At 36.1% G+C, this 66,961-nt stretch overlaps 2 protein-coding genes, 1 long non-coding RNA gene and 1 pseudogene across 4 annotated transcripts; 1 reads left to right on the top strand and 3 right to left on the bottom strand.

The window, feature by feature from the left end:
- Positions 1 to 5,839: 5,839 nt before the first annotated feature.
- Positions 5,840 to 8,029, top strand: LOC18028827 (cytochrome P450 708A2). The gene is made up of 7 exons (XM_024149857.1): positions 5,840 to 6,048; positions 6,209 to 6,524; positions 6,641 to 6,790; positions 6,875 to 7,201; positions 7,422 to 7,604; positions 7,702 to 7,829; positions 7,927 to 8,029. The coding sequence occupies exons 1-7, from the start codon at positions 5,840 to 5,842 to the stop codon at positions 8,027 to 8,029; spliced, it is 1,416 nt and encodes a 471-aa protein (XP_024005625.1).
- A 20,182-nt stretch (positions 8,030 to 28,211) lies between these two features.
- LOC112081963 lies at positions 28,212 to 30,020 on the bottom strand. The gene is made up of 3 exons (XM_024149039.1): positions 29,157 to 30,020; positions 28,320 to 28,417; positions 28,212 to 28,254 (listed from the first exon to the last, which is right to left on the bottom strand). The coding sequence occupies exons 1-3, from the start codon at positions 30,018 to 30,020 to the stop codon at positions 28,212 to 28,214; spliced, it is 1,005 nt and encodes a 334-aa protein (XP_024004807.1).
- A 3,542-nt stretch (positions 30,021 to 33,562) lies between these two features.
- Positions 33,563 to 53,551, bottom strand: LOC18028829 (annotated as a pseudogene).
- Positions 53,552 to 55,533: 1,982 nt separating this feature from the next.
- LOC112082328 lies at positions 55,534 to 56,330 on the bottom strand. Of its 2 annotated transcripts, none has more exons than XR_002896987.1 (3): positions 56,057 to 56,330; positions 55,829 to 55,894; positions 55,534 to 55,735 (listed from the first exon to the last, which is right to left on the bottom strand). It is a non-coding gene; the product is annotated as an uncharacterized LOC112082328 (long non-coding RNA). The 2 variants fall into 2 exon arrangements; XR_002896988.1 differs by having other exon boundaries at positions 56,024 to 56,311.
- Between the last annotated feature and the right edge of the window lie 10,631 nt (positions 56,331 to 66,961).

The raw sequence follows: 66,961 nt of genomic DNA on the forward strand, positions 1-66,961 counted from the left end.
AGGCACTGGTATCTCCTCGGAAGAAACATGTGGGTAAAAACATTAACCGGAAAGGGGAAGGAGCAACAACATCTGCTTTTAAGGGACCATCACTCCCGAGTATGGAGCAGAAGCCAACATCGGAGGTAGTAGATGAGAGTACTTAGCTGGATCTGCCAAGGGGTCGGAAGTCATTGGACAATAAGCTACCTTAGGGAGATTTGGAAGAAACACCGACCTGAATTCTTATTTCTTTCAGAAACCAAACAGGATTTTTCTTTTATGCAAAACTTTCAATTTCATTTTGGTTATAATAAATTGTACACGGTGGAACCGTATGGTACAAGTGGTGGTCTTGCTTTATACTATGATAATTCTTTTAATGTCAACATTTTATTCTCAAATAATAGGATAATTGATATTGAGGCAATGGTGCAAGGAAAAAAAGTGTTTTTGACTTTTATTTATGGAGATCCGGTACCAAAATCAAGGGATCAAGTTTGGGAACGCCTGACTCAGATAAGCCTAACTAGGACAGAACCATGGTTTATTATTGGAGATCTAAATAAAATTTGTGGAAATCATGAAAAACAAGGAGGAAATCTTCGAAGTGCCTCTACTTTTGTGTCTTTTAACCAAATGATAAGGGACTGCGGATTTATAGAATTCCCATGCTTAGGAAACCAAATGTCATGGAGGGGAAGACGGAATTCCAAGATTATCCGGTGCAGACTAGACCGGGCACTAGCAAATGAACATTGGCATGATCTTTTTACACAATCGTATGTGGAATATCTAGCAATGATTGGCTCAGATCATAGACCAGTAGTTGCTACAATCGAAGACAAAATACCGAAGAGACGGACACAATTTGGGTTTGATAAACGATGGATTGGTTGCGATGGCTTTATGGACTCAATTTCAAAGGGATGGGACATACCCCTGTCAGGACGCAATGGGGCAGTGGTGAAAAAACTCATTAATTGTCGCCGAGAAATCTCCAAATGGAGGAAAAGTACTTTACCATTTGGTAAAGAAAAAAAAAATAATCTCCAAAAGGACCTAGAGAAACTACAAAATGATGATAGCCGAACAGAGGAGGAATTAACTGAAGTAATAAAAAAAATAAAGGAGGCATATCGAGAAGAAAACATATATTGGCAGCAAAAAAGTAGAAACCAATGGGCAAAAGTAGGGGATAGAAACACAAAATTTTATCACGCGCAGGTTAAACAGCGACGGGCAGCAAACAGGATAATTGGTCTCTACAATGATGGAGGAGATTGGGTTTTAACAGAAAAAGGGGTTGAGCAAATTGCGGTTGAATATTTTGAACGATTATTTACTACGACTAATCCGACGGATTTTGATCAGGCTCTCCAGGAAATTACACCAATGATCACGGAACAAAACAATGAAATGCTAACAGCAAAGGCTACAGAGGAGGAAGTAAAAGCAGCAGTTTTTATGATGAATCCAGAGAAAGCGCCAGGTCCAAATGGAATGACAGCACTTTTTTTTCAAAAGGCCTGGCACATAGTAAAGGCGGATATAGTACATTTGGTTAATGAATTTCTAGAGACGGGGAGTTTTGACAAGAGGTTGAATGTGACAAACATATGTCTAATCCCAAAAAAGGAGCGACCTACGCGGATGACAGAATTGCGACCCATAAGCTTGTGCAATGTCAGCTACAAAATTATCTCAAAGGTTTTATGCCAAAGACTTAAGAGATTGTTGCCTAAGGTTATCTCGGAAACACAATCGGCTTTTGTGGCGGGGCGTTTGATCTCAGATAATATCTTGATAGCGCAGGAGATGTTCCATGGTTTACGAACCAATAGCTCATGTAAAGGAAAATATATGGCAATAAAAACAGATATGAGTAAGGCGTATGATAGGGTTGAGTGGTCATTCGTTGAGAATGTGCTGAGGAAAATGGGCTTCGGGGAGAAATGGATTACTTGGATGATGTGGTGTACTACTTCGGTACAATATAAGGTCCTTCTGAATGGTCAACCTAGACGTCAGATACAACCACAAAGGGGATTACGCCAGGGTGATCCGCTATCTCCTTATGTTTTCATCCTTTGCACGGAAGTTTTAATCTCAAATATAAAAAAAGCAGAAATGGACAAAACTCTAACCAGATTAAAAATAGCAAGAGCAAGCCCAGCTATTACACATCTACTGTTTGTGGATGATAGTTTATTTTTCTGCAAAGCAAATACGGAAGAATGCCAAAAAATTCTACAAATACTTAAACAGTATGAATCGGTTTCTGGAAAACAGATAAACTTTAAAAAATCTTCAATTCAATTTGGCCATACAGTCCCAGTAGCAATTCAAGATGAGCTAAGACGGCTTACAGGAATTGATAATATTGGAGGAATGGGAAAATATTTAGGCCTCCCTGAAAGCTTGGGTGGAGCCAAAACAAAAACTTTCAATTTTGTTGCGGAAAAACAACAAGACAGAATAAATGGTTGGACCGCAAAACTCTTATCTAAAGGGGGTAAGGAGGTATTGATAAAGTCAGTGGCATCTGCAATGTCTACATTTGTCATGTCATGTTTTCGATTACCGAAATCCATAACAACGAAAGTTACAAGTGCAGCAGCCCGATATTGGTGGAGCTCGAACGGCCAACAAAAAGGAATACATTGGTTAGCCTGGAAGAAAATGTGTCGACATAAGACCGCTGGGGGTATGGGTTTTCGATCAATAGAGGACTTTAATACGGCACTACTCGCAAAGCAACTCTGGCGATTATTGGATAAACCGGACTCATTATTTGCAAGGGTCTTCAAAGGAAGATATTATCGAAACGAAAATCCACTGGATAATATTCGCTCTTACACCCCTTCTTATGGGTGGCGGAGCATGATATCGGCTAGACCTCTGGTTCAAACAGGACTAATCAAAAGAGTTGGCTCAGGGTGTTCGATCTCAGTATGGAATGACCCTTGGATACCAGCTTCTCGCCCGAGGCCAGCCACATGTAAAGGGTTTAACTACTACCCAAATCTAATGGTCAATCATCTGGTTCACCCGGTCACTCAAACTTGGAACCTAGGATTGATTAGTGCCATCATTGATCCAGTAGATGTGGAAATCATTCGCGGAATACCCACAAGTCGTGTCTATCGACCCGATACACTAGGATGGCACTTCACGAAATCAGGTAGATATACGGTTAAATCTGGATACCAGGTAGAACAACAAAAATCAGAGGATAGTATGGAAATTTACTATGGTCCAGAACTAAAGCCACTGCAGGCACACATCTGGAAACTAAGGTGCTCACCAAAATTGAAACATTTCATTTGGCAAGCACTATCGGGCTGTTTACCAGTACTGGCAAACATAAAGAAGCGAGGAATAAACTGTGACACATTGTGCGCTCGTTGTGGAACGGAATAAGAAACCATAAATCATGTTCTATTTGAATGCCCTCCGGCAAGGTAGATCTGGGCTCTCTCAAAGATCCCAACACCCTTGGATGTCTTTCCAATCTCATCGGTTTATGCAAACTTTGATCATCTATTTTGGAGAATCCCCCAGGAATATAAAACAACAGATTTTGCATGGATCTTGTGGTACATTTGGAAAGCAAGAAACGATAAAGTATATTCAAATATTGACATAGATGCACAAATAACTTTGAAGATCGCGGAAACAGAAGCAAGAATCTGGGACGAAACACAAAAGGAGGAGGAACAGGTTGAAAATAATATCAGAATTATGGATCGAGTTATCTCGCAGTATGCAGGATGGAGATGTTTTACTGATGGATCCTGGACAGAAGCGGATAAAGCTTCCGGTTTAGGTTGGTATTTGTGCAAAAAAGGCGATGCAAAGGTTGTTATGGGTGCAAGAAATGTCAGGCGAAGCTTATCTCCGCTACATGCAGAGCTGGAAGCCCTCATTTAGGCGATGCATTGTATGATAACAAACAACAAGATGGAGGTAGCGTTCGTCACAGACTGCTCCGAGTTGGTGAAGATGGTGTCTATACCAGAGGAGTGGCCAGCGTTTGGATTACACCTAGAAGTATTTGAGAGGAGTAAAGGGGTTTTCACTTTCTTCTCTATCTCCCTTATTCCACGAGCGAATAATATGAAAGCAGATCTCCTAGCACGCAGTGTTCGAGTCTACCCTCAAGACATGATCTATGTAAATTCAGTACCTCCAAACTGGACTTCTATGTCCTCGTAGGTACTTAGGTTGTTGACCAAAAAAAAAAATGAGATGAAAAGAATGAAAAAAAACGAAGTAGAAAATAATGAAATTAAATAAGTAGAAACTATCAAATCCAGAAAAGAGTCAGAGAACGAAAGTAAATGTAGGATCCACAAAATATCTGGTAATTTAGTGAGATATTTTAGGCAAAGAAAGTGTAGACGAATGTATGGTCGGCAAACAATGATCAAAGAAGTGATCAGAAGTGATCAGAATGATCTTCTGAACTTCCCCGGATGCAGTCAAACATCTAAAGTCTTTTGCTCGAGAGCTTTTTCAGAAGTATAAACTATTGTGTTCTTAGTAAAAGGCGTCCCCCTTTCTCCATGGAAAGAAGGGTTTATTATCAAAGAATGCTTGTTCCGGACAGTAAGATCCAGGTCATATATTCACGTGTGGTGTTGAATGTTGTATTGTTGGCTCAGCCCTTTGTACGGGGTACTAGAGAGTCTTTCTTGTGACTTTGTCCAGCTGTCAAACGGCTCTGTTGATGATGCAATACTTTTACACTTCCCGATGGATCTTTTGCTGTTGGGCCAGGTTGCTATACTTCATCTCCTTACTTCCTACTAGCTCGCTATGAACCAATTGTTTTAGGAAAAAGTAACCATATTTATAACTTGTCCCTATTATATCTTATATTTCGGCTACTTAGCCTTATAGTCTCACATTTTCTTTTAGTGGCACGCCCTCAGGTCTAGACTGTCAAGTGATCAGTAACTAATCTACTACAGGTGGTATCGATCACCTGATTTCTATTTCTCAGGAGAACTTATTTATCCATCACAAATTATATGAATTGAAGAATAATAAGAATATAAATTGATAAACAAAAAAAGGAAACCAACAGTTTGAATAAGTCAACTATGTAAAAATCAACTAATAAAAATATCAATTGATAGCTGTAGAATAAGTCGATGGAGAAGAAAATCAATGGACATAAGTGAAATTTTAAGTCGACATTTTCAAAAATTAATCTTATTACTAAATCAACAAAAATAATGTAAATTTACTAAAAATAAAATCAAGCGGCAGTTCAATGTCCTCAAATCAATATTAATAGATAATAGTTAATTAAAATAATTATTTTAAAAAAATTAAAATAATTATTTTAAAATTTTATTTGAATTTAAGTTATAAGATCAAACTATTTTATAAAAATAAGAATTTGATAATTATTCCAATTATAATAATTATTTTATTTAAAAAAAATTAATGAAGAATTTAAATTATAGAATCTCAAATTACATATTTTAGACTATATTATGAATTTAATTTTATTTTAAATACTGATTAATTAAGATAATAACTTTTAATAATAAATAATGTATTTATTTAATTTTTAATTTTACAAAAATACTTGTCAAAGTACTATAAAATTAAGTTATTTTTCAAATATCTAATAAGATTTGGGATATTTATCAAAATCTCTCTGTAAAGAAATAAATAAAGTATTTCTTTAACATAAAGGTTCTCAATTAATTTATTTAATATAATTTTAGAGATGTGGGATCTCCTGGCATTTTCTAATAGTATAAAGAGAGAGTTCCTCTCTCAGGCAAGCCTAAAGTCTCAAATAAACATATCCAAAATAGTTAAAAGAAAAAGATAAGTTAAAATGGTAGAAGTTTATGAGTTATGGATTGTGATAGTTTCACTCATAGTGGTCAAGCTATCTCATTGGATCTATCAATGGAGGAACCCAAGGTGTAATGGAAAACTTCCTCCAGGGTCAATGGGTTTTCCGATCATGGGAGAGACTTTTCAGTTCATGAAGCCTCATGACGCTCTTCAGTTTTCAGCATTCGTCAAGGAGAGAATCCTCAGGTTCTTCTCCTAATTTACTTTTTTTTTTTTAACATATCTCCTAATTTACTTGCATGGATTAACTTCTCATTTGCATGTTTAGATTTATTTTTCTTATTGATTTTTAACTTATTTAAGTTACGTTAAGACTTTGCTTTGTCCCTTTTTTGTGAAAATATAGATATGGACCAGTTTTCCGGACAAGCTTATTTGGAGGCAATGCTATAATGTCGATGGATAATGAATTGAACATGGAGATAGCAAAGACAACTCATATTCCTGGTGTCCCGAAGAGCATAACACGACTATTTGGCGAAAACAACTTGTTTGTGCAGAGCATAGAATCCCATAAACATGTCCGAAGCTTGACATTCCAGATGTTGGGTTCAGACGGTTTAAGAATAAGAACTATGAAAGACATCGATCTATTGTCTCACAAACACATGGAGGAAGGAGCTAGGAAAGGCTTCCTTGACGTCAAAGAAACATTAAGCACGGTAAAAAAAAAAAAAGTCAATCATTTCGTGTTGTCTTTATCTTTTGGCAATATTATAATCAACTAGATAGGGTATATCAAAAGTATTCGTATCATTAAAAGTATTTAGCAATACAGATCTTAATTGAATGCCTTGCAAAGAAAGTTATGGGCGATATAGAACCAGGATCAGCGAAAGAACTCGCACTCTGTTGGAGAAATTTTCCCAGTGGCTGGTTTCGGTTACCTTTCAACTTTCCTGGAATGGGTGTCTATAATATGATGAAGGTAAGTATTTTCAGTAACCTTATTAGCAATATATATATGCATAAGCTTAATGATGGAGGTCGTGATGGTATTGTTTCGTGGCAGGCGAGAAAGAGGATGATGAAATTACTTAAGGAGGCAGTGTTGAAGAAGATAACATCAGGAGAGGAGCTCGGAGAGTTCTTTAAGATCATATATGGAGAAAAAGATACGATGAGTGTAGATAAAGCGATCGAGTACATATATACCTTCTTTCTGATTGCTAACGAAACAACTCCCCGAATTCTTGCGGCTACAGTAAAGCTCATAAGCAAGAACCCTAAAGTCATGGAAGAGCTGCAGAGAGAGCATGCGGAAATTTTCCGGGGTAAGAAAGATAAAGAGGCCAGCCTAACTTGGGAAGACTACAAATCCATGACTTTCACCCATATGGTTAGTTTGAGCCAAAAATTATATATACCATTCGATGACAAAAATGATGTATATACACTTACACATCAATAATCACCACATTATTAATTTATAGAGGTTTGATTATATATATATATATATGATATAGAATATTTAACATTCTGCTCACTGTCAATTGGTTTTACTTAAAATCCGAAGAATTTTTTTCAATTAGTTCACACAAATACGGTGTATGTTTCAGGTGATCAATGAGTCTCTTAGAATCACAAGCACGGTGCCTGTAGTGCTTAGAACACCTGATCATGACATCCAAGTAGGTGATAACACAATTCCAGCTGGTTGGATCTTCATGGGCTATTCTAGTGTCCACTTCAATCCCGAAAAGTATGAGGATCCTTTAGTATTTAATCCATGGCGCTGGAAGGTGATTTAAATCTCATTTATCATTCTTTACTTATCTACTCCCATATTCCACTAATCAATTTCAGAAGCTTTTAACATATTTTAAACTAAATTAACAGGGAAAAGATTTGAGCGCGTTGGTCTCCAAGAATTACATTCCATTTGGCGCTGGCCCTAGACTCTGTGTAGGGGCTTACTTCGCTAAGCTGATGATGGCCATTTTTATTCACTATTTGTGTAGATACAGGTTAATTTTTATCACCTAATAAATGACTCATGATTCAATTTGATTTTCTTCTAATTAAACAGTCAAAGTAACTTGCATATATACCTATTGTCTGCAGGTGGTCAATGAAGGCAGAGATCACAGTAACTCGAAGCTATGTGCTTATGTTTCCGCATGGATGTGATGTTCAAATCTCAGAAGATACCAAAGTGGATAACTAAGTTGGCTGCTTATTAGAGTGGTTATATTCCATTTGAAGTAGTTGGTCATCAGGTTGTATGTTTCTATTGAATAAATAAAGTAAGCAATACAGATGGTTAGATTGTCCTTGTTATGGTAATTCGAAGATCAATCTTACAATATGAAAGATGTTGCTTTATTAAATAAATATGATACAAATACAAATGTGTAATAAACAAAAACTTGATGTTTCTTCTTTAATCCAAGTATTAACAACTTGCAGAATGATAAAGACGGGCAATCTCCTAAGACAGAATTTCATCCCTACATAGTTTCTCGGACGTCTATTTTATAGGATACAAGTACACCTTACAGAATTCCTAGCAAATTGTATCATGTTTCTCAGATTGCAACATATAGCTGCCCATGAAAAAACACAGGATGAGATAAATACAAACCTACTTCTAATAACGACTGTCCCTGACTTTTGTTGATGGTTATAGCGAATGCAACTGCCAACGGTAACTGTTTACGTCAGGAAATCTTGCATCAGATGGAGTGATCAGCAATCGTAGAATAATAAATTTGTCTCCAGCTTTATCTCTGGTAATAATTCTTGCTTCTATCATGAAATCCGCCATTTGTGTAATCTGAAGTCTCGTTTCATTCATCAATCCCGCTTTACGATCAATATTCCTAAGCAGTATCACAGGACACCCTATTTTCAATGTAATACAATGATTGCGAAGTCCACCAACTTTTATACTGTTTAAAAACTCAGGAGTAAAAGCGAGATTTTGCAATGCTCCGGAGTCAGCAGGATCTATAGTATCAGAACTCAGATATACTTTTGACTCACCTGTGTTAATTAGTTCAAAATATTGATATAAGTAAGAATAAAATTTCAAAAACAAACCAAAAAACACAATCATATATGATGAACATATTGTAGTTACCAGTTATCTTCGACAACATATGTTCATTTCTATTGTTCACATCTTCATTGGTTGGACAAAGTATTGCTCTTTCTTGCCAAAATTTGGCCTCTTTTTCCTCCTGAACCGATGTTTGTTCTCTGTAAATTTGTGTACATATTGCTTCGATTGGATCATGTACGTCCGTTATAAGGAACTCCTCAGGAATATTAATCATTGCTTCACCGTCATTTAGCTCAGCAATTTTACCTTCGCCAACATCTAAAATCCATTCAGAAAATTCCTTAAATTCATTTGTTTGCTCAACACTCAAGTCACTTGCCAGTAACCTCATGTTTTTCGTTAGCTTCATAATTTTGCAATAATCCCAGATATAAGATGCATTCAATGCATTATTAGCAACATCTCCCCTTGAAGCACCATGCATGACAGGTATAATCTACCTGAAATCTCCACCAAATACAACAAATTTCCCACCGAAAACACCTCGTTCTTCATTCTGCATGATGTCAGATAAACTTTTATCTAACGATTCAAAGCAGTATTTACTCATCATAGGTGCTTCATCCCAAATAATAAGAGATGCTTCTTCTATCAAATTCGCAACTTCTGAACCACGTATCATCGAACATGTAGTATATTTATCTGGGTTAATAGGTATACCAAACCGTGAATGAGCTGTCCGACCTCCTTGTAACAACAAAGATGCGATTCTACTTGATGCAACGTTTAGCACAATATCACCCTTACATCTTATTTCAGCAGACAAAAGAGACCAAAGGAAATTTTTGCCAGTACCTCCAAATCCATATACAAAAAAAAGCCTCCTTTTTTGTTCTCAACTGCTTCAATAATCCCATCATAAATCTTCCTTTGCTCAGTGGTAAGCTTCACAATGTGTCTATCATATATTTCTTTTAATGCCTGTCTATCATAAATTTTTTCATCAATTATTAAGAAATTATCGTTGTTAAGCCCATCTTTTAGAGGCTTAGGCATTGTTGTATAGAATTGCAAAGAACTATTGTGAAATTTCAAGATCTACTCAATCTCCAAAAGAGCGAACTTTTTTTTATCAGCATCATCCAATATAAGACCTGCAAAACATGTATATTATATGTATAATGAGTTTATTAATCAGTAACAAATTAAACAATGCATTACGGTTTAACACAATACCGTTAAAGATGCAATAAAATAAATAAGAAAACGGTAGGGAATTTATCAAACATGGCCGATTACAATGCTGTCGCCGCATGTATTCAATATCTTCTGACAATACTTCCCAGGTTTGTTCCCAAACATATTCAGGCCGAGACAAACTACCAGATGCAAGCATTATAACAAATAATCGTCTTAAAAATGATCCGGTAGCAGTAAAACTCATTCTAATAATATCAAATATAGTCCTGGTCATCTTCTAACAACCCTCTAGCATAACATGCTTCCTTGAAAGAAGCGTATACCATCAATGTAGGATTTGATGTCATCAAAAGATTTTGGACCCCTGACAACATTAAGAAGAATCCTCAAATAATAAACTTCTTCTAGTTTACGTGGAACATAAGTAATCCTTCCAATAGCAAAACCTCTTTCCCTTAGTTTAAACATCCGAAGTGATTTATCCCACGTATAGTAAACAGGGATTTCTCCATACGTGAGTGTTTTACATTTACCGCATTTTTTGTTCAACTCAAACCAAGCCGTCATCTTTGTGTTCTTTACAACTTCACTATGGATAACCATTTCTATCATCTCATCGCCCTTGAAATATACCAACTGTCTGGTAAGTGAAATGAAAGGTGTTCAACGGGGGTTGTACGATTGTGGATTGAATTTTTTAAGATTCGCCATGCAGATTCACACGCAGATACATATCTGTATAATAAAATAGTATGTTAGAAGTAAAAAACTAACGATGTTCAATTAAATATATAGTTTTTATTCTGATAGTAGTTCAAATATAAATGTTTACAACGAACCTGCAGTCGAAGAAGTCTTTAATCTCATTTTTCTTCTTTGCTTGACATTCATGTGTGGAATCACAATGACTGTTATCTCCTCCATCAGCTTTCACATTCTGTGCTTGCGAAGGCTCAATCACAAACGTAACACGATCAAACCCTTTATTTATATACTTAAATAAGTATTTAATGGAAGAAGCTTGGTTGCACCACTCAACATTGATATGAGCTTGATACGAAGAGACAACTTCTTGTTATAGGGTATCACAAATCTATTATCACATCTGTATCCATTTTTGTCAACGTAATCCTTGAGCTGTGACCTCCTCCTATACAAAGGAAAACCTTCTTTATTAATAGCTGTCGTCTCAACATGTTTTTTAGGATACATTTTTGTACAAATCTCTTGAGACATGCATGGTGATCTTGGATTAATATCACCGCATGGACCATGAATCATCATTTCTGAAACAATTCCATAAAGCTCTGACTCTTTATATCGGTCGGGTATCTCAGCTGATATAACATTGTCGATTTTTTCAGGATGAATTTTTGAAGTTGGATCTAAAAACAATAGAATATGTGCATGCGGTAGACCTCTCTTCTGAAACTCTATGGTGTACATGGCTGAAATTACAAAAATATATATCAATGAATACACTGTAGAATATTGATATTACAAATGTTAATATCAAAGAATGTCAAAGTTACTAACCAGAAAAAACTTTTCCTATACCGAGTCTGTTATCAGCAAAATCCATCATCATAGAATCTAGCTTCATTTTGAACACCCGATAAATTATATCTGGTCTATCATCAAAACTGAGTTTCCGCTCGTTCACATACCTTGTGATTTCTGGCCACTTTGGATTACATGTAAAGGTGATGAAAAGATCAGGGTACCCAAAATGTTTACATATAGACATTGCATCCAAGTAGCATTGAGTCATATATCGAGGTCCACCAGTAATTAAAGGAAGCGAATACGTTTTTCTACCTTGATCACGCAAATTCTTTTTACCTTTATTTGATGCATCTTCTATTGAATCAAGATTTTCAGATCTGAGTGATGTGATTTTTGTCAAGATATCCGACACGATTTGCCTCTATCATAGTAAAAACATCAACCGGAAACTGCTGGAATAACCTCTTAGCCCGCAGCAAAGTGTGACATTCACTCTTTTGCTACTGTATACGAAATGCAAAAACTGTCTCATGCTAATATATTCTCGTTTCCGTTTCTTCTTCCCAGTCTTTGCAAAGCATTTTTCAATGCGAATATGGAAACCGTCTTCACCATACGGAAAAATCAAAGGATACCGTAGAGCAATGCATGAAGGATAAATTTCACTAATCCTTATCAGCTTGCCGCATTATTTCTGCAATATTATATCACGCTTACACATATCCTCATTTAGATCACCAGGGATCAACACAGCCACTTCAGATGCAGTAGGCATATTATATATCCTTGAGTCTTTCTGGCGATTATTTATAAGTCTCATATGAAGCTCCTCGTTGGGATCCATTTTCAATCTGTTTCTAGCAGCTCGAAAATTCTTCACGTAAGGGTTCACCTTATCTAACATCTTAATCAGCCTATCAATGAATTCATTCCTGAATTGTTTACGTTTAGACACCTTCATTGGATTTTTACTTTTGCTGCAAGAAAAATATATTATTATTAAAATAAAGTAATAATAAATATGAATTCAATCATTACTTTTACCTCATAATGATCAAACGATTTTGTACTTCTTCATCGGTATCAACAATAAATAACTGATAAAACTTTGCAACATCACCAGGTTTAGGGAGCATACTTCCCATCAGATGATGATTCTCTCCGTTAAGCTGGAACATTGATGGTCCACGCCCCTTTTTGATAGACCTAACTACTTTACCTCCAATAGAAGTCATTGGAAATAGCATATTGTAGGGTCTAACATTATCGCGAAAATGTTTGCTTAGATCATCGGCAGATGTAAAAAGATGCATTAATTCCTCTGGAGAATCTCGAAGGTATTGTAGCTTTACTTGACCTTGCGAACAGCACAAAGAAAATATAGGATTCTTTGCTCTTCTTCTTTTGTTTAAACGTTCACCATACCAGAAAATTGCACCACAATAATTACACTCATATGAAGGATAGCCATCATCTTTATATTCTGAATATAAAAGTAGTCCGACATTATAATAAATTAATATATGAATCACATAACATAAGATTGAGCGTTGGAAATAAATACCTTTATATTCGCTAAAAGGATTATTATTATTAGAGACTCCTACAGAAAGCGCTTTCTGCAAAATAGTAGCTAAACTCTTGACATCATAAACATAGTCTTCAATTTCCCCATTGTCAGATGAAATTTCTTCGCCAGCCTCATCCATAATATAGTTTTCCTCATCGGAAGAACCATCAAGACGGCTACAGTCAAACCGCTGTTCATAATCATACTCATCTATAAAATATATAATTGTTATTAGTTAAAAATGTATAAGTGTATATAATTGCACATTAAGTCAATACAGCAAACAAAATATTACCTTCTGAATCCCAGTATTTGTTTGGGAAGACGACATCATCATACATATCTTTGGTATCATCAACACCAAAACTACTATAATCAACATGTCCTGACAGACGAATGTAAAACAATACGAAATGCAAGTGAACGATATTTTCTGGGCACAAAATTAGTTGCAATATAAATACTTACCTTCACGATGTTGATGGTCAAAAATATTCTCGTTGTAGTTCTGACCATTCTCCTGTTTACATTTATAATCTTCATACGAAGATATAGCATCTGTATTCCGTATACAATATGAATCTCCATTTTCTAAGAAAACAAACTTGGTTGAATTGTTACTTGACCCACAATTAGTTAACTTCGTCGATGTCAACTGGGATAGGTTAGCTATATAAATAAAAAAGATTACGAAAACCAATACTTATCAAGGTACATTATATATATAGGGATCATAATACGCCAAACATATATAACTCACATGAAGATAATGATTTTGGTTGCTTCCGCTTTCTCTTTTCTAATGTGAAAGAATTCTCTTTCCCAGTATAATTTGTTTGAGTATGTAAAGCTGAATTATTGAAATAATAATGTCGCATACTAAAGTTTAATGATTTATAACCATTGTGTTAACGATAATAAGATAAGATTTAAAAAAAAAATATTTTCTAAACATCACTTTAAGAAGACTTACAGTTTTCCAGTCCATCACATACGATAGGAGAAAATTGATTATGCGTTCTAGTTAGGGATTCAGTATTAGTTCTGTCTACCAAAATTTGTGGAAACAGCGAATGAACTTTGATCTCGTTTTCAAAATGATTATCCACTATATCTGATTTCTGAGTAAACGAATTAGTAGATGATGACCCTGAATTATTAAATTGGCTGCTTCAACCAGACAACAAAGTCTTCTATTTATTCTTCCGATCAACATGTTTAATCCTAGGCATAATTTAACCTCTCGTAAAACCTCTTCGTGAAGATCAAAATATAGCAAAAAATGATGGGATTAGGGAGGGAAGATAGACTAAGAATAAAACGAAAGAGTTTAGGTTAAATTTATGGCCGCAAATGCTACAAGTGAATCTTAACAATATCTATTAATCAATTATGATATGTAAAGATTTCTTTTTTATTTCAAACTACAAATTGATAAACGAACATAACCAATTTAAATATATTTATATGAAGTTATCATTCACATATATGAATAATTTACCATAAATCGAATAATGTACATAACAATTATTGTTACTTGCCATAGATATGAATCATCTTAAAAACATTGTCATTACAATTTCACGCTGTATATCTGCAAAATATTATAATTTATTAATTGCATACTGTAAATCGTTAAGACAATATATAATTAGGTAATTCACACATTCACTCAATATGATTATATATTATATATGCAATCGAATTTCCCATTATATAAAATATTTTTTTTTGGTTAAAATTTATTCCACGAACATCTACATAAAAAAATGAATTGAGATTTAAATTATTAATTTAATTAGGTAAAAATTAGGAAATGTAAATAAACTACTTCTTTCTGATGTGATCCTTGACAGATGTACAAAACATATTTAGTAGAGAAACATTTTTTTTCTTGGATGCAAATATAGTTTTTGTACGTCTGTCTGAGGAGCACATGAGAGGAATAATTGTAGAGAGAATTGTATTTGAGTGAAGAGAGTTCCCTTCTACTTTTATTTATAGTCGTAAAAGTAAGGTGACTACTCACGTTTCATCCGTGTGTTTCATATTTCCCAAAAGTATGCTCTAATTAAAACATATTAAGATACAGTTGACTTAATTATCACAAATTCTCAGAGAATAGCATTTACAAATAAAAGAATATATCTTCTATAAACATTGGAAAATATCTTGAAAAATATAAAAATAAGGTATGTACTCCGAATTAAGTGTATGATTCATCTACAATTTCTTCATCATATATATACTATAGTAATTACTCAAATATGACACTGCAAAACGTTAAGCAATATTAATTTTGGCCCAATAAAATTAGCACGATACACACGTAATTTATACGTAAACATAGTAATGGTTAAACTAAAAGAATAAATTATTAAAGTTCAAGAACATATGCATGAATATCATCCGAACAAATTTCAACAAAAAGTTGAACAACAATAGCAAATAACATGAAAAGATACGAGTTCAAATAACCATATTTTTTCGCTATATCACGCCCATCACTTTTCCAGATCCATGTGCACGAGCGAGTCCCTTGTCAAATTTCCATCTCATAAGAAGGCTCTTGCCTCAGCGTGTTTATCAGCGACACCTACAAAGTTTACATATAAATATAAACATAAAAGGTCAAATTAATAACGTGTATTAATATATACAATTTATTATATGCAACCTAAACTAATAAATTTCGAAATTATACCTTATTACCAGACAATAGAAAACTCTGATCACCCATATCTTCGGATTCATTAACCTCATCAGCGGATAAAACATCATTTCCTTTTCAAATCTTCCCGATTTTGTATGTATTACTACCACCATATAGATTTTCTTTCTCAACACAAATCAGAAACTGCAAACTCTTCCCAATCAAGTTTTGCAGATAATCAGGAAGGACATCCAGATCTTGTATCTAAGTATATAACGTACATGACATTTTAAACAAACAAATTTTTTATTCATATAGGGTTAAAATTGTATCATAGATTAAGATTTACAATTAATACCTCATCGAAGTTCCCCTTGAGAATTTCATCAGCTTTCTGATTTAAAATATCCTGCGCATTTCTATCAAAAAGAAAACACTTGATCTTGCTGGTATCGTCCATAAATGCAAAGATGAAGTTTGTACCTAGCAATATATAAAGATTGTATTAAAATACTCGAATGCATGGTTAGATAAATAATTAAGACAAATACTAAAAAAGTAAAAATATTTTACCTCGCACTCACAAAGGACAATTTTGCATCACATGTTTCACATGAATAAAGGATCTTATTCTTCTTGGTCATTTTTTGATCTTCCTTCTTTGGAATTTTGTACACTTTTTTACTACACCTAGTGCAAACCAAATAAAACCACGACCAGTCTGTGTCAACCGCGTTGATGGTGCACATGATCTTACATTTCCCAACCTGAAGAAACAAAAATACAAATGTCAAAATTATATAATCTATGACGTTTTCCCTAGAAAAGTTTTAAAATGACATATACCTCAAGAGAATCTTGCAATTCTGAAATAGTAACTATTGGAAACTGATCGAAATGAATCTCATCACCATAAGAAACCCTTTGTTGAGGTTTGCTACTCAAGAAGGTAATACGTCCGCAATTCTCAGGCAAACTAATAATAGGTAATAGTATTAGTTGTATTCGTAATCGTAATGATAAGACATATATATAATATACGTAGACAAATTACCTATTCCAAAGACTCGCCACTCTTGGTTTGGTATTGTTTCCATGTATGAAGCACCTTCACTTGAACCTTCCACCCAGTCCTATAAGGCTTAACGTCAGCTAAAGGGGTTAGCTTCGTTGTGGAAGCCATAAGAACAATGAAAAACAAACAAAAAAACAGAGAGGAAAACGAAACTTGATGAGGAGTGTTTTGGAAGAAGGGGTTGTATATTTATAATAAAAAATATAGGGTTTATTGATAAGCCGTTAGATGTTCATAAATTGGCGGCCAAGAATATTCGTGAAATTTAAATTTTTGAAATAGATATGCCAAATATCTAATAACATTGTTTTTGTAAAGTAGTTGTAATTGTCTATATACACATATAAGCGATATAAACAGGATAAATTCGAAATATCCTATGGTATGAGTTCAAAGATGAGCACCTATTATATTATTTCGAAACTAAAAGAATACGATAAGTAACATATATTTATGAGAATATATTGTGTTCAATAAATATGGTAACTAAACCCAAATGAGATATGTGATAGTGGTTAGAATTGTCAATACTATTATAGTGTGTATTGTTGTAATTGGTATCAATAATTATTGGTATAATTAATAATAGATATCATAACATGATTTGAAGTAGATTTAATTCGCATACGTAATCTTGCAAATCTATTCAAATGAGTTCGAAAGTTATTATGAATTTTAGTTTATCCATAATAATAGGATATTTTGTTTAAATTACGTTTTTATTGAAAATTTGAAATAAATAATTAATTGCTTGAAATAAAAAAAATGGGTCAACTTAAAGGATCCGTGTCCTTTTAAATGGGTCATTTTAAAAAGATGCGGATCCTCTTTGGTTTGAGTTTTTTTTTTTGTCCGTGGGATATATTTTATACAAAAGCATTCATTGTAATATACCACGTAACATCGATGTCATTTTCTTAAATGTACTTCTCCTTTAATATTATAAGATGATAACAGGCGATAATTTATTTACTTTTTTCTATTTTCTATTTTATTTAACATAGAATGTCGTATTTTGCATACATATATGTTTCAAAATTAGTGATTTTAGCTATTAAAATGTGTTTAACCTAGTTTTTTTTATATATTTTTAATTTTATATTTTATTAAAAATATGTTTTTAATATTTAAATTATACATTTGACTCTTACCCATTATTTTATTATTAATTTTCAAATAAAATATAATCATAAATATATATAATCAACATAAATATCATATCATTTATATCGTATTATTTTTACATCATTATAAGTATTTTATATATCAAATATAACTACTATTTTCTATATGTAAATTAATTTTTTCAGAAAATTAATGGTATTTTTGATCAAATTTTTAATAGTATAGATATTATTTAAATTAGAATATTTAAATTAATCTAAATTAATATTTGATTTATTATTTCTGTAAAGATAATAAGTGGTTTTTTATTTTTGATAGATATTGTAATCTATATTTAAAGAAATCTAAAATAATCTCAATTAATATTTGAATTTCGAAATTAAATTTATATAAATAATTTTTTATTAATATTTGATTAGATTAATTTGTTTGGTAACATGAATATTATCTGTCCGTACATAGAATAGATTGAAATTAAAAAAATAAAATTTTGGATGTAAAAAGTATTTCTGTTTTAATAAATTAAATATTTTCTATAAGATAAAAAATAGGGTGATTTGCACCAATATTACTTCTGCGAGCGCTAACTAGGCGAATACCAGCGAGAAACAGTCAATTAAGTAGATAACAGAAGTCAACCAAAAAAGGAGGAGGGAAATTACAGTATACCCCTTGCTCCCTAAAAGTAGACAACGCTTTTTCTGAGCAGGACAAGGACCACACGAGCTTACTAATTCGCAGACGCTACCTTCCCTTTTTAACACTAACAACGTTAACTTTATACCCATAATAACTTGTGTAGTAAGAGTTGTACGGATAGGTTTAGGGAGGGGACCCTCAGGACCATCAAATAAATAGAGAAGAAGATAACAACTCCCATAAACAGCCGCTAGTAAACAATTTACCTAGGGTTTGTCTACTTGTTTGTGTTCGAAAGGTATGACTACTTGTGCAGAACTAATATGACTACTTTTTAATTGTAGTTACATACTTATTGAACATCGGTCTTGTTGGTGTAGATGGCAGGAAGACAAATGGTGTTGTTGGTGAAAGGAAAATGGTTCGAACAGAGCAACAGCATGTGGACTTTCTTAAGGGACCGGACTGGGAATACCAAAGCGTTATTCCTTAGCGCGAGGATGACATTTCGTGAGGTAGTGAAGCTCGTGAAAGAGAAGATGGATATCAAGGAAGATGTGGGCGTAACTCTGACCTTCCAGTGGCCGTCATACATGCTAATGGACGACGGTCGCGATGCGCCACCGGTTTTGATGTCTTCCGATGATGAAGTGGCTCTTTTTGTGGAGATGAGGGCAGATATCGACCAGCTGAACCTGTGCGTCACAACAGAAGGCGATTCAGATGAAGGTATGGCGATTCCTGGAAGAAATGACTCACCTTTGTTGGTTAACAACCAAACGGAGGAAAATGTCGCAAACAATGACGGTATGAAGTATATAGTAGTCAGTCATTTAGTAGTCAACTAGTCCCAAATGTTAGACATATATGCAATAAAATAGTTCGCTATTAGGTCGGTAACTATATTAGTTGAGAATGTTGACTGGGTAGTTCGTTAATTTTTGCAGAGTCGTCCGAGGGAGAGGGATGTAAGAAGCTGGACGAGTTGGCTGTCATCTCTTTGGCTGGCGAGGAGCCGGAGTTTGAGAAGTGTTTTGAAGAATCCGATCTGGGTAACAGTGACAACATGGAATATGATGGGATGGAGGACCCAGTGGAGGAAATCAATCCGTCGAGAAAGGATCGTGGGAAAGGCAAGGCTAAAATGCCGGTTTACAAAAAGGGAGAGTGTAGCCGCCATTCAAACAGGTACAGTTTCGCGGACGAGACGATTAATGGTGTTTTCACTGAGACAGAAGAGTTTCTGGCGATGTTTGGAAGAGATGCTCCCCCCGTTGTCGATGAAGTTTCTGATGATGGTATGTAGTTGACTATTGGTAAATGTTTATTATAGTAGCTATTTACCAGGATAGTAGGATAGTAGTAACGTATTTCACCTAAATATGGTGTGCAGGGATAGACAATGCATTGAGAGACATGCGCTATAAAGGTGATGGTATTTTTGTTGGAAGAATCTTCAGAAACAAAGTGGAGTGTAAGATTAAGTTGGCTATTCACGCCATTAACAGAAAATTCTACTTTAGGACACCACGATCAACACCCAATTACATGGAGTTTCTTTGCATCAATCCAACATGTCCATGGCGGGTATACGCTTCCATCATGGATGCGACAAGGAACTTCCAAATTAAGAAGGCCAAGCTGAAACACACATGTCCTATTGAAGACCGCCGGAAATATCACAAACAGGCCACAACACAAGTGATTGGTGAGCTGATTCAAACAAGATTTGTGGCAGGACAGAAAGGGCTCGGTCCTATCGAAATCCAGCGAATAATGCTTCAAGAGTTCCAGGTATTTGGTGAACAGTAAATAGCTATGCGTAGTACACTATCTAGTGAAAGTAAATGGTTGTGTAAGTATGTGTATACGGTTTGAATGTAGGTCAACATTTCATATTGGAAGGCCTGGAGATGCAGGGAATTGGCATTGGAAAGAGCGTTTGGATCAGTGTCTGGAAGTTTCGCATTGCTCCCTTCTTATTTAAAGAATCTGCAAAGCTCTAACCCAGGGACAGTTTGCAAAACAGAATTTGGGGTGGATAGAAATGGTTGTCAAAGGTTCAAGTACCTATTCATCTCGTTTGCTGCATCAATTGCTGGACTCCCATACTTAAGACCAGTGGTGATAATTGATGGTAAGTAATTGACTATAACTGTACGACTACTTCCATAGTAGACTACTTGTGTATACCTGTAATTACCTATGTATAAGTGCAGGGACACATCTGGTAGGCAGATATAGGGGCTGTCTCATATGTGCCAGTGCCCAAGATGGGAACTTTCAGATCTACCCAATTGCATATGCGGTTGTGGACAGTGAGAATGATGCTTCTTACGAATAGTTTTTCAATTGCTTGAAAACAATCATTCCCAATGACCGAGATGTTATGTTTGTTTCGGACCGGCACGGCAGCATATACTCAGGACTCAGAAAGGTATAAAACTTAGTCAACTATTTGCTACTCTATTACTTATTAATAATAGTTAAGTATATATAGTTGGTTACTATGTATGGCTTGGTTTGTGGTGTTTTAGGTGTACCCAGATGCCGGCCATGGTGCTTGCCTTGTGCATCTCGCAAGAAACATCACCACACGTTTTAAGGAAAGCCGGCTGCCAGGATTGATGGTTCGAGCTGCTAAAGCTTATACCGTGTACGAGTTTCAGCAGCTCTTTGCCGATTTGCAGAACGTGAGTCCAAACTGTGCAAAATACTTAGTGGATCTGGGGTTGCCACACTGGACTCGGGCGTACTGTTTCGGCGAGCGGTACAATGTAATGACAACAAATGTGGCCGAGTCCCTTAACAAAGTCTTGAAAGAGTTCCGTGAGTTTCCACTAATCTCAATGCTTAAGGCCATTAGGATGAGTCTTATTAGCTGGTTTGTAAGGAGGAAAGCTGCAGCTGCCGCACAACAACACCCTATAAATCCGAAAGTGTGTGACATGATGGACGAAAACTTTCACGATTGCACAGAGCTGGAGGTAAAAAGAAAACGATTACCGAGATAATCCAATACAAGTGTCCGTAGATATTTAACTACCAATAAGCGTCTACTTATAAATAACTATGTTTATTTGTAGGTCGTTGTTGTCGGAGAGGATGAGTACGAAGTTTACAACAGACATGGGGACAGATTCGAAGTGAACCTTGTTTTGAAGTCATGCAGCTGCAGGGAGTTTCAGATGCTTCTCATCCCGTGCCGACATGCAATGGCAGCTTCTTCATGCAGCAAACTTGAGCTTGAGAAGCTCGTTGGAGAGGTGTACAGCACAAGGTACCGGAGATCCCTTTACGAGGGAGCTTTCCATCCAGTACCAGCTCCAGTAAATTCTGGAGGCACAGAACTACTTCCACCGTTAATGCGCCGACCCCCAGGTCGTCCAAGGAAAACGAGGATCCCATCACGAGGAGAACTGAAGGTATTTGTTATTAACATAATATTCAACTACTTGTAAACGATTATTGGTAACCGACTACCGTAAAATAACTGTCTATTATTCATTCTCCACATTATACAGAGGCGTTCGAGGAAGGCGGCGAGGATTTGCAGCAGGTGTCTCGGAAAGGGTCACAACAAAGCGTCATGCAAGCTTCCGGTGCATGAAAGGTAAGAAAAATGGCAGGGATGAATGGGAGATGAGGCAGGGGGAATCGGGTATGATGCACTTCAAATTGGAAGTTAAGGGACTATATTTTATGTAAATTCTTAGCTCCTCCTTATTTGAAGCTTTTTTGCTACTATGCATCCTAGAAATATGTTATCTGGATATTGCGTTTTGGTTTGTAATGCCTCAATTACTTTTGGGTCTCCCGTACATGTTTTGTTATGCTTGGATTTGGTATCATATAAGATGTTATTTGGAGTTTGAGTTTTCTTAAATATGTTTCATGTGGGTGTTTTATTAGTTTATCTGTAGGTAGAAGTCGTCTACTTGTAGTTGATTACTACTAGGGTACTCACCGTAGACGTTAAACTTACATTGCTTCTAATAGTCAATAATGGATAGTCGACTATGGGTTGTTGTTTATTCTTTACTATTTGACACTTTACGATTGATCACCAAGCCGTTAGCTGTATTGTAATGTAAAGTTGACTATAATGACCTAGTGTCGAGCGACACCACAAGTGGTGTCGCGCAACACCTTTCTTTTTATAACCTAATTTACTTATTTTGTTTTCTCTCTTTGTTTTTGGTGTTTCAGGTTTATGCCTACTCGTGGAACCAGAAGCAACAAAGACATCCCGCTAGTGAATTTGAGCAACGAGGAGCTAGCCGAGTTAGAGCAAACGAACAGGAAAGCAAGAGATCCGGCAATGATGGAAAACGCCAATGGACTTGTTCGTGATGATGATGGAATCTGGAGAGACCGAGAGGGTCATGTGTGCAATGCGAGAGGCCAAAGGCTTGATGGAGATGGTAACATCATTCCACCAGCGCCTTTACCAGTGGATGTTGTTGACCAGAATCCACCACTTGCACCGCGTGGGAATGATGTGATCGTTCAAAATCAGAGGAACGCTCCAGAGGATCGGAATATGAGGGAACAGTGTTGTTTAAGTCTGGGGGAGGTAGTCGCTGACATTGTGTTTGTTTTTCTTAAGAGTCAGTTGTGTCAAAACGTTTTTGAGTCAAAACCTGTTGGAGATTATGATGCTTTTCTCGGAATTATTGTGCTGACCTTTCATCTAAGTGACCACTGCTGCAGATTCCGTCTAGATCCGACTAATGAAAAATCCAAAGGCTGACCAGTTGACTAGAGGCGTCCATGTTTCCAACAGAATCCATTAACCTGAGCTAATTTCTGAACTCTTTCTTTTACCTCATTGATGTGACTGATGTTCATAAAGCTTGATTCCTCGTTCATACTTGACAAATGAAAGCCTGTGTGAAATTTAATGTTGGTGTTTCTCTCCCTGTGACGAGCTAAGAAGAAGAAAAAGAAAGAAAAAGGGCGAAAAGATTGAGATGATTTTCGCTTAGGAGTGAAGGGCTAGGAATGTTTCCAATGATCCCATTATTTCCCTTCTAAGTTGGAATGATCACACAAAGGAAGGAAGTGAGGGGTAGGAAAGTTTCCCATGACCCCACTATTCGCTGAAAACATTTGATACAAGATAAGGGGACAACTCGGGGACTCGATGGCAAACACCATCAGTACTCGCAGCTTTACTCTTATCGAGTATATGCCAGAAAGAAAAAAAAAATATGATGAATGTGCGAAAAGAATAAGTCTGGGGGAGAGAAAAAGTACCAAAGTTTGTATGGCTGATTTGTTTGAGTATAGAATGGGAAAGAGTCTAGAAGGTTCTTGGCATTGGAATCATCAGTGAGATCCAGCGATGAGGGTTTATGGACAATGTTGTGGAATTTTGGACTTAATCTGGAAAGCTGTGAATGTCTGCGGAGAAGTACATGGTGGTTCGATTTGGAGTGATGAAGCAGTAGTTGAGTTGCAGGATAATCGGTCAAAAGCGATGTTCCAATGAAAGGTTGAGTCTCTGCATTTTCAAACCTCTTTCTCTTATTTGGTGTTCTGTTTGCTTGAGGGCAAGCAAATGCTAAGTCTGGGGGAGTTGATATATCATGGTTTTTATGGTTTTTAACCATGGTATATGTCTTATTTATAGAGTCTTTTTAGTGTCTTTCGAGTCTTTTGGAGTCTTTTCAGGTCATAGGTACGTTTGGAGCTTAACTGGAGACTTTGGAACACTTTGGAGCTTAATCAGGATCAAATTCGTCAACTATGGATTTTGTGCTTTAGTGACGTTCGACACCATGGAGAGTGACGCTCGACACTTGTCAGAGAAATAAGGAAAAGGCAATTTTGTTTCCTATTTGAAGAAGGAGTTGGGCCTAAACGTTTCCAAGGAAGCCCAAGACGTGTCTTAGAGATATATATAGGATTTTTATTCTTTTTTTACGAGAACCTTAGATTTTTGAGAGAGAGATACTCTGAGTTTTCGGCTTTTGCGATTTCTGAGCTTGGGGAGACAAGTCTGAACTCTGTTCGTTTATAGAGAAGATTTCAAACCCCTTTATCTATTTCGACTTAATCTATTGCTTTCTATTCATCATGTTTGTTGTTTCGATAACCATGTCTGAGTAGATCACCTGTTAGGTTTAGGGTTTAATTAGGGTTTTCTTTGAATGTTTGATTAACTTGCTAGTTAGGGTTCATATCTATTATTTTTTCACTTTAGGTTGTTCTTAATGCTAATTCTAGACTGATCACCTAGAACTTAGATCTTAGGTTGCTTGATTGACACGGAACTGTAATTGAATAACTGGAAAGAACCTAGGTTGAGCAAAGTAGCTATTCGCAAAGGAATTTGGTTTATATGCTTTGTGAACCTACCGAACTTGTGCATTAAAGCTGGTTTAAATCTGTAGGATTTGCAAAGGAATTTGAAATTCTAGGATTTTAACTTAGATAATTCTCACAACGGAAGTTGGTTAATTATAATTCTGTGTTTCGAGTTCAAGAACTGTGCTTAAACTTGAACCCTGATTAGTTAAGTCGATCTGCATTCATTGATCTCCTGAAAATGCCCTAGACCTAATCCTTACCACATCGAACTTACAAACCGTTTTCCTTGCTGTTTTATTTATCTCTGTCGCATTGCTAGTTGTTTCGCATATTTTGGCTTAGCGTAACTCCATCTACATAAGGTTTATTGAGTGATCTCTTGTCTCTGTGGTTCGACCCCTAGATACTACAACTGCACATCTGTACTCTTGCAGAGTAGCTTAGGGATTAAACTTTGAGCAGATCAGTGTTGGAAAGAAGTGAGACAGCTGTAATGGGTTCACATTCTTCTTAACACGCTTAGGTCAAGGGACTACAAAGTCGGACATCTGTGTTGAAGGCACGGGTAGTCGTTTACTCTTCCGAGTAGGTAGCTGTGCTTCTTCACCCTTCTTCGAGGTTTGAGCCATATTCTTCTCTTCCTGTGTGAGACCAAGAGACCAACCAGGAGGATCAATATCACCCAACACCTACATTTGTTATTTGAAGTTGGTGATGCACGGCATATTCTTAGTTGACTAATTTATAGATATAGACGACTACTAATTCAAACCTGCTCGTGAGATGAGACTCCAGGGTCGAACGGGGCAATAACTTGGTTCTCTTCGACAGAGGCCAAGGCATCTTCCGGAGTGTCCTGCAAAACAGTATGTACATAAAAAGTAGGAGACTTTGTGAGGAAAATAGTAGGAGACTTTGTGAGGAAAATAGTAACTATTTAACATAGCTGTAAATACCTCTTTAGGGGGGGCATCTTTGTTGACGTCTGTTTTCTCGGTTGCCACAACAGGTGCTTGTTGACAGTGAGATCTGACGGATGTGTGAACAAAGTTTACTTCGTTGGGGTTTGGGGGCTCCTCCAAGAAATCCTAGTATATATCGAAACATCATATAGTATACTACTACTATCTATTTAGGTATAGTAGACAAATAGTTAGACGAACCTGATTTTTTGCTTGGCCATCGTCTCCCATTTGCTATATTGTGAGAAAACGTAGACAATTACCGAGAAGTCGACTATGTTTACAATATATGAAAAGTAAAGACATACCTGATCCGTGACTTCCTTGGCATGGTTAACGGGTGAATGAACTGGGTTCACACGGCTTGGTTCACTGACTTGATCAAATGGCTGGTTCTCGGAAGGATCTACATTGACCTGGAAAAAAGGTTTTTCTATCATAAGTGTATGACTATGTCGGCGTATATAACTACTACTAGTTGGCTACTTACTTGGGCAGTTGCGGATAAATCAGAAAGCACAGAAGCAATTTGGTTTTGCGCGAGTGTTGCATCGTCTTGGACATCATCAGCGTCAACATGCGGTTGGCTTTCATGGTCTCCAGCATCTCGAGATCCCTCGACATCGTCCTCTACACTGTCTTCTTCGGCGGCAACGTCGCCATCAGTAAAAGAACTGGCCGATTCCTTGTTTTTGGTTACCTTATCACTGTCATCGCCTTCAGATGAATCTGATGACTTAGTCTCATCAGAAGAAGAAATCTGTTGGAACCTAACATGCTTTTTGCGAATTGGAATTGATTTAACCCTCTTCTTAGTCTTTGTTTGAGAAGGTTGCTTAAAAGTGGACAGAGCGGTAGAGACTTCGGTACGTAGATCACCGAAATCTGCGCGAAGGCTTTTTATCTCGGCTAAGATGACGGAATTGGCACCTAGAACCTTATCAATAATTGCAGCCGAAGCAGAATCGAACTCCCCGTCTGAAGGTGTATTCCGGGAGGATGACGATGGTGCCTTAGGATTCTTTAGATGAAGGGAAAAGGGCCAAAATCAACCCGAACTAAATTTGATGTGCCGAAAAAAATCCGAACTAAAATACGGTGCCAATAATTATCTGAATTCCAAAATAATTCAAATTTCCTATCCGAACTCTAATATAAGTGTCAAAATCTGCCTTGACTAATTTTGATGTTAGTCAACTGTTAAAAAACGCTGACGAAGCATGACGGAATATGACGTGGCATGACACGTTGTCACTTTAGTAAAACGACGTCGTTTTTGTAAAAACAAAAAAAAAATTTTTCCTCTAACCTGGATTCGAACCTAAGACCTTATAAACCATAACTAAGCACGCAAACCGGTTGAACCACGAGACATTATTGTTATCTTTTACAAGTACATGTATATATTATTGATATGTGTCTGTCTAAATTCAAAAAAAAAACAAAACAAAACGACAGCGTCTCAAACACTATCTTCTCCGCTTTAGCTTCCTCACTCGCTCCACCACCGCCGCCGCTCTGTCTCTGACCTACTCCGCTGACGATCCCAGCACCAGCAGCTCCGGGTTTCATGACGGCGATGGTTGGTAACTCCGTGATTCCTTTCTTCGGCATGATAATCGCACCAAGTTCGAAGATTTCTGGTAACGTGAGAGATGAGATCTCGTCGACGAGTCTGAACACACGCTCCGTTGAAGGACTACGGTGCTCTGTTGGATCGAAAGTCGCTGGATCGTAATCGGTTGGGAGCTTCCTTTGATCGATTTCTTTTTCTTCTTCTTCATCCTCTTTTCTCGCCGGTTGTCCGAAACTCCGGCAATCTCCGATGCGAGGAACGAGTGATAATCTGGAGGTTTGAGCTAACCTAGTTGATAAAAGTTGCCGGAATCTGAGAATTAAGCTCATATTTAGCAGTCAAAGCTCTACTGTTTTCACCGATTCCAGAAACGGAACATCGAAATATATACATGTATTTGTAAAGGATAGCAATAATGTCTCGTGGTTCAACCGGTTTGCGTGCTAGTCATGGTTTATAAGGTCTTAGGTTTGAATCCAGGTAAGAGGAAAAATTTTAATTTTTTTTTTAAAACGACATCGTTTTACTAAAGTGACAACGTGTCATGCCATGTCATATTCCGTCATGCCTCGTCAGCGTCTTTTAACAGTTGACTAATATCAAAATTAGTCAAGGTAGATTTTAACACTTATATTAGAGTTCGGATAGGAAATTTGAATTATTTTGGAATTCAGATAGTTATTGGCACTGTATTTTAGTTTGGATTTTTTTCAGCACATCAAATTTAATTCGAGTTGGTTTTGGCCTTTTTCCCTTTAGATGAACGCCTGCGTTTTCACCACTAATCCATGTTTTCCTTGAAAACTTAACCCCTTCGTTGATTGCTGCGAACAATTTGTCAACACTTTCGTCCGGGACATCATCATCCAGCTCCAAGTCGGTATCATCCAAAATATTTTCGTCGTCCGGCAAAATTGATTTCACAGCCACCTGAAAATTGAAATAGTAGGAGTAGTCAGTTACTTTGAAATATATCTATTTATAATTGACTATCAAATAGGTTATGTTAGAGCTTGTATCGTTTTTGACAAACTAGACAGTACTTCTTACATAAAAAATCAGCTTGAAATAGTAGGAGTAGTCAGTTACTTCGAAATATGTCTATTTATAATCGACTATCAAATAGGTCATGTTAGAGCATGTATCGTTTTTGACAAACTAGACAGTACTTCTTAGATCAATATCAGCTTGAAATAGTAGGGGTAGTCAGTTACTTTGAAATATGTCTATTTATAATTGACTATCAAATAGGTCATGTTAGAGCATGTATCGTTTTGCCAAACTATACAGTACTTCATCGATCAATATCAGCATTTCCAATAGTTGGAGTAGTCAGTTACTTTGTAATATGTCTATTTATAATTGACTATCAAATAGGTCATGTTAGAGCATGTATCGTTTTTGACCAACTTGACAGTACTTCTTATGTATAAGTAGTAGTCAACTATCAAAAGTGTGAGTAGTATTAGGAAAGTGTAAGGACTATCACATCTGTCAGTTTATAGCATTCATCGGTTTGCCAAAAAAGACAGTACTGGTGCTGTTTGTTAGCAATTAACTACTAATAATGGGCTATAATATATGTTTGATATACTAGGTTATAATGATTATCTACTATTAGTAGTCGCCTATATATATATAAATATTATAGTGGATGTGATTATCATACCTTCTGAGACTTGTCAAGATACTTGACATGCGGCATTGAGATGTTTACGGGTTTCATAGAACCAGGACGTATACTGGGGGTATCGTCTTCATCCACCAAATTAGGTTCGCTTGATTTTCCTTTCAGATCCTTCTTGAGAATAGCGGGAGCACATTCCAAAATCACCATTTGTAATGCATGTATAAACCCCTGAAATGCACACGTCGGCTGGCACAGGTACGATGGTGTTGCCGTCCTTGTTTTGATGCTGTGTATGGTCAAATCAAAAGATTTCCGACCCCATGGATATTCCAGGAATTTATCAACATCCTGCACCATCATAATGTGCTCGGCACTTATCTTTGCATTCCTAGAAGTCGGGCATACAATCCCATCGATAAGAAGTAAGCAAGCTAGCTTAAATCTAGTCTCTTTGTCCTTGTATGGTCTGCCAGCAAGTGTTGTTGCAATCCATCCAGGAGTCGCATTCTTCTCTGACCCAAACAACTCAATAGTCTCGGCATTGACCCGGTCTTCTTTGAGCTTTTTCGCAGGTGGCAACTTGGAGCAATCTAGGCCTGTCGTAATAGCAAAATCCCTAATAGAAAAACGGATTGGCTGGCCAGCGAATAGACACCAAAGCTCTTTTTTTTTCTTCGTAACTAGCTGCCGAGACAAGATGAAGTGAAGGAATCTAACTGATGAAGCAATCTTGTTACCTACTTCCATCGGTTTTCCAAACTGAGACAATGAAAGCTTCTCCATATGGTCTTCTTCCAAAGCAAAACTGATTGTGTCAAGATAGGTTAGCTGAAAGTAGGTGTTCACCTTCTTATTCTCCGGTTCGTTTCCTAAGGCAAACATTCTATCCGGAAACCTGCTCATAACTTATCAGCTGAAAATAAAAAAACAATGAAACAACTGAAATTAGTAAATTGTATTACATAAACGTCTATTAGTGTTTGTCTACTATATAAAAATAATCGTTTATTGCGAGAGAGTATACAAAATTTCGGATGACCTTATTGTCCATGTTTGTATCTGAACTCCATAACGAATTACTGCTAAACGAATACTTTTTAATTTCATGTTCACATGTAATTGGAAAAGTGATTCAACCCCATAAAAATTCGAAAAACATGTAACCCAAGCGGCACCAAACATAGATCTGTACTTCCGAAAAATCCCCAAAATGAAATAGGGTAATTAGGCTCAACCTACACATGCAACCTGGCGAATAAACGACTACTATGGTAATTGGATACTTGTAGATCGTAAACCTTAATATAACAGAGCCCAATTCAATTGGGAGTTGAGCGACGGAAGGCGGCGACGACGCGGGATCTACGAGAATGGAAATTGGTCTAAAAGCGAGAAAAGAAAACTAACCAGGAAACAGATGGGTTCGGATGGAGAGTGGCGACCGTTGTCGTTACTCGGAGCGGCGGACGGCGCTTCCGGCGCAAACAAAAAAGACGAAGTTGTGTGTGCGTCTTTCTAGGTTAAAGAAAAAGGAGTGGGAATGTGAAAGAGAACAGGGAAGAGAAAGAGGGAAATGACAGTTGCGAATAAGTTCGTAGGTGTGAGAGGAGAAAAAGAGCCTTTAAATGTGAGATTTTATTGCGGTTAATTTTTTTTTTTTTAAAACGGTTACCTTTCCATCCCAAGCAGTTTACATCTCAATATAAAGTAATTAAACTGCCTAAATACTTACAAATGCTGCAAATTATTTCGTTGGTTATGTTAACAGAGAGGAAACCGTTTTACAACATGGAATAGCCAATTACACTAAATATAAAAGCAACTGATATAATATAGAAAGAGTATTCAACTACAATTAAAGCAATTATAAATAGTCGACTACATTTAGGAAGAGACAATAACAGACAAATGTTTGGATGGTCCAAAACGGAATAGATCGAACCTATGGATCTAAAGAGAATTTCACATGGTGGTAGTGCACGTAGAGGTAGCAAAGTTCACAGTACACGCCCTGGTGGTTCATACGGCAACTGGGGAAATCAACAGCAATATGGGGTAAAGATGTATGCGCATCAGGCACCACCATTTTGTCGATCAAAGCCATAACTTCCTCACCAATCTGAATCATATGCTCAATTGTTGCTCTCCAACCAAAAACACGGTCTAAAATTTCTAGGCCTATGGGGTAGTGACCTAATGCGGTAACACATATGACCATCATTAAGGTCGCCAGTTGAACTCCAGCTTTAGACGCTTGGTTGAAAAACCTTAGAGAACCTTCGATATCATTAACCATAGTGATTCTGCTCATGCCGCGGATATATAGACCAAGTGGATTACCTGATGTCACCGCTGCCTCAAAGAATGAAGGGTAGCTCTGAACTAAACTGGGCCTTCTCACGAAAGCTGTAATGTTGAGAAACCTCATGACAGATGATTCCTTGAATGTTTGGCTAAGGAATTTGCATGAACAAACAAATGAGCAAGCGTCTTTAGCAGAAGTCCTACCAACTCTTTCAAAAATATCAACGACTGCATCCCGAATCTGAGGAAGAATATCATTTGCCAGCGGTACCAGATCGGGATGTACTTGGGACAACGCAGACCTTCAAACACAAAGCAACGAATAGTAAGCTACCCAGCATATGGTTACCTATAACTAGGAAGAATAGTTAGTTACTCGGTAAATGGTCACCAATAAACACGTATTTACTAACTTAAATTGTAAATGCTATACTCGGTGGTTAACTATTCAGATCTGAAAACGCAGATCTGGATGACGGATGAGAATGATAGTGGAAAGCGTTTGAAAAAAAAAACAAAAACTGTGAAACACGATAAATGCCAAACGTTTATGTGCCCAAAAATAGGAAGAATAAAGAGAGATCTCATTTTGGAAAATTAAGAAATCTAGCTCCTGGAAATTAACGACGACGTATACGGGTATCTGTGAGGAAAGTCATATAACATTCAACAGACGAAAAAAACAGAGCTTAACATTTTACCTTTCAATCTTCGCTGCAGACAAAAAAGACGGTGGTTCGCAAGATCGGTCCATCGTATTCGGAGCTAATTGGGTATAACGACTGGGTGTAGTAGAAGTAAGTGACTCGCCGTATCAAACTCCGGTTTAACGTGTCGGGAACGGCGAAGCAAGATGGAGAATCGCCGAAATTATAGAAGAGAGGATCTGGATGAGGTAGTAGTGTTTTAAAATTCAAACTGAATTTCAAGGACCGAAGCTTGACTATAAAGACCCAGCGAAAAGATTTTGAATTAAAGCTGATGAAAGAGAAAGATGTCAGAAATAATGAAAAACGAAAAAACGTATACGTTATCGTTGTAAAGATATGCTAAAGTAGAAAGCAACTGAGGGGGTTTAGGGTACTTTCCACCCCATAAAAAAATTAGCTTCTTGATACTTAATTACCTCTTGTCGTTACGTTACGCCACCAAATTTCCCTAAAAAATATATATTTATTAATGAATTGCCAAATGCCACGTGAATGAAGATTAGAAAAAAAAAAAAAAAAAGGAGTAGAACTACTTCCATCATCTTTGAGAAAACTTCCGTCGGTTTGTTTAAACTCCGAACGCTTCTAGAAACTCGCGATATTCTTGAAGCTTTCGAAAAACTTATAAACTCACGACACTTCATGAAACTTTCGATGATATTTGGGAATTTCAAATGAACTTCCCAAAATTAACAGAGTCGATGAGAGTATTCACTAGGTAAGACCTTGATTTTGGGTAAAAGAATCCTAAGAGAGAGACTGGTAAGACCCTCAGCGAAAGCTAAGGAGATGGTTTGGCAGACCGTAGCCGCTGGGAGTGGAAACCGCGGTCACGGTAATAGAGGTGGTCGTGGCTGAATGGAGTCTACGATTCAACATCTTTACTAAATCGAAGCGGAAGATTCAATTTGTTTAAATACCACATTTGTTTTGGTCTAATCTTTACTTCGGTCATCTTTTATAACCGCAATTAATAATTAAAAAAAAAGACCTTGATTTTTGGATGAGATCAAGGAACAAATAAGATAAGGATATGGGCACATCTCCTAATGAGACGGCTTTCAAGAAAGTGTGGAAGGATTAATTAAGATTAGAGAGGTATGAATGTACACAGAAGTCTCTCCGTTCTCCACTCCGAATTAGAAGCTATCATCTGGACCATATATTTTATGGTTGCACAGCACAAGACTACAATAGATTTTCCAACAAACTATCTCGTTTGAGATAATATATGTAAACTTTGTATCAGTATTAGATCGCTGAATCATCCTATGTATTTTGATGTTGTTGATTAAGAAACAAAAACATTCCCGTTCATAGAATGCTGTATTTATTCAATAGAAACATAAAGTTAAAAATAAAAATACAAGCTAATGACCACTGCCATTTACGTAAGTAACATGACCGTTACTTCATTGGAATATGACCACTTCAATAACCAGCAGAATTATCCACTTCGGTGTCTTCAGAGATTTGAACATCAGATCCACCTGGAAACATAAGTATAAACCTTCGAAGTACTGTAGTCTCTGTCTTCATTGACCACCCTCAAACCACATATAATAGATCATATGAATGTAAGTAATAACTTTGAAAACAGTAAAATAAAAGTGAATCATGAGCCATTAAGTGATAAAATTAACCTGTATCTACACAAATGATGGATAAAAATGGCCATTTGCAACTTAGCGAACTCAACTCCTAAACATAGTCTAGAACCAGCGCCAAAGGGCATATAGGTCCTTGAGAGAATCACACTCAAGTCTTTTCCCTGAAAATTTAGTTTAAACTTGTATGAATTGAATAAGTGAGAAGTAAAGGATGAAGAACAAATGAAAATCACCTTCCAGCGCCATGGATTAAATGCTAGAGGGTCTTCATACTTTTCTGGATTGAAGTGGATACTAGGATAGCCCATGAAGATCCAACCAGCTGGAATTGTGTAATCTCCAACTTGAACTTCATGTTCAATTTTCCTAAGCATTGTTGGCACCGTGCTTGTGATCCTTAGCGACTCATTTATCACCTGATGTAAAACATCATGTTTGTCTGAACTACTATATATATGTCAAGATTTGTGGACTTTCAATTCAAAATGGGTTTGAACGATACTAGTATAAACCACTAGGCTATATCTTATAGGTATTTATATCCTTATTATAATACTCACCATCTGAGTGAAAGTCATTGATTTATAGTCTTCCCATGTAAGCTCGGCCTCCTTCCCCTTGTCAGTCTTACCCCGGAAAATTTGCTCATGTTCTCTTTGCAGTTCCTGCTTGACTTTAGGGTTGTCATTTATGAGCTTTACTGTAGCCGCAAGGACCCCTGGAGTTGTTTCGTTAGCAATCACAAAGAATGTAAATATGTACTAGATTGTATTCTCTATACTCATCGTTTCCGGTCTTCCTTCCATTTCTCCAAATATGATCTTTAAAAACTTCCCCAAACTCCTCTCCTGATGCTCTCTTCTTCATCACTGTCTCCTTTAGTAAACTCATCATCAGCTTTCTAGCCTGTCATGTATATATTAAATCCATAATCACCTCGATTCTTTTTTTTACCCCATAAATCATATGCATATATGAATTAAAAGCCATGTACCTTCAACATCCGATAGACACCAGTTCCAGGAATGTTCCATGAGAATCGAAACCACCCCCTCGGAAAATATTTCCAACAGAGTGTTAGTTCTTTTGCGGCATCTGGTTCCATATCACCCATAACTTTCGTCGCAAGGCATTCAATTAAGATCTATAAGATTTGATGATATGTATATATATGATGGGATTTATTTTCTTCATGAGAAACGGATGGCTTTTTTTTTCTTTAATCACCTTGTTTGCTGTTTCCTTGACGTCAAGACCACCGCTCTTAGCTCCTACCTCCATTTGTGTGCGAGCCAAGAAATCGATGTCTTGCATCATCCTTAATCTCAAACCTTGTGATCCTAAAAACTGTGTTGTCAAGCTCCCGATTTATGAGACTCCTTACTCTGTGTAAACAAATTGTTTTCCCCAAAAAGCCGTGATAAGCTTGTGGGCACACCAGGAACATGATTAGTCTTTGCTATCTTCATGTTCAATCTTATATCAGTTGAGATAATAACTTTGGTTCCAAATAAGCTGGTCCGGAAAACTGGTCCATGTCTAATATTTTGTTTGAAAAAAAAGGAGGAAAAACGCTTTGTCAGCTGGGAGTAATTAAGAGCAGAGAAATAGTTAGCTTATTGTCACATCAAGAAAAAAGTAAAAAATAAAGAGAAAACAACAAGCTAGGTCACACAAATTAAGGGGAGGATTACTACACTAACCTTAGAAAGTATCTATATTACTCGTTCGATGCACTTTTATTTTTTTTACAAAACTAACCTAACATACCCAAAACACGTTTTTCGCCTTTGTTGAAAAAACCTAATTACAAAAATACCATTACTTTTTTAATGCCACGTAGGCAGATTATGGCGCTCAAAATTTAATAAGTCTATCAAGCTATGACGGTAGACTTATGAAATTTTGGTCAACGCAGAAATTTTGTCGGTAGAGTTATTAGGTTGATAGTAGATTTATTCGAGAGTTGGTAGAGTTTTTAAATGTTGGTAGACTTATCTTGGTAGAGTTTTGACGATGATAGGTAGATTTATTATGTTTCGGTAGATTTGTTGTTATGAATGGCAGACTTGTCAAAAGTTTTGGTAGACTTGTTAAAAAAGCGTTAACTTTCTAGCATAGTTGACTTTTTCGGTAGATTTATTGACAATGAAGTAGATTTATTTTCTGAGTTGGTAGACTTATTTCCTTTTGCGGTAGATTTATGATAAAAAAGTTGTCAATACGTGCGGTATATATATCTGTTTTATGGTAGAGTTATATATAGTTGGTAGAGTTTTCACTTTTGTGGTAGATATGTTTGGCTTGTGGTAGATTTAATTCAGTTAAAATTCATTCCAGTGAGTGGTAGATTATATGTTACATGAGGTAGACTTAAAAACTGTTGGTAGATTTATTTGTTTTGTGGTAGATATGTTTGTTTTGTGGTAGACTTAAATTTAAAATAAAATTTCCTTCCGGTTTGTGGTAGATTAATAATTACATGAAGTAGACTTACAAAATTTTGGTAGATTTGTTTGTATGTTTGGTAGAGTTTGTGTAATCTGGTAGAGTTATCGAACGTATGGTAGACTTCTTAAAATAATAATGTGGTAGATTAATTAAGTTTGGTATTTACAAAGATAACCTTGATCTGGTAGGCATATGACATGCTTATGGTAGACTTGTTTATATGGTAGAGTTATTTTTCATGCTTGAGGTAGACTTAGTAGTTAATGTTTGGCAGACATTTGACTTTATGGAATGAAATTACTTTTTTTTTCTAAAAGAATTGTTCTATCTACGAAAAAAACCTACCGTTTGGTAGACTTATGGTTGCAGTGTTGTACGTCTTTCTATTTTCGTCCCTCTGGTAGACTTTTGGTAACGGTTATGTGAAACCGTTACCAAAGAACCGTTGCATCGATTTAAAGAAGTGTAAGTTCTCTATAAATACCACAACCGAGAAGATTCATTTCCCATCCAGATTTTCCTATGGCGAATCTCAACTCGCTCCCTTCTGATCTTTTGTGCGAGATATTGTTAAAAATATCTTCAAGCTCGTATGCGGATCTTTGTCTTGCAAAAGTTTCGTCGAAAACACTTAACAACATCTCTAACGAAGCGGGTTTTCTTAGGAAAGTTGATTTAATCAACTTTATCGCGCCGTGGAAGTGGGATCAACATGGAAGGGTGGGTGCATTCTTCACACGGTGCTTGGAGGCAGGAAATCCATCCGCACAATTGCGAAGAAGTTTATCGCTGAATTTTTTCGAAAATAGCCTCCAAGCTGGGTTGGATTTCATTAAAATGGCATCAGACAATGGATTTCTCATGGGTAAGTACTGCCACACTATATTACATCTAACCATCGATGACACATCAGAGGTATTCAACTCCGTTAAAGCTCTCTCCCGGGAAGATGCAACGAAAATGAGATTGACAATGGAAAATATCTTCATGCCTCCGTTCAATTTCCAGAAGCCCGAGGAACTGGTGGAAATGGTTTTCCAGTCTTATAAAAAATCTTTAAGTACAAGGATTTGTGGTTGTCTCAAAGTACCAGACCTGCGTTGGATGGGAGATGAATACCTGCTCGATACCTATGGGGATCAACTTTGCGAATCCTGCTTCTGGAAATTGGAGTGTGCCACTTTCTGGTGGATAGTACCGTCATTTTGTATGGAATGGCCTCGTTGATTGCATCAATAGTTGTACTTTCATGTTTGATGAAAGACTTATGTTTACTTAAGTAGATTTGTTTTCATTGTGAAGTAGACTTATATAAAAGTTACTAGGTGGCTGGCCCGCGCCCAGCGCGGGCTGATGCTCTTCAAAAGTTTTTTTAGTTTTGAATGTAATTAGTTTTGAATGTAATACATAAACAGTTTTTTGTGTTTTAAATAATATTCGATCCATATTTCGAAAGCTTGTTGAGTAAAAAATGTAATATTCAAACCATAATTGGAAGCTTATAAATTGATTGTATAATGTTTAATATATATACTTAAAAAAGCATATTATAACAACTGATCATTTAATAATTTTTTAATTCAAACAAACAGAGCTATTCAAAATGTTATCATAGTGAACACTAATTCATAATATAAGAAGATCCAAAAGATAAATCAGTTAAATATAACAAAATTTAAAAGATAAAACAGTTTAAAAATACCAATGACCACCAAAATAATATAACTAATATCCAATGTAATCTAAACATACTTTTAGTAGCAAACAAAACAATCTATTCAAACCAACCGCGAATTTCTATAAATGTTTTCAAACACGTCTTTGTAAACAACATTCATTGTCTTCTTTTGTGCTTTGCCATTCATATCTGTAATAAGAATCTTCAACCCTTGGCGTGATGTAACTCTAGACACGGCAACATAAAGTTGACCATGCGAGAACACTGGCTTTGGCAAATATAATCCCACCTTTTGTAGAGTCTGACTCTGGCTTTTGTTTATAGTCATAGCAAAAGCTATGGTAATAGGAAACAATTCTGAGTTAACCAATTCTATTTTAATATTAAATGATAAATACCCAAAAAGATATTGTTTTAATCAACTAATATGAATAACATGTTAGCTAATAATAAAAATTGAGAAAAACACACTTTAAACCATAGATATATTTTAATTCAACCATGAATATTTTATCTTAGACATTGATAAACATAAAAACTCGTGATTTTGGAGGCTTGCAGCAGAGTATTCTTGAACAGATTCACCACAATCCATTGAGCATATCCCATCATAAAGGAGCCTATTGTAAATATTTATTAATAAAATAAGAAATAATGTATTGATAAACAATGCTAATAATATAAGAAGTAAATAAGTTTTATACCTCGTTCTGAGAGCAGCAACAGAGGGAAATTCCTGGTTTAAATAAAACTTAGACGCAGGAGTAACTGACAATGTTACAGAACCATTTCTGATGATGCCCAATACACTTGTACTGATCAAGACAATATTAGTATTATTGTAAATTCTAAACTTTTCTTCAAAATTTTCAGCTTGTTCTCCCCACAACACCATGTTGATCTCTATTCCAGGACCGTTTACAAATCTAAATCACAAAAATAATTAATAGACTGTTTAGTATTTTAAATATCTCAATATCAAATAAATCTTATTCTCAATCAGTCTAAAAACATACCGTTCCATTAGAAGGGTTAGTACAAGCCTCCTAACAACAACTTGACCCTCAATCCGACCATCCGTCTTGTTCACATGCTTCACATAAGCAATGATATCTACAATTCGAATATTAATTAATTAGATTTCTATAACTATCAAATTAAGTAATGGGTACATAATTTTAAAACATTACGTACCATATAGTCTACACACCAAATCGTCTGACCTTGATAAATACCCATAATCCACAAAGAGAAATTTCTCCCTAGGTATTATTTGTACTCCAGATGATAAAGGCGATATCCTTGTTCGCTTGGTTAGCACAATCATGAACTGATTATTAGTAATCTTATATCTCATATCATTATGACGTACATTGAAATTAAACATCTCAATGAGACTGCCTTCGAACAAGTGATCACCATAAACACGTAGAATAGATGAATGAACTGAAGCTTGAATTATATTTTCCTGTTGATAATAGAATAATTAAAAATCTATTCTTATATTATGATAAACAAACCAACACATAGCAATATGATAACTTTAATAATGTTAACCTGAGCATCTACTAAAAGAAGATTGTGTCCCCAGAAACCGTTTTTTTATCACCGTATATGGATTCCCACTATCTAATAAGACGTGCTATAGTACGACGACAGGAGCGCTTTGTGGTGAGTTTGTCGAAAGTTAAGTAGTTCATGATGATACCAACCAATCAAGATTCGTTCTACAGATGAAAACGAATTCAATAATATGAAAACAAACTAACAAAGAATCAATTCGAAATTTTATGCAGAAACATAACATATTTACAGCAATAAGCAATTGATTGGGATGTGGGATTATCAAATACGAATACAGACCTAAGTCTTTAAATAGCTAGCCTATGACATTTTTTTTTAAAGAGATTAATATAAGTAAATTTAACAAATTTTGTGAACCAATATACAGTAACTAAAATATTTTAGATTTTTTTAAGATGAGATAATAGAAGGTAATATCACAATATGAGATTTGTACATATTCTATTTATTTATCTTAATATTTATAATAATTACTTAATAATAGAAATTATGTAATTGGCTATTTTAATTTTTTGCAAATTTTAATTTTTGGCAAATATACTAACGATAAACGTATATTTTCGATTTCATAAATATGATTCGATAAACAAAATAAGCATAGACTTAATATAAAGTTCATAATGAAGTATTAAAAGACGAAAGAAATACGAATATGTTCACAATAATATAATATAATAAACACCACTAAAAGAACATTAGTTTTTTCCCCTCATCTCGAAATCCATCTTCCTTGTTGATGACAAAGCTGCTTCGTCATCATCAGTTCCTAGATTAATACCCACTTTTGATTTTTCTTCTTTTTTCCAAAACCTGTAAACAAAAATAGCTTTTTTTAAATAATGACAAATATTAAATAATAATAAGTTTTTACATTACTATAATTACCTTCGAGCAAAAGTTATGGCTCGTGGGAATCTAGGATTTAGCTCGAACCTAGATACCCCTCCCTTAGACATTAGACAGATACGACCTACAAAATAAATTTAATCATGTATGATAAGAACTTATATAATTACGATTATTAATTACTCTTAAACATTATGTTAGAATAAAAACAAACCTTTTTCATTTTTAACAGACCAGTCCGATAGAAAACATGTCAGTGGTAATTGTTCATCAGTCCAGAACTTGTCATTGAATTGGATAGCAATCTGTCCTAACGCGGTACAATCCAAGAACAAACCACTATGCAACAAAAACAAAGCATCGTTATTTTTGCATATTTCTACATTCAGATTATAAGATAAAAAAACATACTTGTTATCTTTAATTGTAAAGGTGAGGCTTGCTGTTTTTTTTCCTGTCCGCTTGATATACTTGTTATCATCTTTTACAGTTATCAGCTCGCGAATAGAAATGACAACTCCCAAAATGTCTATAATTTTTTTTTAAAAAAACAATGAATTAGTATAAAAAAGTTAAATATATAAGACATAAATAATAAAAATGTAATTAAAGATAAAATATACCAATGGGTTGATCAGGTTCCGTTTTCTGGCCAAGTATGTCAGCAAAAGTGTATGACCCTACGGAATCATCTTCTGAAATTGGATTTGTATCGACGATAACAGTGTTCATAGATATCTTGATACTAATGCCAATTAGAGTGTTTGGTTCTTCGAGAGGATCATCGAATACGATAAATTCTGAGATACTTTTATGGTCTCCTTCTTCGATTGCCTTCTCATAATGTTTACATAGATCTTCATTATATACATAGGCTTGAATTCGTTCACCCTTTGTATAGAAAATGGTTAAAGCGGTAGAAAATATTATCTATAAAACTGAACTTAATGTAAAGTATGTTATAGTTTTAAAATATGAAATACCAACCTCTTCATCCATCAACAGAAATTGCAAAGAATCTACTCCCGTTCCAGACTTCTCAACCCATTTTTTTAATACCTTAACTCTAATACGCCAATTGGTTTTATCATCATGTAGATCAGAAATGAGATTGTACGAATCCATTACCTGTAATCAGACTATGAGAATTATATACTTCGAAGTAACTTATCTAAAAATCAAGATCAAGATATATAAATATACCAATGTTAGACGTTAAGACATAATACTAAATTCGCTCGATAGTTACTACGAAAACAACACCAACCTCAGAATCACGATTTAATGTTTTAAAATTCCCGTATATTTTATATCTTTACAATCGTGAGAGCCGATTTCAGTATATACATTTGAATAACAAAAACAACAAAAAAAAACTTAAAGTAGAGATATTCTGGATATCGTAATCGGGAGGAAATCCTAAAAATATCGTCACAATCATATAAAATCTAAATTAAAATAGAAATAAAAGGTAAATTTCTACAACACAGGCAAACAAATCAACTATTTTACAATCCGAGGAGAAAAAATCGCATACCTTGAGCACAAGATACCAGTAATTGCGAGATAGACAGATCTGTTTGTTTTCTTTTTTTTTTTTGTAAAATCGTCGTGTTTTTACAAACTTAGGAAATAACGAAAATAACATAATAAACTAAGATATCGTAATAAATATGAAAATATTATAATCATAAAATTATATACATTGGCCCATAACTTTGGGCTTTAGCCATGTGCTAAAAGGTTTAGATTAAGTTGGCTTTGGTAAAAGAATAATCAATCGTTCAAGGTGTAGGTAAGACAGAAATAGAACACTATGATATCACGTCCATAAAACATCTTTAATCGATTCCATAGAATAGATAGTTGAACTAAATGAAGCATTACAAATTAAGAAGAAAATTCTAGAAACATACATAACTAATAAAACCATAATACCGAGATAAAAGTTTGATGAATGATTATTCTAAAAGATAACTAAAAAATAATTATCATGATAACATATAATAGATGCTCAATAGTTGGCATATGGAAAAATCAAGTGCTTGGTGCAGTTCCAAACATGCACAGGATTCACAAAGGTCTTTTCATCGAGAAGAAACCTATACAAATCACGCAAAACATAGGAAGAGGTCCACTCACCCGCTGCATGAAACTCATCAATATAATGGTCATCATCTTCGGAAAGAATTCCTATAGCATAGCAAGCACCTTTAAATGTTAAATATCGAACATTGTTCACAGTCCTTAGATCCTCAAAACAACATGCTCCTCTCCTCACCTTCAACAAAAGTCTTAAATAGTAAAGATCACCAGATGTTAAGGGACAACTCTCCAACAGAAACACTCGTGAAATTCGAGATAAACGCCGTCTCCAACATGTTCGCTCAATATCCCAAGCCCACTCTGAAGCAAATTGTGGATACGTCAACTCCCGTGCTTCAGGATGAAGACGATTACATTCCATCCAAGCTTCCAATTTGCTCTTTTTGTCAGAGCTAGACGTTCCATCATCTTCCGATGATACACACGGCGGAGATGGAAGGTGAACAGGTAGGAATCCAACACCTATAGAGTTTAAGCATAAATATTTCAATATTTTGGATAAAAATCAAAACATATAAACTTATGCTAAGTTATTGCTATGTGGTTTTGGTGTTATCAAACACATCATTATAATGAATAATAATCAAAACACATTACCTCTTAGAGACATATTCCAGTAAGTGTATATAACGTAACACCGAAAAAGGGAGTCCTGAAAATATTTTTAAAATATGTATGCAAACATTATGAGAAACAAAACTACATATATCTAATACTAAAATAGACAAAACTAAAGCATATAATACTAAAGTACACAATACGAAAGCACTCTAAAAGAGACATCTTACAGTCAAAGAAATACGAATATAAAAAAATATTGAAACCCCAAAGCGTAAGAATTATGATACAAATTAAGATAATGACAAGATGATGATCTTCTTAACTTAACATGGATTTATTATAAACCAAACGATAGTAAATCAAACAGGGTTAATAAAAAACGTATAGAATGCGTTTAAAACAATTACACGAAACCTAGAATCTGGATATAAGGAAGAATGCGTTTACAACTATAATATCCTCTTCAAAAGAACAGAGTCAAAAGACTACAATATAAAAACAGCAACAAATAAAAACACACAAAAATAATAGATAATGAAAACGATGCAAAGAATGAAGGAATTGCATATTCGAAAGTTTAACCTAGTTTTTTTTCCTCAAGCAATATAAAAGAATGAATTTAGGGGACGCATTTATATAGTTTTTCAATAAAAGGGTTTCCACTGCTAGGGTTTCGGTTAGACTGAATAATTGTTTTCCTATTTTGGTGAAAGTTCCATTTATTTATATACGTAAATTAAACATTTTTAAAAAATTATTTCCGGATTGATCTATTTAATTACCTTAAAATAATATGAACAGTCTATTAGCATTTCAAGGATCATCTAGAATATCAATTACTTTGTATTAAAAATATCAATTACTTTGTAAGCACACAAATCATCTTTGCAGTTCTATTGCTATGTGAATGAGACAAGTCGTTTTTATCTTTCTAAAAAATAATTGTAAACAATACTTGTATGGATAATGGTGTGAATATGTAGACCAATTCATGAATATAGAACGAATATGATGAGCACGGGATCCACATTACATTAAAAATATTCGATAATACACAAAAACACATATATAAAAAACTCAAAATATGATAATAATCTAATTCATATTATATAGCCAAAACCGAGAAGAACATTCTCAAGAAAATAATAGCGAATATAAGGTCGTGACGAATAACATGAAAGGCAAATCAAAACATATAAAAAACTAACGAATCCATAACACCAAATAAAAGGTTCTGTTGAATATATTAAAAAGGTATCTAAAACATTATCAGAAACAGAACATATAATAGATATTCAAGAATCGGCAGAGGGAAAGATCAAGTGTTTGACGCAGTTCCAAACATGCGCAGGATTCGCTAATGCCTTTGCCCTGAGAAGAATCCTAAACAACACACGCAAAGCATGCGAAGAGGACCATTTACTCGCTTCATAAAATCCAGCAATAAACTCATCATCGTCTTCGGATACCAATCCCTGAATGTTGAATATTGAACACCGTTGACGGTCCTAAGATCAGAAAAACAAAACGCTCCTCTTCTCACCTTCAACAAAAGTCTTAAGTAATAAAGTTCACCAGATGACAATGGACAACACTGCAAGAGAAAGACTTGAGAAGTTTGAGATAAACGGCGCCTCCATTTTGATTGTTTACGATCCCAAACCCATTCCAAAGGGAATTGAGGATACGTCAATTCCCTTGCTTCAGGATGAAGACGATTACATTCCATCCAAGCTTCCAGTTTACTCTTCTTGCCCAAACCAGACGTTTCACCATCATCGGAGAACGATTGCGACGGTGGAGGGAGGTGCACAGGTAGGAATGGAAGCCCTAATCAATGTTAATAATATACATATCAAATATAAACGATTAAACGTTTTAACCAATAAAATATGAAAGCTTAAGATAGGTGCTGATAAATAACAAATACCAGCCGAAGACATATTCCAAGAAAATTATATACGATGAAACACTGGCTAAGAGTATCCTGAAAAGCACAGAGTCAAGAGATCAGCAAGTACAATATGGCAAATTAAAAAAAAAAACATACAAAAATTTAAATATAAGAATCAACCAACAAAGAAATACAAGAAACACTATAAGAAGTACATATAAAGAAAAATACATTAAATTATAGCCTAAAAGATCATAATAGAAACGATTAGGTTAAGAGATAAGTAAGTATACCTATAGGAGTTCTGAACGTGTATAAGCAGGCCGTCCTAAAATAACAAAAAAAAATAGTGATCGGACAAAAAGCAACATAGTGTTAGTTTTAAGCTAGAGACTGTAAACCAATAAGGATTATACGAAACAACATAAAAAGATCGTATAAATACACTTACACGAAACCAATACGATGAATGAAAAGGATGAATATGTGATTGGGTACACAAATTCAATATCCTCTCAAGCGGATGAACCTACAATATGAAACCAACAAAACCAAAAGAAAAAAGAAAAGCAAACATAAAAAAAATTGAAATCAAAAACCAAAACGAAATAATATAAAACATGCGGCTAACAGAACTTACACGAGATAATCGAAGAGGAAGAATCAAATAACAACAACATAGGTGTTTAAGATCGTTCTCAAAAAGATCAGCGTGTGCTCTTAGATCCAGTATCGTCCTCAAAAGATCTGCCTACAATAGAAAGCAACAACAACATCAAAATTATTCCAAAGAAAAAAGCAAGCAATATATAAACGCAAATCAAATCAAGCAATATTTGACCTAGGGTTTATCTAAAACGTTTTGAAAGAATGAACGTATGAGACTTATTTATATAGGTGTTTAAGATTAGGGTTTAGGTCGGTAGATTTCGTTTAGGTCACATAAAATATGGGCCGTGAATATTTGTATGGGCTTACGATATTGATTTCCGCGAGTTTGTTTAAAAAAATTTGGTTAATATATTCAAAATTAATTATTCTCATTAAGGGGTAAGAGGTAATTAACCAGCTGAAACTCAATGAGAGGCCTCCATTGCTTATTCTGAACCCGATTTTAATAGTATAGATTACTATTTATGTTGTGTTAAGTAGATTTATGTGTCTACCATTCGTTCGATTGTAATTGAAATAAGGGAACATGACAAGTCTTTTACAAAGAAGTCTACTACTCGAAAGCTATTAATTATAACAAATCTACCAACAATATAATAGAAGTCTACCATTCGACTTAAGGGAACATTACGTTGTACTCCAAGATTCCTTAGTACTAAACATAAGGAAACTGACTTGTACTTAACATATACGCAATGGCTGCAAACACGAACAGCAACGCCAGCATCAAGTAGTGGTCACCTCTGGCGTTTTGCTCCGTCATCCAAACAAAGTCTCCTTGAAGCCGGAGTATCTCATCTTTCATTTCCCGAATGTCTCCGACCAAGTCATTGCATTCCATAGACCTCTCCAATGACTGGAAACGATTCTCCAAACGCATGAAACGAGGATCAAAAGCTTGATCCCTGCCAAGCACTTGCAATTTCTCCTTATGGTTCTCAAGGTCAATCTTCCACCGTTCCAATTCCTCTGTAACAGCCTCATCCCACCATTTCCAGATATGTTCTCGACTCCCTAACATACATCAGGCCAATCTCATACATTAAGTATCACAACAGTTAACTAAAGATTAACAAATGGATATTTTAAGAAAACTTAAGACAAATATTCAAGCTACTTACCTCCTTCAACCAGAATGGACAAGTGTAGTACCTACGGCCAGGTGTTGCTGGCGTATCACCAGTCATTGATTTAAGGATCATATCCCGACCACAAAAACACTTCTCTGGAATCCCAAAATCTCCAAAACCCGACCACTGTAACATGTCCATTTCTGGCTCTTCAGAAGAACTGTCGCTAGAGTTGAAGATGCTAAACTCTTACCTGTGCAAGAGATTGATCAGCATCGTACAGAGGTTTTAGGCACAACATCTGCACATGTTGTCAATTTGACAGAGAAAACATGTACTTGTCGACGATTTGATTTGGATAAAATTCCTTGTGTACATGCCATAGCCGCCGCCGATAGGAGGAAGTTGTCGCCGATCTCTCTTTGCCATCATTACTACCACACTAGTTACTTGCAACAAGCGTATGCTGTTAGTGTGATGCCAAGAGACGTAGCACTCCCTGTGCCAGATGAAGTAGCTACCAAAATTTGTCGCCCGCCTGATGTTCGCAACCAACCCGGCCGGGCAAAGAAAATTCGGATTAAGGGTGCGTTCGAGGCCGCCATGGCGAGTAAACGTCCTCGGAAGATCCCCAAATGTGGTAACTTTGGCCAAGGCGGACATAATCGCCTAACATGTCGAGCTTAGTTGACAAATCGAAAACCTTGTATTTGTATTATTATAGACTGCAATAATCCGCTTGAAAACCTTGTTTTATATACTTGTATATCTGGAACTTGTTTTATCTAAACTCTACTATTTTACAATAATAAATCTACCAATCATGTTATAAATCTACCAAGATTGCAATAAATCTACCAATGATGTTATAAATCTACCATTCATGTAAAGCAATAGGACCAGCATGTAGACTACAAAGCAGGTTCCTTTTACATCAGCATCTAGTCGCTTTAAATTCCAAAACACAAGCGACGTCTAAATTCCAAAAGACCACCAAAGAGGCTGGCTATGAGTAATAAATCGGCCAAAATACAACATCCGATACCAAAAATATACCAATTAGTTTGGATCTGAGTATTAAATCTACCAAAAAACGATTTCAGATCCCAAAGGTCTACCAAACCAATATCTCAGTTAGCGGAGTCTGTCTGAAAACCGTACTTGTCATCAAATAAACTTCGAGGGTTAGGATCAGACATCCGGGATTCATCTGCTTCATGTACCTCATCAAAAATCTCAGCTGCGTATTTCATACGAATGAGAGGCATGTTGCTATCTTTCAGCTGGTCCCATTTATGGCACAAAGCCAAACACTCAATGGTCTTCAAAGTAAAGACGCCACAATCACCTGATAACAAGTATCCGATAATTAGTTAAAAGTCTACCAAAAAAAAAAAAAAAATCTACTAAGATGCATTGCACCTGTCTGTCTGTTTAGTGCCGCTGTTTTATACATGTAGATATGAAACTGGCCCTCCTTCATACCCTTCTTGAGCTCCGGTGGTGCCATATGTTTCAACAACAGTGGAATCATCCTCGCGTAGGGCTTCACAGACTCCTCCACCTCGCCTTTTCTGTATAAATCTGGAATGTAATCAAACACTCGGATCTTTTTTTGGGAATGTCGACCTCAACGGCTACCCAATGTTCGTTGTTCACGTTGTGGGCGATATACACGAAATCTACATCTGCCCCCCATTTCTTGTGTGTAGGCAAGTAATGGTCGTAGTGACAGTTGGCAACGTCCAAATAATCATCACTGAATATCCAACTCTTCTCGTTTGGTAGAAATTTGGTTCGATAGTCTCCACACCAAACTCGACAAAAGATAGGATCAATGAAAGCAACTCTTCCCCCTTTGTAAGGAGATGGATACCGCATAGACCGTTGGCGGAACATGTCTAATTCTTTGCACATATGCTGCATTAGGTAATGAAACAAATTTATATAAGTCTACCAACCAGCTTTACAAGTCTACCAAACATAATAGAATACAAGTTTACCAAACATAATGACTAAATCTACCATTAGTTACTACAAGTCCACCACTCATCTGAACAAGTCTACCAAAGTAATTCTATCATTAAGTTTCCAAAGTTTACCAAACAATTTCCAAAGTCTACCAAACCAATAGAAACTAAAATCGGGTCCCTGATACGACCACATACCTGATCATGCAACCACCCATACTCCTTTCTCGGCCATTTTTCTTTAGGGGTCACTAGTGTCAGGTAAAATTCTCCTCCTGCATATGGACTCGCCAACTGTTTTTCCCTGAAAAATGACATAGACATACCAGACTCCGAAGTAAGTCTACCAACATACCTAATAAGTCTACTATATAAAACAAATAGGTCTACCAAATCAAACAAGTAAGTCTACCATGGAAGTTTAAAACTGACTTACGCTTCAAAAGCTACGTAGCGGGTTAGATTATCCAGTATTCGACTGTCCACCGCTTCAAAAGGATCATACCTCCCAGGAGGGGGACCTGCTGGGTCCATGATGCGTCTCACCACTGAGTTACCAAGGTAGGGTGAAACTTGGGTAGGTGCAAGGCTGCGTCCCCTTTTTTCCTTCTCAGCAGGTGGATTTGTTGCATGTTCCACCAGCTTATCTAAGCGTTTCTTCATAGCTTCAATCGCTGAGTCGTCTTCGTCTTGCAGGGAAGGGATCTGTACTCGTCTAGACTGTACTGGCCGTGAAACATCGCTTATATTGATTATCTGGGTTTCTTCGTTTTTGTCTTTTAAATCAGGTTTTGACTTTGTGCCTGATTGATTCTTCTCTTTAGGATCAGCAGGTTCTTTTTTCACTTTGGTTACAGTCTTTCCTCTCGATGCTGGGGTTCTAACAACTCTTGCAACAGGAAAACCTGGCTCTGATGTTTCCTGCATCTCCATCATCCACGACTGCTTCGCATGTATAGTAATTTCACATCAGTCAAACCAAATATTAACATAACTAAATCTACCTAAAAATCTACCGAATTAATTATAAATCTACCTAATATAAAAAACACTGCCAAACTATGTAAAAATCTACCACATAAGTTAATCTTGTATTCCAAGAAAACATTAAAAGTCTACTGTGCAGAAAAAGTTTAAAAAAAAAACCATCAATACAAGTCTACCAAAGTAAAAAAGTATTTCGTACAAATCTACCATAAAGGAAAACGATCTGTTTTTTAACATAGTTGAATGTTGTCTCCAGTAACTTTTGCTAAGTTACTGATATTAGAATAGAGACTTGCGTACCGGATCCTTTTCCACAGCTCCTGTTCCCGTTCCTGCTCCACCTCCTGTTGACTTTCCTGCTACTGGCGCTGCTGCTGGAGGAGATGCCTTTGCTCTAGGGGTTTTAGGTGAGGTTTTGGATTCTGCATCACCGGCATTATCATCATTGTCAACATGGTCGTTGTCAACCTGGTTCCCAGAATTCGCCATGGCCTCATCTTTCTCTTCATGTTTATCCTCGATAACGGCAATCCTCTTATCCAGGTGGTCTATACGAATTACAGCACTGCTGACATTGCTGTTTAGCAATGCAACCGTCGTTGATAAACCATTAATTGCCATGAGGATCTCATTCGTCCTATCCTCCTTCTCCACAGCGGGCTCTTTTTCCTTGCTCTTGTTCTCTCTTTGCTTCTCTCTCTCCTTCTCCTTTCTTTCCTTCTCTCTCTCCTTCTCCTTTCTTTCTTTTCTCTCCCTTTTCTCCTTTCTCTTTTCTTCAATTGCATCCTTCAGTAGCTTCACCGGCGAGTTAAAATCATCATCTTCTTCCTCATCCTCCTTCTTACGTTTCTTTTTCTCCTTGTTTTCGTGGTTCGTCTCTTCTTTCCTTGCCTCTCTTTCCCTTCTCCTTTTGCTTCTCGGAGTTGAATCCGTTGCTTCAGCATCTTTCACCTTCTCTTTCTTTTTCTTCTCCACGCGTGGAGTTTCCAACTTCCTCTTCGACTGTTTCGGCGTCTGAACTGTTGCATCGCCACCTACGTTTTTGGGAGATTCCCAGAACCCCTCATCCAAGCTTCCATCCAGAATATCGCATATCATGTTATGCACCTTTATATCGACGTCTACACGTCGGGGTTCACCTTCCCAGACAGGATATACTTCCTCCAAGGGCTTCACCACCATTAGATTTCTAACCTGAACCTGCCATGCCATAGAAAATGATATTAATAAATCTACCATGATATTAATAAATCTACCAAACTGAACAAAAAATCTACCAAAATGTAAAAACTCTACCAAAATGTAAAAATTCTACCAAAATGTAAAAACTCTACCAAAAATGTAAAAACTCTACCAAAATGTAAAAACTCTACTAAAATGTAAAAACTCTACCAAAATGTAAAAACTCTACCAAATGTAAAATTCTAACACATTTAATAACTCTACCACAAATTGTTGTATAATAAATAACTCTACCAAACACTAAGCTATTATCACTAAACTCTACCAAACACTAAGCTATTATCACTAAACTCTACCAAACACTAAGCTATTATCACTAAACTCTACCAACTAGCTGCTAAGGTACAAGTACCTTGTGGTCCTCGGTTTCACTCTTATCCATCTCCAAAAGAGTCTCGAAAACATAACGACACCGTGATGAAGTCCACCTAAGAAGAGGAACAACCGAGTCATCTACATCGGGGCGTACTTTCCCTGCTCTCTCAGCCAATATATGGATGCACTCATAACCCCAAACAAGCATTGCCTGTACACATCCGTGGAGAGTGTATCGTGCTCCCCCCAAATTAGCAATCTTGATGGAATTAATTAGTTCATGGAATCCATAACGACCCCACGTCTGTCTCTCAAAAGCTGCTTCATCCATAACTGTTTTGGCTAAAGCCAACGGGATTCGACTGTTGCGGTGAAGTCCCAATACGCCAACATGCAAAATGAAAAGCAACGCCAACATCTTCTTCTTCTCATAAGTCCATGCTTGGCAAGTTTTCATCCGAGCTTCTAACTCATTCCAATTAGGGCCTTCCCCACCTCTCACTCCAATCTCAGCCCAAAATTTGGTGTGATCTATTTCCAACTTGTCATTGGGATCAATTGGGTCACAGTTTAGCCCCGTGATTTCAGCATACTCGAAGAGTGAAAATCTAACCGGGCGACCTCCAATAAGAGTCCAGAACTCATGATTCCTATCCACCTTCAGTTGGTTGCTCACGAAATACTGAACCGTCTTAGCACTCCATATGAACAAAGTCAATGCAAGCTTCAGTAGCACGCCAACTTGAGAATTATTCATGATGTCGTTGTAAATTTCTTCCCCAAGGTGATCCCTGATCATCATGATGAACTCATGAAGCTTGCAGTTATGATGACAACTCTTCTTCAGCAAAGGAGATTTGCCTTCCGGGTACAATCTTTGGGGATAATCCTTTGAGCCGCTACCTGAAGCCATGTCTGCAAACAAATAAAAACATTAGAATCTTACAAATCTACCACACATCAAAACAAATCTACCGTGAACAAACACATATCTACCAAACTCGACAGCAACTATAGAATACCTAGCACAAAACATTTACAAATCTACCAAAACGTACACAAATCTACCACATACAAAGCGAGAACGCAAATATAGAATACATAAGTCTACCAAACGCAAATTTTAACCCAACCATTACAAACACAAATTACGCACCACATATGAAAACAAATCTACCATGAACATGTCTACCAAACTCGAAAGCAACTATAATATAAAATCTACCAAACCCGGGAGCAACTATAACATATAACTCTACCAAATACGACCACAAATCTACCACACATGGTATAAATCAACCAACAATACATAAATCTACCAATACAATCTCAACAATAACTCTACCAACAATACTTTTATTATTCAAACAAGACAATGAAACGAAAACAAATCTACCTCACATAGAAAACAACTCCGTTAAACACGAACAAATCTACCGTTTACCATATCGACCAAATGAAACAATATTGAAAAGTCTACCAAAAAAATTAGAACCGAACCACTACGAACAGAAATTACTCGCCGGAAATCGTGTAGGGTCTCTGGAAACCGTTCTCGAAAGACGGAAACCGCCGATAATAATACTTCCCTGAAAAAAATAAGAAAAGGGTTACGATTTCTGAGTAAAATCATGTGAACAGATGGATTTCTCTTCCGCCGTTTCCGCCGTTAGCGCGAAACCACCGTTGAAACCCAAACACAACCGTCGCAACTAAAGGCGAAAACAGTTTTCGACATAACCCCGAAAACCCAAGACAAAAACTTGTTCGAGACGAGAATGAACCCAGATGTGAAACACTTACCAGATGAGTGGCCGAAAAATTTCATCGCCGCCGAAATCGCCTCCTTCGTCTCCGAAAACCCTGAATCGCCTCTCTAGTCGCCGAATTGCCTATATCGTCGCCGCCGGAATTAGGGTTTTGAGTTTTTTTGTTTTGTAATTTCTATTTTTAGAATTAGGGAAATGTATGTGTATATACGTGTATATACGTATGTATATGATTTAATATGAAAATGTTATTGTGTATATAATTTGAAGTTTTTTATTAAATAGAATGGCAATCTGGTAATAATATTGATTATTTGTACAAAATTGTATAACACCAACTTTTTAAGGTTAGTCTAGTAAGCTGATGAATATGTTAGGCTAAGTTTGTCAATACATTAACCTTAAAGGCTAGTCTGAAGAATATTCACTAAATTAAGTAACCTAAGGATTTTCTTCGTCAAGAATGCTGGCAACTGAAAGGCATCATGAAGCTTCATGAACTAGAAAGTATCTCCAATGATTGGAAAACCCATCGACCCTGGAGGAAGTTTTCCACTACACTTTGGATTTCTCCACTGATAAATCCAATGACAAAGTTTCACCACTATGAGTGAAATTATCACAGTCCATAACTCAGGAACCTCTACCATGTTGGTTTATTTTTCTCTTTCAGATATTTTGAGTATGTTAGTTTTAGTGTTCTGAGGGAGGAGGGAACTCTCACTTTAATTTATATTAGTGCTCTCTGGTCAAATAATACATATATTAAAATAATCAAGAATATGGTAACGGTTTATGTAAGGAAAAACAGCTGTTCTTGTGTGTTTAAAAGAGGTAATTAATACAAGTTGTTAGAGAGTTGTAATTGAACCGGAGACTCACTGCTTGCACTCTAGTTCTGGATTTCTCCACTAGCTAGCACATCCAATGCAATAGCTTCAGCAAACCATCAGAGTCCAAAACTCTTAAACCTCTACCATGTTAATTTATTTCATCTATTTTGGTTTTAGGGTTTAGGCTTGCATGATTCTCTAATGAAATACTCTCCCTTTAAGTAAGTGCTCTACTCTGGTTGATACGCAGGAGGAATTGGTATGTTCATTATTTCTAGTGGTGGAACAAGTGGTTAAAAGCAGTCTTTCACCATTTGTACCAAAAAGCAAAAAGAAGCAGTCTTTCACCCAGTAAATCTATATGATCGAACTTCCATATCCCCAACTAATTCATAAAAGTTTCATATTTCTATATTACATATATATATATATATCTTATATCGGTATATCATGACTCAAATAAAACTTATATTTTACGTATTCTACTGTCAATACTATAATCCATTAAGATGGTAACTGTTTATTCAAGAGAAAAACGACTGTAGGTGTTTGCATCTACAAGAGGTAACTAATACTAGTAAAGACAAAGGGATAGAATTGTCAACTATTAGGAGCTAAGTCTACCTCCATGTGTGCCTAATTCCATACATAGAAAAATAATGTGTTGCAAGTTAGAACCTCTGAAGACAAATTTTCACAAATTTTATGAAGTCTATGCGCAAAAAAGGATGGAATTTTATGGAAGAAAGTGGTTGAGGATATCTGTTAGTGTTGAATCTTGTCAACCAAGATCTGGGTCGTGGAGCTGTAAAACAGAAACACGATAATTCAGAGGCTTCGAACTTTTTCTATTTCATCTCTTTATTTAAAATTTGGGCTGTAGATTGTCTAAAATAATATGTAGCATGTTTGCTTGAGTTTCAATGCCCCTACTCGAGTGAAGTGATGGTGAAGGTATTGACAATGAAGATGGGTGCATTCAATGCTAAAATATATCTACGTAAATATTGAGAAGATATTGTCTAGTTAAGAGAAAAATGTATAAGAAACAATTTGTTAACAAGCTATAAGTAACACTACAAGAAACCAATAGTTTAACTACGACGATTTAAAATCAGACATTAAATCGTCGTTAAATAGTCGACGAATTCGTCATTAAATAACTACGATTTTATGATAAAATATGAGTTAGATGAAACACGTTTAATTTTTTGGTGTATTAGTTTCTTCTTTCGTTGTTAATTCAATGGTAAATTTAATTTTGTTGTTAAATTGATGTTAACATACGATGTTAATTCAATGGTTATAAAAATAAAAAAATATATATAGTGTCATCCTCATAATCAAAAAAATTACAATGCTCTCAAATAACCAATCAAAAACGGATATTTTTAGCATCCAAAAAACGCTATTTAACGATACAATAACGTTTAGAAAAGCGCTCTGACATAGCCCGCAATTTGCGATAATAGCTCTGTGACTTTTGATAGCGGTTTTTTCATTGTTATCGTGTCTTTATTTAATATAGCGCTTTTTGTATGTAATTATAAATTTTATAATAGTAATTAATTTTTGCTATTAGTTATATTATATATATCATGTTTTAAAATTTTCTATAGCATTCGAAATATGTTATGATATATATATATATATTTTTGTCCACAAATTCTTATTTTTTATAGCATTTGTATTTTTATGGATATCATTCTGCAGTGTGTAATTGACTCATAAAAATAGTCCCAGTAAATTATATACAAATAAATTCGATTAATTGTGATTTTTTGCTATTATGGCTATTTTGTCATATTAAAATGAAAAACATCAGATTTTTTTTATTATATTTGTATGAAACAGATACAAACGACCTATATATTACCAAGTAAAAATAAAGATAAGTTCATACTTTGTATGATACAAAAGCCGGTAGTCTTGTAATTAATCTTGCGAATTCTCTACACTCTTATCTCCAATCTTTGAAACTTATTCTTCAATATTATCAACATACCTAGCTTCTTCCTGCAACAAACAAACATTTCAATGTCAATACACGAATAAGTACCAACAATTTGTTATCTCATAACTGAATTTGATTAAGTGTAGACTTTTTACCAGATCCATGGGGTAAAAAGTCTTTTACGACGATGCTCTCCAGAACTGAATACTTCGCTGAGCTCTCTGCTAACACAACAAGGATACTAAATAAATTTAAAAAATCACTTTCAATATCTATTCAGAGTGGTTAAGAAAATGAAAGAATGTAACGAATCATGAGATGCATCTTGAAGCATATACAAGGGCACATACTAGCAGATTTGAAGGGAGAATCGAGATTCAAACCTAACCACCAACGACGTGCAAGATCTTCAAGTCCTATTAACCAGAGATATTAGATCCTACATCGTCCTCTACTGCTCCTTTAGAAACCCAAAAGGCTACGGCGAGAATATGATAGCAGTTTAGAGCAGGCCGGCCAGATCTGATCTCATTCCTCCGCCGAGAAAATGAGTCGAGGAAGCTTTGCTTTGATGTCTTCGTCGTTAAAGGAGGCTCGAGAGGAGAGAATTGAGACGACGAAGAGAAGAGGAGGAAGCGTAATCCAACGGAGTTAAACCAAAGCTGTGGAAAGATCGAGAAAAGTATGATCCAACAGTTTAATATCGTGACACGTCAGCGATTCAAGTGATATCTTTCCATAGGCTCTTATTTTCTAAATGTTTATATCTTTACCCTAAATAAAACAATTTTAATATGTTTTAATTATAGTTTAATTTCGAAAGTATTTTATATGACTGAGTTTATGATATATTATTTACTTTCATAATAATATGTAATTTTGGAGTTTACTGAAAAAAAATTAAAACACAAACTATATAGTAAATATTGTGTGACACTAAACTATCAATAATGAACTTAGTAATTTATCATTAGTTTGTAAAGTTTGTATATATGTTTGTAATCATTTTTGTAATCATTTCAATCATTGCCAAACATTTTCATTTGTTAATTAACAACATAACCTAAACCACAAATTAAGATAATCTAAACCCTAAATCAACATAATCTAAACCCTAAACCCCCAGACCCTAAACTCCAATACCCTAAATCCTAAATCAAATATCAACACATAATTCTTTTTTAAGTTTTATCTTTAAAATTTATTTTATACATATTAAGATAAAAGTTTATTGTATATTCCATTTTTAATTGAATAATTACAAAAAAATATATTTCACACAATAAACTCTACTCTCGATTACCCTAAACCCTAAATCAAATATGTAAGACTTAATTCGAATATTATTATATATTTTTGAAAAAAATTATTTACAGATTAAAGATCCACTAATTTATTGTATATTCCTTTGTTAATTGGGTGATTTTTAAAAAATATATATTCAAAACAATAAACTCTACTCTAATGCCCTAAACCCTAAATCAAATTTTCAAGAATTAATTCTTCTTCTATTTCTTTTTTTTTTAATTTATTTTAATTACAGAGACAAATTTTTTGTATATATAGTCCATTGTGAATTGGGTAATTACAAAGAAATCATTTTATATCATTACAATCTTAACACCACCATTGTCTTTAAGCCTTTAGATGCAGTAGGAACGAGGTGAGAGTCGAGAAGGTTCAAAATGCAGTCGTAACTCTTGTTGAACTCAGTTTCAATCTTGCCTCTGTAGTCCTTGAGAATCGAAACGTGATCGTTCTTGCCTCTGCTTTCTTCCTACTATCGAGGAGATGATCGTCCACGAAGCCCTCCTAGCCCCAATCACAATCTTGTAGGAAACAGACAAGTGGTTCCTCTCTTCAACAGTAAGCCCCGCGGTATTGGCGGTCTTTGCAACTTTCTCCATGAATTCAACCATGTCCTCATAAGTCTTCATAACGCTCAGCCTACTCGGCCAACTTGGTCATGTACACATTTTGTTCCCAGACGACATCTTTGTAATACTCTTTTTATAACCTGTTCCAGTAAAAACAAATAAGATCCAAGTAGCAATAACAGAGTACAGGAACCAGAAAGCCAAGCAACATCAAGAGCAATCGCTAACTAGAACCAAACACATTAAAGACAAAATTGTTGCAACACTAGTATTGCATCATAACAACCATCTCTAACAAAAATGCAGCAGCTTGGTTACTGCAACGGATAAAGAAAAGTTTAACTACACTCTTAAAATCTGCTTCACTGATCCACTTTAGTATTCTGCTCTGAGCAACATTTGACATAACTTTTTTAAAAAGCCCTCAACATTAGTATCCCAAATCACAATTTTTCTTCTGTAATAAAACTGAAAACTTTTTATGTCATTACAGATCAAACGTAATCTGGGAAACACTTGCTTCATATGAGACAGCAATAACTATACTGATTGAATATCTGAGAAGAAGAGACATGTAAACAAGGTTTAAACTCAGTTTCAGTAACACAAATATCACACTGAAGACAAATGTTCAGGCACAAATAAGAAGAAGATAACCAGATTTAATGAAATCTTCTTTAAAGGAAACACAAGAACTCAAGAAGATAAGGCCAAGACACTTACTCGTCAACAAATCTACAAACTCTGCAAAGCTAAGATAGAACAGAGACTATGGCTAAGTTATGAGAAGGCAACAGGAAAGCACGACACTGGTAACCTGAGTAAGTCCAATCGAAAACTTTTAATGCCTTCAAAATCTCAAGAAACAGCAAAAAACTGTAAAAGCCGAGACAAAATAACTCATCGCTGTTGTTGGGCTGATGTTGGTTTGACAAAACACACAGGTGGGCCTTTAATGGGCCAGACGAAAATGGACATGGTGATGAGAGAACAAGGCTTGGGAATGGTTCTTTGGCCCATTTATTATCACCTGTATTGCTTCTTATAAAGGATCAAGGGAAGAAGAAGATGAAGGGACATACAACAAGAGAGAGTTCTAGAAAAACAAAGAAATCAAGGGTCTCAAGGGGTTTCTTGTTCTTTCTTTGTTGTGTCTTTGATCCTTGTTGTTTGGGAAGTGTGTGTACCTGTAAAACCAGAGTTAACATCACTTGTTAGTGGTGTGTGTAACCTCTTTGAGATAGTGAAGCTTTGGGAGCAAGAGATCTCCCCCGAGACGTACCGGTTTGAGGCCGGGAACTCGGTTAACAAATCTTGTGTCTTTTCTTTACTTGCAAGCTTTACACACTTATTTCCTTTACAAGTGGTATCAGAGCGCCGGGTTTGGTGTAAAGTTGCTGTGAAGGTTCAAGTTAGAGGTTACAAGGCGACGGTTAAGATGACCAACGATCGGGTCGAAATAGACAGGTTTGATGGAACTGGTGATTTCTCTCTGTGGAAAGTCAGGATGTTGGCTGATGCGAGTTGTAAACGGAGTTTGTTGTTTTCGTTTTACTAAACTTCAGGTTTTAAATTTATAACCCCTAAATGTCTGCAAGTGCACAGATGTGCGCTGTAGTACTTAGGGTATCGATCCACAGAAACTTAGTTGTTTCAGTACGAATTCACTGCAACGCTTAAATCAGATTATAACTAAAAGGTTTTGGTTTTGGTTTTGGGTTTTTGGTTGTCACTAAATCTAAACTAGAAAGCAAAGAAAGTAAAAGCAATTGACAAAAACGAAAGCAAACAAAAGCAAGTAGTAAGCGATTTAAACAAGAGGCGAATTGGAGCAAGTAAAAGCGAATGAAAAGCAGATAAATAGCGATTAAAAAGCAGATGAAATTGAAGGTTGTAAGCAATAAAAGACAGACGTTGGGGCTCAAGGGGTTTCGCAGGGGTTCATGGACTAAGCTATGTCGATTTTTAAATATATGATAAAGGTAATCAAATACGTATGTTATAGAACTCGAGGCACGGAACTATGAATAGCCTAATTTCGCAGCACTAAACAACTATCTCTCGCAACCCTAATCAGTAGGTTTCCACTCTGATTCTGGAAGGGAGAAGATGCAATAGCAGGACAAGACTCATCAATATTCACAACTCAACTACAGGTAGGTTTCCACTCTTATAAAAGAATTGCTCGTTTCACCCTAGTTCAGACAATCAATGAAAGCTTTCGCAACATATCATATCAGATCGGCTTCTAAGTGGCCAGCAAAGAATCACACATTAAGATTAAAGGCAAACGAAGAACATCTAGAAGATTATAAATCCTAAATCTATCGATTCATAAGCAAAGACACATGAAATTCCCTTTGAACAATCCCTTTAAACCCAACTGGGTAACTACTCAAACATATTGTAACAAAGCATCATAAACGAAATTGAAAGTGCAGGAAACTAAAGAAAAGAGGGAAGAAAAACGAAGAACGGAATCGCAGATGGAGGCGCGATGATGCTCTCCTCGACGGCTCCTCCTTCAAAGGCGGCGGCCACCTAGGGTTTGTGAAGCACTCACACGAAATCTCTCTCTCTTTCTATCTTATGTCGTCTCCACACCTTTAGAAATGACCTAAAGGGGGTATTTATAGCTTCTGGGGTGGTTCTGGACACTTAGGGCTTCAAAAATAACGAAGGGAATTGATCAGAGCTTTAATTAAGTCGTCGGGAAAGTGAACAACCAAGTTCTGCGGTCGCGGTGGCTCTACCCGCGGGAAAATGGGTGTTTGCCGCAGTCCCGGCACTTGCTCTCTTCTGGAACTGCATTTTCAGTCATTCTTGCATCGGGAGTATCTGAAGCTCTAACCGTTGGATTGTATCCAAACCAAGTGCATTAGAAAGCTGGTTGGATCCTCTATGTTGTCTCAAATTTTGGGGGTGATCAGACGTTGAGAAGGTCTTCATCGCTTGTCATACTTCTGACGGTCTGCATTTATCCAAAATTGCTCATTTGTTCCAAATTGCATATCTTTTGCCCAAGTTTCCTGTAATGTCTTTTGAAACTCTAAAACATTGAAAACGCTTTAAAAACCATTGAAAACAGAGTTAAAACACCTGCATAAGACATTATTATGATCCATAAAAATGGTCAAAATACGGTGTTATCAACTCCTCCAGACTTACCTTTTTGTTTGTCCTCAAACAAACTTAAGTCAGGAAAGAATTTCAAAAAATCGCAGGAACTAAACAATATCTCAGTGACCGTACTTCTAAACCATAACTTATCGTGAAACATCTATTTGGATCCAGTCTAGAAAATTCTCACCAAAATACAAGCAAACTAGTCCATTAATCCGTCATGCAAAAATCTACACACTTAGATATGACTTCCAGTCAACTAGCTCTTAACATTCATTAGAAATCTCGGTGGTTCTCATCAAAGAAAGTAGGCAAGGCAATCTAGGCTAGGTGTAAAAAGGGTTATTTTAGGGGTAAGGCTTAAAGTGTTTACGGGTTACCTGAAGATCTGGAGAATGCAAGATATTATGCAAAACCGCAAGAGAGAGTGAAGCTGTTGGTATCCACAGTTTTCAGTCACTTTCTTCTTGCCATAGATTACTGGCCTTCTTCCTCAGGTTCTCTCCTAACTCCCCCAGACTTAGATTTTTGTAAATCTTTCAAAAACATAGCTCTATAAACGCTTAGTAGATACTTCTTGCTCCACAAATTTCAACAATCTAGGACTCATTAGGCTTTTTGTTTCCCTCTCTCTTTTCATTCATTCGTTTTTTTTTTTTTTTTTTTTGAATAGAGAGGGAACACCTTTAGATATAGAGTCTTAGAGAGCACGAAATTACCAGTTAAGATTTGTCTTGTAAAGCTTCTTGATGTTTCTGATACTCTTCCTTCCCAATTCCATTCAGTCTCCTTTCTGAGTGACTGAAAACTGCGTCGCTCCTCTTCTCTCCGACGGTTTTGCACATATCTGCTGATATAAACTAAAGAGAGAATGCACGAGGATTGAAAACAAGGGTTTTGGGTTTAGGGTATGGTACCAGATAAAGATAAACTGGTCATCTAGGACGACAAAGAGTGGTAAAAGTGAGGGTAAAAGACGTCCTAGATGTGTATGTTGATGTCTGCCTAAAATCAATGATGAGAAAATTAAATGTCAATATTAAGGTCAAATAAAATGAGCTAGTATATACTGTTAGAAAGAATCTCCATGAATAGAAGTCCTCTGGTGGGATTTCGTAATGCAAGTACTTAGCTACCGCCTAGTCTAGGCCTAAATCACAAAAGAGCAAAAAACGAGGAAATAGCGTAGAAGCACACTGGTCTAATTCATCATAGTATTGTTTATTGTGTTCCTGGTTTGAAAACTTTTTGACAGAATTTTTTTTTTTTTTTTTTTTTTTTTTGTTTTTGAAAACTATTTTTAAAATTTGTATGAAAAACTTTTTGAAAAATTTTATGTTTCCAAAACAAACTCAAAACAAATCAAATTTTATTAGTAACGGATGAACATCCTCCCCCAGACTTATTTCACACTGTCCTCAGTGTGATAAATCTTGGAAAGAATGGTAAAGAAAATAGAAAAGTTGAAATGTTTAAGTGAACTTATCGTGCTGGAGAGTGCTGCTCGTCTTTTGAATCTATTATTCCTTATTGAAAACCTGAAATTAAATGAAACAGAAACAAAGCAATGAAAATAGAAAATAAAGGTCAAAGGGAAATTGATAAAATACCAAGTGGGTTGCCTCCCACTAAGCGCTTGTTTCAAGTCGTTAGCTTGACATTGTGGTTCGATTAGACTTAACCGGGGTCGTGACACTCCTTGATCTCATCATTGGCCGATGATGGATCAATCAAAAACATCACTTCTCTCTCGTCTTCGGTTTCTTCAGCCAGATACGGCTTTACACGCTGTCCATTCACTGTAAATGAGTTTCCGACTCTGTCCGACAGGACAATGGCTCCGTATGGTTTGACTTCCTTTATCGTGAAGGGTCCTGACCATCTTGAACGTAATTTTCCTGGAAAAAGCTTAAGACGAGAATTGAAAAGAAGTACCTTATCGTTAGGAGCAAAAGTTCTATGAATAATCTTCTTATCATGATATGCTTTAGTCTTCTCCTTGTAGATCTTCGAGTTTTCGTAGGCATTGTGTCGGATTTCTTCTAACTCATGAAGTTGAAGTAGTCTTCTTTCTCCAGCTGTTTTCAGATTCATGTTCATCTCCTTGATAGCCCATTGCGCCTTATACTCGAGTTCTTTTGAAAGGTGACATGCTTTTCCGTAAACTAGGTTGAATGGTGTTGTTCCTAACGGTGTCTTGAATGCTGTTCGATATGCCCATAATGCGTCGTCAAGCTTTATAGACCAATCCTTGCGATGAACTGCAGTTGTTTTTTGCAAAATCGACTTGATTTCTCTGTTTGAGATCTCTACTTGACCGCTGGTTTGGGGATGGTATGGTGAAGCAACTTTATGTGTAACTCCATTCTTTCTAAGAAGATTCTCGAAAACTCTGTTGATGAAATGCGATCCTCCGTCGCTTATCAAAATTCTAGGAACTCCAAAACGCGGGAATATAACAGATTTAAACAGCTTCATGACAACTTTTGCATCATTGGTGGGACTAGCGACTGCATCTACCCACTTAGAGACGTAGTCTACTGCTACTAAGATGTATTGGTTTCCAAAAGAAGTAGGAAAGGGTCCCATTAAATCTATTCCCCAGACATCGAAAATTTCGACTTCGAGAATAAAATTTTGAGGCATCTCATTCCTTTTGCTTATGTTGCCTATCCTTTGGCATTTATCGCATCGCGATATATAAGCTTGAGTATCTTTGAACAAAGTAGGCCACCAAAAACCTGCTTGTAAGATTTTTGAAGCAGTTTTAAAAGTCGCAAAGTGTCCTGCGTAGGACGAGCTATGGCATCCGAATAAAATTCCTTCCATCTCTTCTTCAGCCACGCATCTTCGGAATAACCCATCAGCACATCTCTTATAGAGATAAGGTTCATCCCAAAACTAATGTCTTACGTCTTTCAGGAACTTTTTCTTCCTATAACCAAACAATTGTGGTGGTTCTACATCAGCTGCTAGGTAATTCGCTATGTGCCTAAACCATGGGGTGTTGAAAGCATTTGCACGTCGCATTAGAGGACGTGGTGGTGCCGTATTGGCATTGGGGGTAGTATCTATTGCATAGATGTTTTCTTCTGGCAAACTGTCATTTAAAGGCAATCTTTCTTCAACTCGAATTCGTGAAAGATGGTCTGCAACTCCATTATCAGCTCCTTTACGATCTCGAATTTTGATATCGAATTCTTGTAGTAGGAGGATCCATCTTATCAACCGAGGTTTAGCGTCTTTCTTAGACATTAAATACTTGATTGCAGCATGATCAATATGAACTATGACCTTAGACCCTACGAGATAAGAACGAAATTTCTCAAATGCAAATACGACAGCTAGAAGTTCTTTCTCTGTTGTAGCATAATTGCATTGAGCTTCGTCTAGATTTCTGCTAGCGTAGTAGATTACGTGCAGTTTCTTATCTTTTCGTTGGCCAAGCACTGCTCCGACTGCATAGTCACTTGCATCGCACATGATTTCGAATGGGAGTTCTCAATCAGGTGCTTGCACGACAGGGGCAGAGACAAGAGCTTGTTTGATCTTATGAAACGCGACTAAGCACTCATCATCGAACTTGAAGTTCGTTTCTTTGCAAAGCAAACGCGTAAAAGGTCTAGCTATTTGAGAAAAATCTTTAATGAAGCGCCTATAGAATCCTGCGTGTCCTAAGAAACTACGAATTCCTTTTACGTTTGTGGGTGGTTGTAGGCTGGTCATGACTTCGATTTTAGCTTTGTCAACTTCAATACCTTTTCCGGAAATTCTGTGCCCAAGCACGATTCCGTCTTGTACCATGAAGTGACATTTTTCCCAATTTAATACTAAGTGCTTATCTTCACATCTTTGCAGAACTTTACCAAGATTGCCTAGGCATTTTTCAAAAGAAGATCCATAGACAGAGAAGTCGTCTATGAATACTTCCATGAAATCTTCAATAAAGTCTGTGAAGATCGACATCATGCACCGCTGGAAGGTAGCAGGTGCATTACACAATCCAAAAGGCATACGTCTGTAAGCAAACGTGCCATATGGACAAGTGAATGTCGTTTTTTCTTGATCCTCCGGTCGAATAGGAATTTGGAAAAATCCGGAGTATCCATCAAGGAAGCAATAGTAGGGATGATTAGCTAATCTTTCTAGCATTTGATCTATGAAGGGAAGTGGAAAATGATCTTTCCTAGTTGCTGCGTTCAGTTTACGGTAATCGATGCACATATGATGTCCAGTTACTGTTCTTGTAGCGATCATTTCATCTTTATCATTTTTAATGACAGTGACTCCTCCTTTCTTTGGGACAACATGAACTGGGCTAACCCAAGTGCTATCTGAGATAGGAAAGATTAGTCCAGCTTCTAAAAGCTTCATAATCTCCTTCTTGACAACATCCATGAGATTAGGGTTCAGTCTCCTTTGACTTTCGATTGAGTTTTTAGCATTATCCTCTAGATTTATCTTGTGCATACAAAGATCTGGAGAGATTCCAGGTATGTCATCAAGTGAATATCCTAAGGCTTTTCTATGCTTTCTCAGCTCAGTCAACAGCATTGTGGTTTCTTCTTCCGTCAAACCAGAGTTTATTTTGACAGGATAAGTAGAATTTGGTCCAAGGAAAGCGTACTTAAGTCAGACGGGAAGAGGTTTAAGCTCGACTTTAGGGGCTTTAAGCTCGCTCCAAGGATCATTAATTTCTGCGGCAGTGTCTTTAGGAGGTGTAGGAATGTTTGTTTGGTCCTTACGATCTAGATAGTTTAGAGGTTTCCTATAAGTTTCGGACTTATCAAGCATACGTGCGCATTCACTCGAAATTCCTTCAAGGAAATTGCGTTCATCTTTTGCGGGTGAAAGCGTGACACTTAAAGGGTCATCTAGAAGCAGATCTTCATAGACTTCCTCAATAATTCCGTCTAACTCATCAACCCAACAAATTTTGCCATCCAAAGTTGGTTTATCGAAACTTTTGTTCATGTCAAACTGCATAACTGAACCGGCTAGATGAAGGTCGATTTTTCCTTCAGGAACATTGATTATGGCTCCGGCTGTAAATAAGAATGGCCTTCCAAGAATAAGTTGATCCTTAGGTTCTTTTTCTAGTTCAAGAACTACGAAATCGGTGGGTATGGAACATTTTTCGATTTCTACAGGAACATCTACTAGGATACCTACTGGTTGTCAAACAGAACGATCAGCTAATACTAAAGAAATTTTAGTGGACTTGAAAGTGTGATGTCCTAAAAGTTTTGCTACTGAAAGAGGCATCATGTTTATGCTGAACCTAAATCACAGAGAGCACGCTCAAAAGCTACATCATTGATGGTGCATGAAAGTACAAAGCTTCCAGGATCATTTTTCTTTTCAGGGATTCGGCTTTGCAAGATAGAACTACATTCATGGGTTATCATCATAACACCTTCTTCAAGAGTTAAAGAATTTGTTAGAATACCCTTCATGTATTTTCTTAAAGCAGGAATCATAGCACAAGCTTCTACGAAAGGTAATTTCACATTTAATTGATCAATCAACTCTTTCAGCTTAGCTTTTTCTTTTTCTTTCTTAGGGGCTCTTAAGGCTCTAGGATATGGAGGTTTAGGTTTATAGACACGAGTTGGTGGAGGTGGAATCGGGTCTTCTCCAAGGATTTCCCGGGATGTATCTTCTCTTACTTCTTCTCCATCCTTTTCTCCTACCACTTCTTTTTCAACATCTTCATTCGTGATTCTTTCTTTTTCTTTCTCCTTTTCCTTACCCTTTTCCTCATCTTCGGGATCTTTAGGAAATTCAGGCTCTTTGTAAGCTAATCCACTCCTAAGTGTGATAGCTTTCACATCATCGGAGGGATCTGCTTCACTTGAGCTTTCGAAAGAATTTTCACTTGGCTCCTCTTCAGATTTTTCTAAGTTTTTAGAATTGGTTTTGACCATTATGTTAAGGAGGGTATCGGAATCCTTCTGCATCTCTTTTAGTTCAGATCTAAGATCACTAATCTCTTGAGACATAGATTTTTCAAGCTCTAGAATCTTTTTGTTTAGGTTTTCAGCTTCAGAAGAGGGAAAACTAGGATTAGATTGAATAGCCGAGATTGGTTCGGAATGTGGTGTCCAGGCAAGTTCAGAAGACAATTTCCCGCGGTCAGGTGGCTCACGACCGCGGTGAATCAAGTCTTGGCCGCAGTCAGAACAGCCACGACCGCGGTGAAAGGTTGGTTCGCCGCGGTCAGAACAGCCACGACCGCGGTGATCAGAAACCGAATGGAACATGATGAGTTTGATAGACTTCTGCAGT

The sequence above is a fragment of the Eutrema salsugineum genome, unplaced genomic scaffold (assembly GCF_000478725.1).
Source record: "Eutrema salsugineum unplaced genomic scaffold, Eutsalg1_0 scaffold_1, whole genome shotgun sequence".
NCBI classification, from domain to species: Eukaryota; Viridiplantae; Streptophyta; class Magnoliopsida; order Brassicales; family Brassicaceae; genus Eutrema; species Eutrema salsugineum.

Bases quoted from the DNA above. Each gene is read 5' to 3' on its own strand.
- LOC112081963 (XM_024149039.1), bottom strand. From the start codon at position 30,020: ATGAGCAGGTTTCCGGATAGAATGTTTGCCTTAGGAAACGAACCGGAG. The intron at 28,418-29,156 runs GTATGATAATCA...TTCAATTTTCAG, and splicing joins ATCTTGACAAGTCTCAGAAG to GTGGCTGTGAAATCAATTTT. The intron at 28,255-28,319 runs GTTCGCAGCAAT...GTGAAAACGCAG, and splicing joins GACGAAAGTGTTGACAAATT to GCGTTCATCTAAAGGGAAAA.
- LOC18028827 (XM_024149857.1), top strand. From the start codon at position 5,840: ATGGTAGAAGTTTATGAGTTATGGATTGTGATAGTTTCACTCATAGTG. The intron at 6,525-6,640 runs GTAAAAAAAAAA...TTAGCAATACAG, and splicing joins TCAAAGAAACATTAAGCACG to ATCTTAATTGAATGCCTTGC. The intron at 7,202-7,421 runs GTTAGTTTGAGC...TGTATGTTTCAG, and splicing joins CCATGACTTTCACCCATATG to GTGATCAATGAGTCTCTTAG.